Here is a 62068-nt window from a genome sequence, read left to right as displayed (position 1 = left end):
GGTAACTGAGCAAGACCCTGCCTCAAAAAAAAAAAAAAAAAAAAGATAACGTGTGATTGAGTTAGTGATTACGCCTCTGTAATCTATAACCAGATGTACTCTTACACCCAAACCTTGATGTGATTCTGCTTTAATGTAACTTCTGAGCAAGCCTGATGTCATTTTGCACATACTGAAGCTCTACTAACTGTATACAAGCAGTGAGCTGAAATACTGTGCTGGAGCAGTCTGATAGAACCTTTTTTTTTTTGAGACAGAGTCTCACTCTGTTGCCCGGGCTAGGGTGCCATGGCATCAGCCTAGCTCACAGCAACCTCAAACTCCTGGGCTCAAGTGCTCCTTCTGCCTCAGCCTCCCGAGTAGCTGGGACTACAGGCATGCGCCACCATGCCGGCTAATTTTTTCTATATGTTTTAGTTGTCCAGATAATTTCTTTCTATTTTTAGTAGAGACGGGATCTCGCTCTTGCTCAGGCTGGTCTCAAACTCCTGAGCTCAAACGATCCACCGGCCTCGGCCTCCTAGAGTGCTAGGATTACAGGCGTGAGCCACCGCGCCCGGCCCTGATAGAACCTTTCTAAGGAGCTGCTCCCAGGCTACAGGCCTTGGTCTATAGCCCTCAGTAAGACTTCTCAATAAAAATGACTTTAATCCTTTAAAAGCTTGATTTTTTTTTCTTTAGTCAACAATAGGTACATATTAATTTTTTATAATCCTCTGTAGATGCACTTTTACGTTGTTTCTTTTTTCTTTCCTTCTACTAACAAAGCTGTGGTAAACAGCCCTGGATATATTTTTCTATCTTTGTGTGTTTCGGTAATATACATTTCTAGGAAGGAACTGCCAGCTAGAAGAGAATGAATGCATATTTAAAATTTTGATAGATACTACCATCTTCAAAGAGAACATCAGTGATACTCCCATCAACAGTACAGGAGGGTGCCCATTTCCACACTCGCCTAAGTACCAAGTATACAAATCATTTTAACTTTTGCCAGTCGGTAAATTTGAGATAATATCCAGGTCACAATATTATTGAAAGGGCCACAGACAGAAAAGGCTCTGCCATATTGCCTAGCTTACTGTCAGCATTCCACATTTTATTTATTTGACAGCCTGATCTGGTGGCAAAATATGTGTGAGGGCTATAAAATGTCAGAGAATATTAATGAGCAGAATTGACCATCAGAGGTCAATTCATCACCGAGGCCTTAAAAAAATAAACCCAAGAGCAACACTGCCAGGTGGTAACGTCTGAAGGGATGGAATAATAGGGTGTGTCAGATTCTTCTTAAACGAGTTCCCCCATCCCCTCCACCACCACAAAAAAGAACCCAGCCGCGTCCGCGAGCCTGCCTTTGTCTTCGGAGCCACGCAGAGCTCCAGGACAGCTTCGCAGGAGAAGGCAGCTTTCTTCTCTCGTCTTCGCCCGAGGAAGGAGGGCTTCTTCGCTGGCCCCCGTGCCCTGTGCTTTCGGGGACCGAACCGACCGCTCTCCCTGAGGGCTCGGGTTCCTCACCCGAGCGTGCACCCAGGAGCTTGCTCTTTTCTGACTGCGTCTCACAGAAGTCCGCAACCTTCCACGTTTGAGACGTGACTGGGAGAGCTTAAAACTTCTCTTTTTGGAGGGAGTAGGTGATTATAAACTTGGATCTGGAGACTGCAGACTTATTTGACCTGAGGCACAGAGTGCGGAGCCAAGCACCAGACTCGGAGGTCTGGGCCCGCTAGCCGGAGACTCCTCGGGCGCCAGCGTTTCCAGACGCGCCGTCACCCGGACTGGATCTGGGGCGGGGTCCGACCTAATTCCATCACGTGGACTGCGTTTTTTATTCACCATTTTTAGCCTGGATTTTGGCTTGATTCAACCCAAACAGCTTCTTGGAACTTTATCATATTTTTCAACACCTACGAGGTGGGAACTCAACCACCGACCCCACACGTCTACGAGTTCAGCGAAAGGAGCCCACTTCAGACAAGCAGCCCGGGGTCACCGAAGGGCCGGGCGCCACGAGGGTTGGGCATGCCTACAGGACCAGCCAATGGCGGGACCGACTGTCCGGGCGCGCCCAGACCTCAGGCAGTCATGATTGTGATTAGTGGAATTAGGCGGAAAACCCGCTTGCCTCAGCCACAACGGGTTTTGATTGGCTGCACCAAACAGTCGCTTTTCTATAGTCCAAACCTAGAGTAGTTTAGTGATAAATCCCGCCTTAAAAGGCATTTAATAACAGTTTTACGTGTTGTAAGGCAAATGCTGATTGGTCAGAGAGCTCACGGAGTCAGTCGGTAGTAAACATAACCAGGCTCCTGGGACCTTGGATTGGTCAGTTTTTCTGGGGGCCGATTAAATTCCTCCGGGTTCTGCGCGCCGGCTGGCTGCACTCATGCCCTAGCCCCGCCCTCCGCTTTGCTCATTGGTTGAAGCACGATCGGGGGGAGGAGGAATGGAGCGCAGTATGCAAGCTTGCATCGCGTCACTTCCGTTTGTCGGCGGCCGCCGCCGTGTTCTTAGAGTGCCGCGGCGGAGGGGCTGAAGGAGCTAGGGGACCGGAGGAGAGGCGGGCGGGGGGTGGGCGGAAGGGGGAGGAAGTCCCATCACGGAGACGGCAGTCTGGACGTTCCCACCTCCTCCGACACTGTCGGGTCCGATCGGAGAGGGGTCACCGCCTCCTTCAGCAAGGAGGAGGGGGGCGGAGCCCGGCTCAGGTGAGGAGACACCTTAAAGGAGAGTGGTGATGGCGCGCGCGCGGGCGCGCTCACGTGGAGACGGTTGAACACCAGGATCACGCCGGGGAGCGTGCGGTCGTGTACTGGTGGCCCCCGCCTACCCTGCCTGTCTTTCTGAGGGGGTATTGTTACCCTTCGGAGCGGAGGGACCAGGCGGGTGGGAGGTGGTTTGTTCTGCGCAGGCGTCCCCGGTGTCCCGACGCCAGGCCGTCTGCCGGGTGGGGCGGGGGCTGGTACCCCTGCGGATCTCCGGCTGGCAACGTAGGTTACCGGAATGGGGTGGGAAAGGGCTCGGGACCCACAGCCTGGCGGATGAATAGAGGATCTGCTGCCCTGCGGGATGGAGTCCGATGGCTCCCTTACTCCCATCCTGGGTCTTGAGCTACGAGGTTTCATTTCACTTGAGCAAGGCCACAGTTAGTCTGTGATCGGGAGCCGGCGGCAGACCTTGGAGGGGTGGAGTCACAGTTTTGGAATGCCCCAACTTGTTATGAGGGGACTGAAGTGTTTAATAGGCATTTATTGAATGCCCACTACTTTCGGGAGAATGCGGTGCTAAGACATAGCCATTCCACTTTCGTCCCCTGTTTGGAGGACATACAGATTTGTACATAAATACTAGTAAAAGGCAGTAAATTAAGGGGGGTTGAAGGTTAGTTTTTTTCTTTCAAAATGGCCATTTATTATTAAGTCAGTCTGCATTCTGGCATGGTGGAGGATATGTAGAAGCTAGTTTCTGAATAGAAGACAAATCCTAAATATTTAATCTGGAGGAAGAATTTTAGGTAAAGGCACAGTAATGCCTTGATTACTACGTAGTATGCTGCGGTTCTTGTTAATTTAAATTAATAGAAGAAACTCTTAACCTTCAAGAATTGAAGCAAAAATATTTCCAAAATATGTTAATATACTTTTCAGTTGTATTAAGTACAAGATATTACGTACATTTGGATCATTTTTTAGAGATTAAAGAGAATGTTGTGCCTTAGTCATCATTGGTCATTTGTCCCTGTATGGGCTGTTGTACCCTAAATAATTTTGAGAGGTGGGCTAGGTGCCTCATGGTGTTTCTGGAGTACTTGCTTTTAATTTGCCTGAGGTCTTGTGATTTCCATGGTGAGGGTGGTTGGCAGTAAGCTAAAAGAGTGAGAAGGGAAGAGATGGGAAGAAAGAAAGAATTTTAGAGAAAAGCCCCCAAGCCAAAGGAAGGCCTTCCACTATTCCTTTAACCCTTCTGGAAATCTCAGCAAATTGGAAAGACTGACCTGTCCACTGCAGCCAGCTTGGTGACCTTCCAGGTAAGACTCACTGGTTGGGAACCTGTTCTGGGTCCTTGGGTTTTGCTGAATAAGTAGACCAGGACTTTTTGAGGAGTCCTGAAGTCAGCTTGTTTTGGTGGAGATTTGCCGTTTTTCTCCTAAAAGTTGTGTCAAAATACAAGTTTTAGCTAGCTAGGGATGCTGGCAATCTGGATTCTGGTTAATTGATGTGCCTCTAGCAAAATTCTGAAAGTGATAAATAAGATTTGGAGGAAAAGTATCTTATAGTGGGATGTTTTCCTAAATTTAGGGGTCAGCACTCTCAAAAGAGACTTTGTTACAAGACTGTCACAGAAGTGGAAGTAATTAAAAAAATCACTTGGGCTGGGCCCTGTGGCTCACGCCTGTTATCCTAGCACTCTGGGAGACCAAGGCGGGTGGATCATTTGAGGTCAGGAGTTCAAGACCAGCCTGAACAAGAGCGAGACCCTGTCTCTACTAAAAATAGAAAGAAATTATATGGACAGCTAAAAATATGTATAGAAAAATTAGCTGGGCATGGTGGCGCATGCCTGTAGTCCCAACTACTCGGGAGGCTGAAGCAGAAGGATTGCTTGAGCCCAGGAGTTTGAGGTTGCTGTGAGCTAGGCTGATGCCATGGCACTCTAGCCCGGGCAACAGAGTGGGACTCTGTCTCAAAAAAAGAAAAAATCACTTGGATACCAAAATGCATGTAAATGTTTTAGTATTTAAAGTACTTAGCATGAGACTGGGCACCGAGGCTATGCCTATAATCCTAGTGCTTTGGGAGGCCAAGGCTGGAGAATCTTGAGGCCGGGAGACCAGGTGGGCAACTTAGCAAGATCCCCATCTGTACATAAAAATGAAAAAAAAAAAAAAAAAAAAAATTAGCCAGGCGTGGTGGCAAGCCTGTAATCCTAGTTACTCAGGAAGCTGAGATGGGAGGATTGCGTGAGCCCAGGAGTTCAAGGCTGCAGTGAGCTTGATCATGCCACTGCACTACAGCTAGGGCGACAGAATGAGACCCTAGCTCTAAAAATAAAAAAATAGGCTGGGTGTAGTAGCTCACACCTGTAATCCTAGTGCTTTGGGAGGCCAAGATGGGAGGATTGCTTGAGGCAGGAGATCAAGACCAGCCTGGGCAATGACAGAACCCCAGTCTCTACAAAAATTTTTTAAAAAATTAGCCAGGCGTTGTGGGACAGGCCTGTAGTCCCAGCAACTGGGGAGGCTAAGGCAGGTAGATCGCTTCAGTCCAGGAATTTGAGGTTGTAGTGAGCTATACTTATGCCACTGCACTCTAGCCCAGGCAACAGAGTGTGACCTTGTCTCAAAAAAAAAAGTACTTAGCATGAATTATATGGAATTGGAGACTTAAAAATATCTTGTGTTGTGGCCGGGCGCGGTGGCTCACGCCTGTAATCCTAGCACTCTGGGAGGCCGAGGCGGGTGGATTGCTCAAGGTCAGGAGTTCGAGACCAGCCTGAGCGAGACCCCGTCTCTACTAAAAATAGAAAGACATTATATGGACACCTAAAAAAAATCTATATAGAAAAAATTAGCCGGGCATAGTGGTGCATGCCTGTAGTCCCAGCTACTCGGGAGGCTGAGGCAGTAGGATCGCTTGAGCCCGGGAGTTTGAGGTTGCTGTGAGCTAAGCTGACGCCACGGCACTCACTCTAGCCTGGGCAACAAAGTGAGACTCTGTCTCAACAAAAAAAAAAAAAAAAAAAAAATATCTTGTGTTGAGTGAGATTGACAAAACTTACTATAGTGCTGATACAGAATCTTGAATCTCCCTCAAATTCTCCTTGGAAAGGGGAAAAAAAGAACCCAAGGTATTGATTCCATGTTAGCATTCAACTTTTATTTTCTAAAATGTAAATTAATTGTAAATATCTTTCCCCTCTGTTAGGTTGTTGGTTTTTTTGTTTGTTTGTTTGTTTGTTTTGAGATAGAGCCTCGCTTTGTTGCCCAGGCTAGAGTGAGTGCCATGGCGTCTGCCTAGCTCACAGCAACCTCAAACTCCTGGGCTTAAACGATCCTACTGCCTCAGCCTCCTGAGTAGCTGGGACTACAGGCATGCGCCACCATGCCCGGCTAATTTTTTCTATATATATATTTTAGTTAGCCAGATAATTTCTTTCTATTTTTTTAGTAGAAACGGGGTCTCGCTCTTGCTCAGGCTGGTCTTGAACTCCTGAGCTCAAACAATCCACCCGCCTCGGCCTCCCAGAGTGCTAGGATTACAGGTGTGAGCCACCACGCCCGGCCTCCCCTCTTAGTTTTAAGCATATGATTTTTCTTTTACTCTAGTTAATATTTTTCAAATATGGATGTTGTCTAGTAGAGCCAGTTCTGTTAGTATAGAAGGTACAGTACACTGTACCTTTTGTCTGCATATGAAGTGAACTTCTCATATGTTAGAAGACCAGCTGTTTTTGAGTGAACTATTGCTCTTTACAGTTTTCATCATTTTCACCGCTGTATGATTATAGTGGCTTTTAATCTCAAGATCCAGTTTTGGGGAGTGCTTTTCATTTTATTAATTAGTTATACATATATTTGCTAAAAGCTGTGATTTATCTTGACAGCTCAAACAGATTTGGAATTGTGTTGGAGTACTGACTTCATTATAATGTAGCAGATATGGCTAGATTCTTAGTATCCAAGATTGTTTTATCGGTAGACAGTTTTCCTTCTAATCTTCTAACATATTTGAATGACATGTCGAAAATTCCAGTATTTACTTGATTCCAACACACATTTTGTTCACATTTTACTTCCCTAGATGACAGGATGCCATAAGTAAGCATTATGTCATAGTTTAATTGGTAATTTTTTTCCTTTCCTAGTGTTACATGAAATAATTTATTTTATAATCACTGGCATCTTATATTTAATGAAATTTGGAATAATTAAAAAACTTTTGTAACCAGTGAATTTTCCAAATTTGCCTTTTTACTCTGGAGGAAGTTTGTTATTGAAAGGAAGCCTATTAAGAGTGATATTTTTCCTTATATTAAGTGGAAATTAACAAATAAAATGTTTGTTTTACAAATTTTAAAGGATGATTAAGTGGTGGGTCTGCTGTTTGGAAATTATACTTGATAGTGTGTTAACTTTTGTATACTTGATAACAGGTTTACAAATGCTTTATGTCCAACTTCTTAAGTTTAAAATGATTAGGGTGAATTGCTCCCCCCATTTTTTCCTGTATATAATATTGTTAACATGGTGTAATGCCTTTACACTAAAGTCTGTATTTACACTTCTATATTTACACTATCCTATATTTTTGAAGGATGAGATTCCACATGCATGAATTTTTCCATATATGCAAAACTTACCTGCTTTTCAAACTTTTTGGCCTTGGGATTCCTTACACATTTACAAATTATTGGTGACTCTAAAGAGCTTTATTGTGAGTTATAGTTAGCAGCATTTAACATATTAGAATTTAAAAATTTGAGAAAAATCTTAAGTATTGTATTTATTCATTAAAAATAATAAACCCATTATATGTGAACATAAATAACATTTTTATGAGAAAACAAAAAAACTTTACTGAAGAGAGTGTTATTTTTTAAAATAAACTTTATTTTTTAGAACAGTTTTAGATTTATAGAAAAATTGTGAAGATAGTACAGAGAGTTTCTATGTACCCACACCCAGTTTCACTATTATCAACATCCTACATCACTATAGTACATTTGTTATAATTAATAAACCATTATTGATATGTTATTAATTAAAGTACATTCTTTATTCAGATTTCCCTAGTTTTTACCTAATGGCCTTTTCTGTTCTAAGATCCCATCCAAGATAGCACATCACATTTAGTTGCCATGTCTCCTTACGCTCCTCTTGGCTGTGACAGTTTCTTATACTTTCCTTGTTTTTGATGACTTTGATAAAGTGCTGGTCAGGTATTTTGTAGAATTCCCAAAGCTGGATTTGTCTGATGTTTTTCTCATGATTAGACTGGGATTACGGGTTTTGGGGGAAAAGAACATGTAAGTGCCATTATCATCACATCATGTGATACATATTAACATGTGATACATACTGTCAACATGACTTACAACCGCTTTATGTTGATCTTGGTCACCTGGCTGAGATAGTGTTTGTCAGATTTCTCCACTCTAAACTTCTCTTTTCCCTTCCCATTCCTTAGTACACTCTGGAAGAAGGTCACTGTGCATAGCCAACACTTCCAGAGTGGGGAATTATGCACCACCTCCTTGAGGATAGAGTATCTACGTAAATTATTTATAATTTTTCTGCATGGGAGATTTGCCTCCTGTATTTATTTAATCAATCATTTATTTATATCAGTATAGACCCATGGATATTTATTTTATGCTTTAGATTATAATCCAGTACTGATTTATTCATTTATTTTTGCTCAAATTGTTCCAGCTTTGGCCATTGGGAGGTCTTTCTCCTGTTGGTACCTGTATCCCTTTCACATAATCCCATTTTCATGGGTATTTGTTTGTTTTTAAGCACTTCCTTACTTTTGATGTTGCAAGATACACCAGACTTATAGCATATTTCCTACCCCAGTCCTAGAAATCATCATTTTGTCCAAAGAACCCTGGCTCCTTTCAGAATAGTTTTGTGTTTGTTTGTTTGAGATAGGGTCTCATTCTGTTGCCCAGGCTAGAGTGCAGTGATGGCAGTGATGTCATAATAGCTCACTGCAATCTCAAATTGCTGGGCTCAAGCAATCCTCCTGCTTCAGCCTCTGAGTAGCTGGGACTACAGGCATATGCCACCATGCCTGGCTAATTTTTGTATTTGTTGTAGAGATGGGGTTTCCACTATGCTGCTCAGTCTGGTCTTGAACTCCTGGCCTCAAGCAATTCTCCCACCTTGGCCTCCCAAAGTGCTAGGATTACAAACATGACCCACCATGCCCGGCCCAGAATAGTATTTGAAACTGAGGTCTGGACAGTAGGAATGCTCAGAGCGGCATTGTTTTACATTTTTTGTAAATCTCTTTAATATCTAGTTTAATAGAAGACAGCTGGATTCTCATACCTCCTTCTGCATTGAGTTTGTTGCGATATGCTATTATGATTAAAGTATACCAAGAAAATCTAGCATCACACAGATATATAATTGGAAAAGGGGAGTATTTTGTGACTTTTTCAGATAATTTTGGATATTCTTTGATACCATACCAAAGCTCCACAAGTGATATTTTATTAAGTGGTAGTTGCAGTGTGGAATCTGAAACTGGAATCTGAATCTGTATCAATGAAGTTTTCATATTCTGTTGCATTAAAATACATTACTTTATATCTTGAACTTTGAGTGAATTTTTTTTACCCATCTCTTATTTTGCAACAGCATTGTTACAAGGTTACATGGATTGATTTCAGTGAGTTACACACAACTTCCAAATGTTGACACATTTATTATACACTATAAAAAAATCACATTTCATTATCACCAATGATCTCATCAGAAGTATTTGAGCATTTGGAAGCTGTCAAGCTCACCATGACAGATACAAGTTTTCCAAAATTCTAGTTTTCACGTGAAAGCTGAAATTTTATTGTTGTCAACAAGTACAGTATGTTTTATTTAAAATGACAGTCCTACTTCATTCATTTTCAAGAAAATGTCTGCTAAATACAACTATAGTTTGTCATTCATTCTTTCAAGTAAAAATGGTGTCCCGTGAAAAAAGTGGTTGGTTGAGCTCACAAGTCAAAAATGCACAAGTGTTTTTCCTTGAGGCAACATTGTATTTCAGAATGCAGCACTGTTACTTCAGGTGTACATCGCATTTTAGCACACATAATATTTGAAAAGACATGTACTCAAGAGTCAAGACTTAATAAAAACAGTGTAGGGTAGGGCAGACTAGGTCCCCAGTGGAGTTAGCATTCAGGTAGTAATGTCTGTGTCCATCACAGATATCAGAGACAACATTCTGGCCGGATTATTCCTGCTGCCTGGCTTGGTTTCTGCCCAGCTCAACCTCAGGTGTCCACCCCTTTGCATCAATTCTGTGACCACGCCAATAACCTTTCAGTAAATTGCTTTTATGGTTACCTAGGATCAGTTTCTAACTAGGATCAGCAACTAAAAACTCTAGCTGATACTGTGCTTAAACTTAAAAAAAGTTTTTTTAAAAAATTTTTATTAAAGTTATCTGAAAAGTAATGATAGTCTTTAGTCCAAAATTATGTGCCTTATGGTTAACCTTTCTGATGAGTTGAAGTAATCATAACATCAGTTATGAGCATTCATTATCCAATACCTACTTTCTAGCCAAACTGGATACATTGCTTCCCCCACCTCAAACCCCTCTACATCTTTACCTCTGTTTAGAATGTACTTTCCATCTCAGTTTGTCCAAATCCAAACCTAGACCTGGCTCTGTTGTCAGTGCCACCATGAAGCATTGGAAATAACCTTGCCTTCTCCAAGCCACTGAGTATACTTCACCTCTTACGTGGCACTTAATGCTTTCTACTTTGTAATATTGTTATTTGTGTGTGTCTTATTTCCACTAAGCCCCTGTGGCAGTTAATATTATGTCATACAAGTCTGTGCTCCACAGCACTTAACCTTGAACAGAGTAAGCAATTCAAAACATAAGATGAATGAATTTTTATACCAAATACACAAGTACCTTTATGGGCTGTTGAGATCTCCTGGGCTGTGTAGCCCTGTCACTACGTGGCTCCACGCTGTTGGGCCTCTTTCCTCCCTTAGTGGGTCAGCTGTCTCTTTTTGCAGCTGTCTTAAGTTAAGCAGCCACCCCTTGCTCTCATTCTAGAGTTGCTATTGCTCATCTTCAGTTCAGTAACTAGAAAAACTTAAGCATAAATTTCAGCATTTTGTTTGTTTAAAACCAAAGACTGTGTGAGGGCTCAGGGATTTTCCTATGAGGAAATCTTTCACACATAGGCTTTGATCTTATTTTGGGTATTCTGAGACTTTCTGGGTTTTGGCTGGTTTTAGAGATAGTTGAGATTCTCAGAAAAGTGATTATTGGGTAATATAGTGTTTATTTCATCTATATACAGCAAAAGTTCATTGAACAAATAACTTACTGAGCTGTATATCAGGCACTTTGTGGGAAAGAGAGAAAATACAGCCCCTACCCTCAATAAGCTGCTTTAGTGGAAAAGGTATCTGAGTTTGCACTAGGAATGTAAGTAGGGCACTGCTAATACCTTTTCTTACTCAGACTGAGTTATGAAGCTCTAGGTCAGTTCATCCCCAGGAATTTTGGACTGGAAAACAAGGTGGCAAACTGGGGACAGTTGGAGGGTAGGGTGAGAAGGTAAGGGTTTCTGTCATTAGCTCAACTTCCTCAGTCATGCTCATCTTTAGTCACTGATGGATTTCCTTGTTTTATAGACCTAATCTGTTCAGTTTCTGAGCCAGCCCTGACAGAGCAGAACCAGAGATATTACGACATTAGTCATGCTGACAGGTCTAGTATCTGGGGTTAACCCTGAGCATCCCTGTGCCTGCCTAGTCCCAGCCTTCCCCTACTCCCACTTTGCTGGTCATATCAGAGCAATGAATGGATGTTCCAGGACTCCACTTTGCCTAACTTGGAGCACTGTCAAAAATCCTAGCCTTCTTGACTGGGACTTTGCCTGGTTTTGCTCTCTGGGATTTATTTTCATCTGTATCATCTCTACAAGTGGAGGAAATGTTCTGTTCAGTTATTTTTCTGCTAGGGTTTTGTCTAGATTGGGGCTACTGAATGTTAAGAATTCTTTAGAATGTGAAATCGTTTTCTGCAGGTAGCAACTTTGCAAGTCTTGCCTGGCATACAAACAACAAATTACTTGATGTTATGGAAGATGATGCTTGAGTATGGGTGTACTTTTCTTTATGAACAAAGTATATTATTGAAGAGCACGTGTGTATGTCAATAAATAAGTCAAATAGTTTAAAATGTGCTGTTAATGGACTTGTTCTCCTAGGACACAAACTTTTTTTATTAGGCTAAGTAAAGCATTATTAGGAAAGTAAATATATTGAGAAAACAGTCAACTTTTGATTATTCATGTTAATGTAATAAGCAGCAGTGTGAGTGTATTTTCTTAATTAGGTTTAGTTTTGAAATTACTAAATATTTGCCTTTGCAGATAACAAATACTGTGCTATACACTTGCTTTGGATCGGACACAGCTATTGTACAAATTGGTGGGTCGGTTGTCACAATTCCTCCAGCTATGTAGACCTATATTGTCACATTTTGAAGTTTTGTTTCCTTAGCTTGAAGGCTTCAGACAGGCAACTTTGGGTAAACCGCCTATATTCTCAGCATGCACTTCGTAAGGCCTTTAGGATGGACCTCTGACTTTGCTAGAGTTGTTGAGAGTTTTGAACAACAGTGATCTTGATTCATGATTCCCTTTCATCAGAGCAGAGTACCAAATTTTATATCTCCCAGACTAACTGAATTTTAAAATACTCCTTCTAGATCCAAAAAGGGTTTAAAGGTTTTAAGGTAGCTATGTTACTTGGGTTTTCTGGGATATGTAATTTGACCCTTATGTTTGATTGTGTGGCAGAGATCCAACATGAACCAGGTTAAGGTAAAAGGGGGCAATCGTTGGCTCATGAAACTAAGAAGTCCTAGGGTGATGCTAACTGCAGTCAGGGCTGGCTCCCAGGGTCTTGATGTCATCAGGACAGTGTGTTTGGTACTGCTTTTTTCTCAAATAGGCAAAAATGGTCACCCTCAGTGCTAGATTTATATCTCCCTCACAGCTTGTAATTTTGGTGAAAAGAGTATCTCTTTGTTGATAGTACCAGCAAAAGTCCCTAGGACAGACTCTAGTGGTCTTGACTTGGGTCACATACCCATCTCTGAAACAATCACTATAATTAAGGGGAGTGGGTACCAAGTTGGCCGGGCCTTCCTGGACCATCTGTCCCCTCCTGGAGTCACGGGTTTGGGGCAGTCTGATCTGTACTGCATAGACTAAGAATGGGTGGGAAGTGATTTCCTCTGAAAATGTAATATTCAGACCAAAAAAAAGCAAAGGGTTTGTCCCTGGAAGATAGTATTTAAAAGTTGATTTGTGGGGAAATGGTAACAAGTTTCACATTGTTGCAGTTACTTAGTGCTGTATAACAAATCACCTTAAAACTTAATGGCTTAAAACAACAAAAATCTTTTTTTTTTTTTTTTTTTTTTTTTTGAGACAGAGTCTCACTCTGTCCCCCTGGCTAGAGTGCAGTGGCATCATCTTAGCTCACTGCAACCTCAAACTCCTGGGCTCAAGCGATACTCCTGCCTCAGCCGCCCGAGCAGCTGGGACCACAGGTGTGTGCCACGATGCCTGGCTAATTTTTCTATTTTTGGTAGAGATGGAGTCTTGCTCTTGCTCAGGCTTAAACTCCTGACCTTAACCGATTGTCCCAGGGTACCAGGATTACAGATGTGAGCTACTGCACATGGCCTCATCATCTCTAACAGCCCTGGGAGTTGACTGGACCTAGTGAGATGATTTTCTTTTGGGGTCTGTTATGTGGTTGTCAGACAGTGGCTGGGGCCAAAGTCATCTTGAAGGCACACTTACATGTCTGGAGGCAGGTGCTGATTGTCACCTAGACTTCAGCTGGATTTCCTCACAGCATGGTGGCTGGCTACCAAGAGTGAGGCAAAAAGACCAGAAGTCTGTGTCCCCTTTTATGGCCTAGCTCACGAGTTACATAGTGTAACTTTTGCCGTAGTCATAGACCTGCCTGGCATCAAGAGAGTGAACATAGACCCCACCTCTTGAGAGGAACATCATATCACATTGTAAGGTAGCATGCGGGATGGGAAATTTTAATGTGGCTGGCCATCTTGGAAGATACAATCTGCTGCACACATTGCCTTATTTCAAGTGACTAGTTTTTATAAGGAACATGAAATATAAATTAAGCTCTACCAGTTCTTGAGTTATCCTTATGTTGACCAGATCATTTTCTTGCCTAGTGTATCATATAATATCGCTTTTTAGCTTTTTGGTATTCTTTCTCCCTTCCCCATAGCCCTCTGAGTTCATGTTGGTGAATTATCTTGACCCCCTTTATGTATAATCTTGTCAGGTGGATAAATTAGCAGTCAGCCTTCCACTACAGATGTAAAACCAGAGAAATCCTTCCTCCTTGCTTCCCCAGCACAATCAGGGGTGGAGGTGGGCGAATGTGTAAATGCAGCATATAGCTGCAGAGTTGGGTTCTGTTGTAACTACAAAACCTTAATTGACAGACTATCATAACTACAGCTATGCCAGGTGCAGTAACTATAATCCCAGCTACTTGGAGGCTGAGGCCAGAGGATCACTTGAGGCCAAGAATTCGAGGCTGCAGTGAGTTATGATTGGGCCACTGCACTCCAGCCTGGGGGACAGAGCAAGACCCCATCTACAGCTAGCTATATTTTAATACATAAATTAATTAGATTTTTTTTGTCATGGTTGCAAGCTCAATTGAGAAAGTATGTTATGGTAAATTGTTAATGACTTTTATTAAAATGACATTTACCAACTTTTACTACAGTGGACCTCTTGATGCTAAGTGTCATCTTAGAATCAAGAAAGGAATTGAGGGGCTGGGCAAGGTGGCTCACACTTGTAATCCTAGCACTCTGGGAGGCCAAGGTGAGAGGATTGCTTGAGCTCAGGAGTTCATGACCAGCCTAAGCATGATCAAGACCTTTTCTCTACTAAAAAATAGAAAAACTAGCTGGATGTTGTGGCATGGACCTGTAGTACAAGCTACTCAGGAGGCTGAGGTAGGAGGATCACTTGAGCCCAGGAGCTTGAGGTTGCAGTGAGCTATGGTGATGCCACTGTACTCTACCCAGGGGGACAGAGCAGAACTCTGTCTTTAAAAAAAAAAAAAAAAAAAAAATGGAATTGAGATTTCTTGTTTACCTAATGGCTGTGGGACAGGGGTAGGGGATTGAGAGTGCAACATGTATCATGTAAATATACAAAAATATCCTTTACTAACTGACAGCATCTATTTGTACATATGGTTACATATCACTTTAGTATCACCAAGTGTGTGTAGCAGATACTGTGGAGCTCTGACCAGATCCCCTTGATCCCTTTTACCTGTTCTGTGCACCCGTCCTGCATCTTCTGTGTGCTTTTACTTCTAATGGTTTTGCATCTGTGACTCTTCCGAGGACTGCCTTGGGATGACTAGCATCACTTTGTACATGGGCCCGGGGAGCCGGAAGGGCCTGGCAGTTTACATCATCCTGGGGAGGCTCTTAGTTGTTGAGTGACTGATGCAGGGCCGTGAAAGACCAGTACCTTTGCCTTGAGGTGGCTCAAACTCAGAGGTGTTATTTATACTCCAGTGCTTTCCTGCTAAATTGGGCTAAGGCTGGGATTTTGTCCAAAAATCATACCCTTGCTTGGCTGCTGCTGCTGCTTTTTTCTGCTCTGCCATTCCCAGTTTCTCGTGGGAGCACCTCCTTGATAAAAAATCACTTGCACTTGAATCCTCTCACAGTCTGTTTCTGGGGAACCCTACTTAAGGCAGTATGAATCTAAGTCTTCTTCATATTCATAGTCTTTGGAATCACTTTTAGGCATCATAGTAATACACTGCTATTTCCAACTCATTCTTGGAATATTAACTTTTGGTCCATTGGGATGGCTAAAACATATATTGAAAATGATGCTAGTGTGTCCACTGCATGTCTCCTTTGTTTTAACACACGGTTCCACTTTTACCTTAATTGAGTTATGCTTGTGTTACTAGATATTAAATAGTTCATCTTAAAATTCAATCAGTGCAATCACAGCAATAGTTGCTTTACTATGCATGAGTCATTCTTACTGATCCGTTCAGAAGGATTGGTCGTATTTCCTGTATTTAATCACATTGCCTGGCATGTGATGCAGTAGCTATTTATTTCAGTATTGCATCATAGGAAGGTTTCTATCCTAAAATAGTTTTGTGTTTTGTTTTTTTTTTTTTTTTTTTTTTTGGACAGAGTCTCACTTTGTTGCCTGGACTAGAGTGCTGTGGCGTTAGCTTAGCTCACAGCAACCTCAAACTCCTGGGCTCAAGCGATCCTCCTGCCTCAGCCTCCCGAATAGCTGGAACTAACAGGCATGTGCCACCACGCCCAGCTAAAAAGAGACGGGCTCTTGCCATTATGGAGGCTGGTCTCAAACTCCTGACCTCAAGCGATCCTCCCACCTCAGCCTCTCAGAGTGCTAGGATTATAAGCGTTAGCCACAGGGCCCTGCCATAAGCCTTTGTCTTTATTGGGGTTATGTTTAATTACTTTGGTAGCCTCTTCTCAAAGGTGTCTGGGCCCTGGAAAATTTTCCTCAAAATGGTGCTTCTGGGACCACAATTTTCTTGCTGTTTTTATTTTTTCTATAGAAAGTAAGGATTAAACATTAAGAGTTTGACATTTTAGTGTATGACCTTTGATGAAAAAGAGTAGTGGTTTCTTATAATCAAGACAACTGACATTTTAGAAAGTAAGCTATTGTCGTCATAACTTCTGCTGCTTGTTGCCAAAGAAAAGCATTGAACAGACTATCACTATCCTTTTACATTGGTATGCTGGGTTGAAATATAGTTTAATTGGAAAGTAAGTTAGTCTTTCATGTCCCCCCTCATCTGTTAAGTCAGGATAATAATTCCTACCTGGCAAGGTTCTTTTGAAGATTAGAAGTAATGTAAATAAAAAGTGCTTAGCACAGTGACTGGTGGGCACATAGAAGGCTCTCAGTAACAGTAGTTGCTTTTATTTTATTTGTACCACTACCTCTATTACTGTCGCCACTGAGACTGCTACTGCAGTGCTGGCTCCATTATCTGCAGTAGGAGGGAAAGCAGTACACCCAGTGTCTGGTGCTGCTTGTTTTTCCCTAATAGGGCCCACATTTACATGGTCCCTTGGTTGTTAGAGCAACTCTGAGGCTTGCAGCAACTCCCTGTTTGATTAATTTTGCTCTTCAAACCAGAATGTTTCTTCCCTGTTACCACTACAAAATAATCACCTCTTTGGAACTTGGCACTTATTAGTTTTTGAATTTACTTTCTAAGGCAGGGCTACAGACTTGTGAGCAGTAATTGCATTTTGTTTCATCTCCCCAAACCTTGAGCTCTGTGGTCCCTGAGTGAGTTGGGTGGGGCTCAGGGATGTGTGTGCTGCTGCCTGCCACTGTTGGCCCTCTCCTCCCAGCAGGGAATCTTGGTAAATAAAGCAAGAAGGGATGTGGCAGTAGCTGCCTCTTTGGAGATCTGATCTTTCATGCACGATAGAGCAGACATCGTCGGTGCGAAAGTGTGTGTTTTAGAGATCTGTTTTGTTGGAAATTCTTCAAAGGTAAACAAACATAGGAAGCAGAAGAGTATGGCCGACGTGTGACTACTTCATTGAGGCATTTTGCCATTCCGATAGTTACTTTCTAGGTACGACAAAATGGCATCTCACTTGTCACAGTAGACACTTGGTTTTTATGGATCTAGAGTTTGCCATTTCAGTTATTTCCCAGGATCCTGAACTTTATCCTATTTCTTAAGGCTGGGGCATCAGAGCGAGTGGTTGTGCCTGGCAAGCTGCTTGACGTCCCTGTTGCCTTCTGCTTACAGTAATTCTTGTGAAATGCCAGAATGGTATTTGTGAATTTGGAGATTGGCAAAGTTATATACCTTTAGAATGCCAAGGATCTACCATGTTTTTTTAAATTTAATTTTATAAAAATTAATGTGTTTATGTATTTAAAACCACATAGTTCCATAAGGTTTATAGGTTAAAAACAAATAAACAAACAAAAACAGCAGTCCCTGTCCCATTCGTTCCGCCATCAATTTCCCATTCCTCAGAGGCAGCCATTTGCAATTGTTTCAGCTGTTTCTTGCACTATTGACTTCTGTATTTCTAAATAATATGCTACTATTTTTTCAGATAACCTATTTCAGATAGTATTTCTGGACTAATAGGAAAAGAGAGGACTAAACTCTATTAACACTACTTCTCCTCTTTTCCTCCAATGCAAATTTGCCTTTTCTCATGCTCCCAATATCTCAGATTTGGTTCAGTGTTCACATTATTATGCCTATGTAAATATTGTCTACAAATGAACTGCAAACAACCTTTTATTTTTCCTGGAGTTAATAATTTCTCCATGTTTAAGTTTTTTTGTTTTCTTAAACCACCTGTCTTCACACTTTGATGGAACTGTTAAATTCTTAGCACTGTCAGCCACATCAGATGATCTGTCCATCTGCTTTTTCTTACTCCCCTTGGAAACCACCTTCCTATAGTCCTGCATCCTGCTCCCATCTCAACTGTTCCCTCTCCTGGCCTGCTGCCTAGTTGTCGTCTTGGGCTACATCATCATCCTTAGATTCTCTTTGCCTGTCTTCCATGATGGGTCTCCTTTTTCCTGCGTACTTTGTTTTCCTTTTCTTGGTTTATTCCCAGCTTGCTTAAGCACAACCTTTAGTCTCCTCCTGAAAAGGGATAAACCTCTGGGTTCGTGCTTGTGTGAAAATACCTTAGTTTATCATCATAATTGTTAAATAGTTAGTCTGAGTGTGGAATTCTAAGTTGGAAATGATTTTCTTGGAGAATTTTGAAGGAAGTATCACTCCTAGCTTTCAATATTGCTTTGGAAAAATCTAATTTTAATTCCTGATTCTTTGTAAATAGCAAACTCCTCTCCCCCCCCCCCCCGCCTTTTTCAGGATATTTAATCCCAAGTATTGTCAAATGTCACTGTAATGAGCCTAGTGTGGGGACTTGTTTCTTCATTCATATTGTTGAGTACTTGGTGGGCCATTTTAGTCTTTGTAAGCAAATTGTTTAGTTCTGGAAATTTTTATTTTATTTATTTCATTTTATTTTATTTTGTCTTATTTTTTTGAGATAGGGTCTTGCTGTGTCACCCAGGCTAGGATGCTGTGGCATGATGATAGCTTACTGTAACCTTGAACTCCTGGGCTCAGACAGTCTTCCCACTTCACCCTCCTCAGCAGCTAAGACTATAGGTGCACACCATCACACCTGGCTAATTTTCTCTCTCTCTCTCTTTTTTTTTTTTTTTTTGTAGAGACGAGGTCTCACTGTGTTGCCCAGGCTGGTCCCGAACTCTTGGCCTCAAGTGATCTACCTGCCTTGGCCTCCTGACGTGCTAGGGGTTACATAGGTGTGGGCTGCTGTGCCCAGCCAGTTCTGGAAATTTTTAAAATACTATTTCTTAAATCATTTTCTCCCTCTGTTTTCTGTCTTTCTCTTTCTATAGTCAAATATTGGACCTCATTAATCCTCTTTTTCTTTTTTTTTAATTTTTAAAAAGTTTTTATAGATTTAGGGAGTAAAAGTGCAGATTTGTTACATGGGTATATTGCATAGTGGTGAAGCCTGGGCTTTTAGTGCACCCATCCCCTGAATATTGTACGTTGTGCCCAGTAGGCAATTTTTTATCCCTCATCTCCCTGTCACTCTCCCACCTTTTGGCCTCTCCAGTGTCAGTTAGTCCCCTCTGTGTGTCCGTGCTTACCCATTGTTTAGCTCCCACCATAAGTGAGAACAAGTGGTATTTGTCTGTTTCTGAGTTATTTCACTTGGGATAATGGCCTCCAGTTCTATCCATGTTGCTGCAGAAGACATGATTTCATTCTTTTTTATGGCGTACTAGTTAGTATTCCATGGTATATACATATACAACATTTTCTTTATCCAGTTATCCATTGATGGACTCTCTTATTCATTCACTTTTATTTCTCCTTTGTCTTGCCTGTGAAATCTCTTCAACCATTCTCTTCCAACCCTGCTATTAACTTTTAAATTTTTTTGTTATTTTTAATTTACAGTAGTTTTCTTTTTCCCTGAATATTCTTCTTTTTTAGAAAAAGAAATTGTATTTTCTTGTTTCATGGATGTGGTATCTTATCTCTCTGAAGATGTTAATTATAGGTATTTTTCCCCCTTTAGTTTTCTTTTTTTTTTTTCCTCTCTGCATTGTTTCTGTTTCTTCCAAATGCTTTTTTCTCCTGTTTGTATGTTAGAGGGTTTTTTCGTCCAGGTTGTGGTGCTCCTTAGCTGTTCATATTTAAGAGTGAAGTGTGAACTGATTGGAAGCTGAATGAATGGCTAGGCCTTGAGGACCAGTAAGTTTCACCATAGGAAAATTAGATGGGGACCCAAGTGGTCTGTTGCAGGGACTCCCAAACATTAGTTTCTACAGAGAGGAATCTCCAGTCTCTTTGCTAGTCTTACAGTTGCTGAGCAAGTAAAGGGCTTGAAGGTGGCAGGTGAGGAGGGGTGTCTTATCTTCTGTATGCAGACTTAAAGCTTGTTTTCAGCATAGTGCCTGATTCTGGCCTAAGGTGCTCACGTGGCATCCTAAGTAGAAAGTCTCTCTGCTTCAACCTCCAAGACTTCCACACTCCCTACCCCTGCCCAACCCTGTCAGAAGCAGCTGCCCCTTCTTAGTCTCCTGTTGCACCTTGTGCTTCCCCTGTCATAGTGCTTACAAGACTTTATTTGCTTATAGCCTGTTTATTAGTCTGTTTCCCCTGAGGGCAGGGATTGGATCTGTCTTGTTGATCATTTTGTCTCTTGTACCAGGCACATTAGAAATTCAGTCTGTGTATGTTTGAATCCCAGGGCTTAGCCATTAGATTCAGCCTAACCCCCACCCCAGAAGACCAGAGGTTCACTCTGGGGAGAGGGGAACAGGGTTTTTAACTCTGTGGGTCCCTCGGTGTCTGTAGAGCCTGTGAACAGAGGGCACCGAGGAGTGCCCCTTTGGGGTTATTGACTCTGTTCTAACTACATAATGCGGGTCTGTCATGAGCTCTAGCCAAGGATAGAGACTTTTAATCGGCAGTCACACAGTTCCTAGGGAGTGTAGCAGTTTCTTGGACAAGAATAAGCAAGTTCTTGTTTCTAGTGAGTCCAGAACGTGAAAATGTACAGATTGTTTAATGGTTCCATACTCCACATTGGAAAAGTGATCCACTCAGAGGCTTTGTGGGCTCTTCTTTTTCTCCTTTTTAAATTCTAACTTTTCATTATGAAAAATTTCAAATATACAACATAAACTTTTGAAGCAAAGCCCAGACATCGTTGTTTCTTCTGTAACTATTTCCATCTTTTAAAAATACTCTTTAAAAAAAAAATCATAGTACCATTTTCACAACTAAGGAAAAAAATAATAATTCCTTAATATCATCAAAGACACATGTGATATTCTAAGCATTCAGTTTAGTTAGTTTTGTAGAAGCCCTGCCATTCAAAAGGGATTCTAGGAGATCCTGTCTTGCAAAAGGGACCCTAAAAAAATGGTTTCGGACCAAGCTTATTCATCTCTTGTTTTTCTTTCCCCAGAATTTCTTTTTATTGAGGTATCATGTATTGTGCTTTCTTGAGGTATAATGCACATACCATAAAATTCCATGTTTTAAGTGTTCAGATATTGTAATAAATTTTTTAAGGTGTGCAGTTATGACCACAATAGAATCTGAGGCTATTTCTGCCACCGGCCCCCGCCCAAAAAAATCCCTCTTGGCATATGCATTTATTCTCTAATCTCACCCCTAGCCACAGATGACCCCTGTTCTACTCTCTTTCTCTATAGAGTTATCTTTTCTGTGTGTGTGAGTTTTTTTAATCAGATTGACTTTCAGCCAGGCCTCCTGTCTTAGTCACACCTGCGCTCCACTTCCCCTGGCACCAGTTCCTGAGCCTTTGAGAGGGTGGTTTGTATATGTCAAGTTGTTTCATCTAATGCCAGTTTAAGATTTTAGCTTTCTGGGTATGCTCAGTCAGCATTCACTCACCTGCTCCCCAGCTTCCAAAATGCTATTGATGTCTCTTTTTTTTCTTGTGGGCTTATGCCTTTAAAACAACAATAAAACCAAAAAACTGTAGTGTCTTTTTAATGGGGTTTCAGGACTGAGTGGCGGGCAAATGCATGTGTGCGCTCTACTACCATCTATAACTGGAAATCTTCTCAACTAATATTGGTTTGCCCTTTTCACTTATTTAAGGTTGCTAAGACTGTTTGGAATTTCCTGGTGTTCATTCCTCAGGGAATGCAGAACTCTGACACACTTTTGTGGGGTAGATATGCTGTCACCTGTACGTTGATATTTACTAGACCCTCAGTGTTATAAGTGGGTCACATGACGAGTGAAGGGGAGCCTGTACGTGGCCAGTGGCTGAGCCCACACACATGTGTATACTTCCTGGGCTGATCGCTGGGTTGGCGTTTGCTCCTTATTTGATGAGTTCTTAGTGTACATGCCTGTCATCAGAGACATCACAAGGTTTAAAAGGTCCAAGCTTGGCTTTTCATCCCACCCTGTGTTCTGACTTTGACTTAAGCTTATCTAAGTCTTAACACTTTTCTTTCTTTGTTTTCCTGTAGGATCATGGATTTTCCTGGTCACTTTGAACAGATCTTCCAGCAACTGAACTATCAGAGACTTCATGGCCAGCTCTGTGACTGTGTCATTGTAGTGGGGAATAGACACTTTAAAGCCCACCGCTCTGTTCTGGCAGCATGCAGCACGCATTTCCGAGCCCTCTTCTCAGTGGCAGAGGGAGATCAGACCATGAACATGATCCAGCTGGATAGCGAGGTAGTGACAGCAGAGGCCTTTGCCGCGCTGATTGACATGATGTATACCTCCACCCTCATGCTGGGGGAGAGCAATGTTATGGATGTCTTATTGGCAGCCTCTCACCTGCATTTGAACTCTGTTGTTAAGGCATGTAAACATTACCTAACGACAAGGACGCTACCCATGTCTCCTCCCAGCGAGCGCGTTCAGGAGCAGAGCGCCCGCATGCAGCGCTCCTTTATGCTGCAGCAGCTGGGACTAAGCATAGTGAGCTCAGCCCTCAATCCCAGCCAGAGTGGCGAGGAGCAGCCAGCCCCCATGAGCTCGTCCCTGCGCAGTAACCTGGACCAGCGGACACCCTTCCCCATGAGACGCCTTCATAAGCGCAAGCAGTCTGCAGAGGAGCGGGCCAGACAGCGCCTCCGGCCCTCCATGGATGAGTCTGCCATTTCAGATGTTACACCAGAGAACGGGCCTTCGGGGGTTCATTCTCGGGAGGAGTTCTTTTCACCAGATTCTCTAAAAATTGTGGATAACCCTAAAGCTGATGGAATGCCTGACAACCAGGAAGACAGCACTATCATGTTTGACCAGTCTTTTGGTGCTCAAGAAGATGCCCAGGTGCCCAGCCAGTCTGACAACAGTGCCGGCAACATGGCGCAGTTGTCTATGGCCTCTCGTGCAACTCAGGTCGAGACTAGTTTTGATCAGGAAGCTGCAACTGAGAAAAGTGGTTTTCAGTGTGAAAATCCTGAGGTTGGCCTTGGTGAGAAGGAGCACATGAGAGTGGTGGTTAAATCTGAGCCCCTGAGCTCCCCCGAGCCTCAGGATGAAGTGAGTGATGTGACCTCGCAGGCAGAAGGCAGCGAGTCTGTGGAAGTGGAAGGAGTTGTGGTCAGTGCCGAGAAGATAGACCTCAGCCCTGAAAGCAGTGATCGGAGTTTTTCAGATCCTCAGTCTAGCACGGACAGGGTAGGTGACATCCACATTTTGGAAGTCACAAATAACCTAGAGCATAAGTCAACTTTTAGTATTTCAAATTTTCTTAATAAGAGTAGAGGAAGTAACTTCAGTGCAAATCAGAACAATGACGATAATATCCCAAACACCACTAGTGACTGCAGGCTGGAGGGCGAGGCCCCTTATTTGTTGAGTCCAGAGGCTGGGCCTGCAGGCGGGCCGTCTTCTGCCCCTGGCTCCCACGTGGAGAACCCATTTAGTGAACCTGCAGACTCCCACTTTGTTAGGCCTATGCAGGAGGTGATGGGCCTGCCGTGTGTGCAGACATCCGGGTACCAAGGAGAACAGTTCGGGATGGATTTTTCCAGGTCTGGTTTGGGCCTCCACTCCTTCTCCAGGGTGATGATAGGTTCCCCAAGGGGAGGAGCCAGTAACTTTCCATACTACCGCCGCATAGCTCCAAAAATGCCAGTTGTAACTTCTGTCAGGAGCTCACAGATCCCAGAAAATTCTGCCAGTTCCCAGCTAATGATGAATGGGGCCACGTCCTCATTTGAAAATGGCCATCCTTCCCAGCCTGGCCCTCCACAGTTGACCAGGGCATCTGCTGATGTCCTGTCAAAGTGCAAGAAGGCCTTATCAGAGCACAATGTTTTGGTTGTAGAGGGAGCTCGCAAGTATGCCTGCAAAATCTGCTGCAAAACTTTTCTGACTTTGACAGATTGCAAGAAGCACATCCGTGTTCACACAGGTGAGAAGCCCTACGCCTGCCTGAAGTGTGGCAAGAGGTTTAGTCAGTCCAGCCACCTGTATAAACACTCGAAGACCACCTGCCTGCGCTGGCAGAGCAGCAATCTTCCCAGCACTTTGCTCTAGCTACGAGTCCTCCCGAGACCATGGTGAAGCCAGTTAGAGAACTGAAACTAAAATCTCTTGGTAAGCAATGAATGCCACTGGGTTTGAGGCTTCACGCTGCCCAGTGGCTCTTGCAAATTTCAGCAACTAATAAGTGGAGAACTAACACATGTAGCATTTGTGCTGCTGCATTTCTGAGTGAAGTGCACGCCTTGGGAGAGGGATGCCGTCCCTGAAACCAAGTTCTTCCTTAGGGTTGAGTAATACGGTCATAAAGTAGTTTGTAACTGATATTGTTCAGAGTGGCATATTTAAAAATTGAAGTGCAAAAAATTTTTTTAGCAATTTTTGTAAAACTCTGTGAAGCATTAAATTTCCTATACCCTCTGATGGGAGTATTATATCCCTGTGCAGTGATGCAAAATACACTTATGTGTAACCAGTGGTGACTTGGCGCCTGTCTGAAAGGAAGGCCCTTGAGGACACGCCTGTCTGCCACAAATGCTTTAAAGTGTATCATGAGCTAGTCCTAGGCCTCAGAAAGTACTGTATTTTTTATTTTTGTCTGATTTGCAGTCACAGACACTGCACTTTGATGGTGCTGACACTGGGTCCAGAGTGAGCATTCTCTTGGACTGTTAGGTGTATATACTTTCGAATACATCACTGTTAGATAGATGTTTTAACAGTTTTTTTCCGGTTTTAAAAACAAAGTTGTAAATGGAGTATGTACTTGTAGAAAGTGGCAAGTAAGGTATTGTTTCTGTATGTGTTATTTTAGCAGTGTTTTAACTGACTTGTACTACAGATGTTACAGTTCCATGTTAGGAAGTCAGAAAAGAGCTAGTGTTTGTCTTTGTTCTGATGATGTGGAGTCATGTTTTGTGGGGTCTTTCATGGCACATCTGCCCTTTGCTCCATCTAGACGTCGAGGGCCAGTCTGGGCTGACACATCCCACCCAAGGACAAGCCTGTTCTCTGCTTCATTCCTTCACACTCCCATGCCCCATGTGGTATCTCTACCAGACCTAGAGTACTGTTTTCAGTTACAAACTAACCAAAAATTCCACCCCTCCATGGGTTTTATTACTGTTATATGCTGTACTTTTAACAATATAGACCCGAAACTTGTATTGTTGTTGCTCCCCCAGTCCAATACTGAATGTTCAAAATTGTTTGAAATCCAAACACCGTAGTATTCATGGATGTTTTCCAGGCTCCGTAAGAGTCAGCCCATAGCACAGAAGTCACCAGGGAGCATCTGAGACTGTTGGGGAGGCATTCGGATCACTGCCCAGGGCCTCTCTGGGCCCTCCGGCCTCACATCCCCAGCCCCACCTTGCCATTGACCCTGTGCCATTAGGGCTGTTGGTGGCACCTGTGTGTCCAGGGAACAACACAGGTTAATAATGCATTTCTATAGAACTCATGAAGTCGTTTTAATTCATGCATGAAAATGAGTTCATTTTATTTTTTTATACATCTTTCTTAGAGATACCAAATCATTATGTGTAATTCAGAGAAATTATTCAGTTCTTGTGTTTAGAAAGCTTAAGTATTTATGTGGAGCCTAAAACAAAAATGAGAGTGTGTTTTCTCCTCTTAATTTAGTGTGTGCAGTTACACATCTGTGGATTAATTCATAATGTTCCAGAGGGGCTTGACATCTCCCATGAATTGATTCCCAGGGAGCAAAGCCCAAAAGGAAACCTGTGCTTCCTCTCCTTCCGAGTAGACGTGGGAAAGAGGCCACTGGAGGATGTGGGATCACCTGTGGATCAGTTCTGTATGCGGCTCCTGGTTAGCAATCGTGTTCAGACATGATGTGAGGAGGCTCTACGTCCACCCCTCTATGTGATGTAGGGACCAGTGTCTTACAAGGAGATTGATCTTGGGACTCAGGTGGGTCAGCATGGAGAACAAGAGAGGCCCTGCCTGGGCCCGGGGAGAGGATCCAGTGACACCAGCAGGACAGTGCGGCCCTCCTCCCCTTCCGTCTTGAGGTGTGCCAGGAGCCTGCCCCTGCACCTCCCCTCGGCCGTGTGCAGACGTTGCTTTTGGGTTCTATCTCTGATACACGCGGGAGCCCTGCCTCTGCACTGCTAGATGGAACCTAGACTCTCTCATCTACCTCTTAGTCAGTTTCGACGTGTGAGAAGCAAGCTTGGGGGCCAGTGTCCTTGTACATGCTGTCGCGCTTAAATAATTCCAAGGTTCTCTGGGAAACCAGTCACAGGGTTCCTATGATCTGTAGTTTCTACCTGGATTATAACTGGTATTGGGTACCTGAAATTTGATTGGTGAGCCTTAATTATAGCCTGGCGTGATCATGTAGAATCCTTTCTGGTGATTAACTCATAAAGTTCTCTCAAGGCACCCATGTCAGTGGTGCTATGCTGATCACAATTTGAGATTTTGAAATAAAAAATTTGTCATATCCATGCCTCTAAATATGTGTTCTTTTTCTTTGCCTAAGTTATTAAGGTTGAAACAAAAAAAGGGTTGTATCTCTTTCTCTGCTAGCCCCGCTTTGACTAGTACTTTTTTTAAACTAAGCCTCCAGAAGATAATGTTGTCGATTAATAACAATTACTAGTCGTTTCCCTCAAATTATTCCTTCTGCCTTCCCCCTGCCTGCCTTTTCTGCCTCTGAGCTATCACGTGTGAGGTTTTGTTCTTGGTCTACCCGGTTGCTCTTAGAGGATCTGCTTCATCTTGTGCTGCTCCCTGGACCTGCCTCCCAAGTTGAAAACTCCATTGGCCACTTTGGCTTGGCCGAGGGCTTACAGCTAGAAGCTGATTCCTTGAGCACAGAGCAGAGCTTTGGCAATGGCGATGCTGTGGCTCGACTTTGGGGAGTGGGGAGGTGGTTATTAACAACAGAGCAGCCACCTGGGGGCAAAGGAGCGAAGTGTGCAGGTGCTGAAACTAGTTTTAAAATTAAGAAACCCACCTACCTGCAATTACTGTGCCCTTACCTAATTTTTGTTTCTTCTAATTAACTCTCCTTTACTGTATGTGCTCTTTAATTTTCCTGATGGTCTGTGTTTCAGATTCAAGTGCCATGGTCACACTGGGCTCTGCTTGTCCCGTCCTGGGTGAGGGACAAATGAAGGACTTGGGGCAGAGAGGATGAGGAGTGACGTGGTTAGGACAGGTTCTAATAAGGAAAATGCTTGGGGATGAGGGCCGGTGGGAAGCAGAGCCAGGCACACCATTAGAAGGCCCGAGTTAGATGAGGTAAGCGGATGCTCTGTTTACTCTTTTCGGAGATAGGGTCTCACTGTGTCACCCAGGTGGAGCGCAGTGGCTATTCACAGGTGGCATGATAGCTCACTCCTGGCCTCAGGCTCCCAAGGAGCTGGGACTCCACGCGCAAGCCACTGCACTTGGTTTGATGCTTTTTCATTAGCTTCCCCCAGGTACAGAACAAGAAGGTCTCTCAGAATTATTTAATAATGGCATTACAATAGCTAGGCACACCCAGCCACAAAAGTGGCAAGCACATCTGTCAGCACCGGTCTTCCCTCGCAGAATCGGGACAGATCAGACTTTCCTATGGGCACGTCCGACAGAATACCAGGGCGCCGTCTGCCTCCCGGCCCAGCTACAGCTTCAGTTCACTGGGCATCGGCTCCCCTCTCAGGCCAGCCAGCAAGTTGTTAGCTGCCAACAAGGACATAGTGTTGCGGGTTCTGTAGGTGGCACTGCCAATGTGGGGCAGGATCACTGGAAAGAGAAGAGAGGGAGATGAGCGTGGCTCAAGAGCCTTCAACTGGTCTCTTCTTTCATGTCTTGGGTTCGCCAGTAAGAAAAGAGAAGCCGCCTCATCATTCCTTGCTTTGCCTTCCCTCCTGCCGCCACTGAGCATTCCACTCCCCCAGGGCTGAGGCTCAGAGGAACGGACTGAAGAGACTCCAGGCTGCTGAAAGCCAGACACCATGTGATGAGAGGTTCGTATCCTAAATACAAGAATGTTGAGACTAGCATGGGTCTTGGAGCTGATCTAGACCCAGCCCTTCAATTAACAGATGGTGTCGATTTAGCTTAGGAGTTTAGCACTGGCCACCCACACCTTGTGCCCCCGAAAATGATGCCACAGGGCCACAGGTTTCTGATCCACAGAAATGACTCCAAGACGGAATGCTGGACAGCACAGCTCCCTCTGGCCCCACTACAGGGCAAGTGCAGTCATTTGTCCCCAAAGAATTGCCAGCTGGGGGTGTGGTGGCACGTGCCTGTAGTCCCAGATACTTGGGAGGCTGAGGCAAGAGGATCCCTTGAGCCCAGGAATTTGAGTCCAGCCTGGGCAACATGGCAAGACCCAATCTCTTAAAAACAAACAAAAACACTTTAGAAGCAGTACCCAGTACCTGGGTCCCTGAGCTAAACTCCCAGGCCTTGGGGGATGGGGCCAGTTTTCCTGGCTGTGGCCAACAGTGCCAACACCACAGCCAGTGTTCCTTGCAGGCGGGGGTGGGAGGCGGGGACGGTAGGGTTTCCAAGGGCTGCAATAATGGGAGCATTCACGGGGGAAGGCAGTTAAAGACCTCCCGTTTGAGTGTCCATTCCAGAATTCAAGTAAAGCACAGGGACTTGGCCCAGACAGCCTAAGGCCCTGACCACTCACAGTTAGTGTGGGGGCAGAAGCCACACCAGCTACCTGAATAGAGAGAACTTATTATAAGGGATTATTAACTAGGTATAAAGCTGTTAACTAGGTAACAGAAGAGGCAAACAGAGAAACACTGAGGCAGTAGTTCTCTAAGTGTGGTCTCAGGACCGGCAGCATCAGTGTCATTTGGGAACTTGTTAGAAGTAGTCTCAGCCCCAGCCCAGACAGACTGAAGCTGAACCCTTTGGGCTGGGGCCCAGCAACGTGTGTTTGATCAGTCACCCCCTCCTGGTGACTCTGAGGAACACAGAAGTATAAGAACCCCGGCACTAGGGTATCAGAGGTAGCAACTGCTCAAAGTATCTACCACCCCAGGGACAGGGGGACAAAGGGAAGGGGTCGGACTGGTGAAACCTAGAAGAATGAAGGCAGGGTCCCACTGGAGTTGAAATTCAGACCTGTGTAGCCGGGCATTGAGTGACTGTTGCTTATGTCTCTGAGGGGGCCCAATGGGACTGGTTAAGTGTTGGAAAAATTGTAAACTGGATTCTCCAGCAGGAAGCAACTGGTGCTGGCAGGAGGGAGCAAGTCCCCAGTGACAAGGCCTGGCAGGGCCAGCCAGCGCAGCAGGAATGGGGTGCACAGACGCCCAGCCCCGGCCAGGCAAAGCAGAATGGAGAAGGGGGCTTTGTTGCTGAGAGGCAACAGCTTCCTAACGGGCACAAGTTGTAAATATTGGAATTATAATTAATTACATTTAATAATTATAATTTTCCACACTTCAACTGATAGTAGCAACTTACAGTAATAGCTATGGGTGTAAGACACACAGCCCACTCCTCCTTACATCCATTCACCCTACACTCTGTCCCTTTAGAACAGAGAGCCAATTGAACATGCTCAGGAGGCCCCTTCCCATTACGGACCACTGTCACTGACACATAAGCAGTTACGGTCCCTGGGCATGTTCCTTTGTGCTCAGCACTGCTCAGGCCAGCTTCACAGCCTGCACCTCAGGAACCCCCCACCCCAACACTGGCCCTGCAGGGCAGCAGCGGGTTTGCTCTGGGAGAGCGCAGTTCTTACCACAGTTCTTCAGGGTCAGGAGAGGGTGGTTTGTAGGCAGTGGTTCTGGGCTTGTCACATCCAGTCCAGCAGCTGCGATCTGACCACTGGCCAAGGCCTGGTACAGGTCGTCCTGGTTTACGACATCGCCCCTGGGAACGACAGTGGCGAGATGGGTGTGCCGGCACTCCCTCCACCCAGGCCTCCGTCAGGGCAGAACAACCCACAGCATGAATGTTTCCGCTCACTTGGCGCTGGCTTTTAAAGCGGTAGGTTTTAGAAGATGCTCGCTTAGAGTAAGTCTGTATGCTCAGAGAACCCCTAGCCCTGCCACTTTCTAGCTGTGTGACCTTGGGCAAGAGTTTCATATTCTCTGTGCCTCTGTAAGATAAGGAGAACACCACCTAGGTCCCGGGCATGTTGGGAGGATTAAAGCTTTCTCACATGCACTATTGCACAAACGGCCCGGAAGTCTGCATTTGTGTTGGGCCCCATCCAGGTATTTCTAATCTGGCTGCCCCTCCCCCCGACCCTGAGCCACCACAGCATGCCACCAGGACCCTCCTACACAGGGCAGAGAGATGAGCACACGCTTACCAACATCCATCAAAGTGAGCAGCTACTGAAGTCTGGAACTGATTTTCTAGAGACTTCATATCATACACTAAATAATACTTATGCAACAGTGAACAACACAGGGACCCGTACATCCTGGGTATATGCAGGTGCTCAGTAAATAGAAGCTCTGACTATGCTGGCCAGCAACACAAGCCCCGTGTTCCTGCACTCTTCTCTCTGCCACGCTCAGGTCACCCCCTTTATAGCTAAACTTCGGTAATAACAGGCACCTTTGGAGTAGATGAGCCCTCAGGGTGACCTCATCCAATCCCTTCCTCCAAAGGGATTTAAACAGGTTCAGAAGGTACCAGCTGCCCTCCATACATGCCCAGTGGCTTGAAGGTACCCCCAGGGACATTTTGAGGAACGAAGACAATTTGAGTTTTAGGGTCAGTCTTCCCAGAACCACAAGGTTCAAACTATTGCTGAACTCAAGGTCAGACAGATGCAGGCTCAGCAGCGTGGAACGTCGGCCTCTGAAGGGCCGTTCAGACCATGAAGTCCAGCCCTTTGGGGGAGGACGCCAGGCCTGCTGGAGGTTCCCTGGTAAGTTGCTGCCCATCTGCCTTCACTCCCTGCGTGGACACTGCTCAGTGCCAGGCCCTGAGCCGGGCCAGGGCCACTGCTGGGAACCAGACAGGCCTGGGCCCTGCTGTGATTCTCTTCTTCCTTACTGGGGCTCTCTCATGTGTAACATTTCCCATGTATTCTGGGTCAGTTGGTTGGTTTATGGAAACCAGTCGGCTTGGCCTGGGGTCTCACTAACAACCCACAGGGAAGAAGATCCCCAGATCGCAGCAGTGGGGACAGCTCCTCTCTGGGCTTGCTGGGTGACCCAGGGATGTCAGGTGGCCCTAGGATACCTGCTGATGTTGACAAACACGGCTGTTTTCTTCATCTTCTGGAAGAGGTCCTTGTTGCAGAGCCCCCTGGTTGCAGGCGTTAAGGAGCAGGTCACGATGATGAAGTCAGACTGGGCAGCCAGCTGGTGGACAGACACTGGGGGAAGGCAGGGAGCCATCAGACGCAGGTCCCAGGTGAGGGACAGCAAGATGGGGGGCAGACCAGACCCTTCCTCCCTCCTCCCATAACGGAAGCTTCCGAGATACTTCCTGAGGGCCTAGTCTCTACCTGGACAACTTGGATGACTACAAAGTCAACAGCCATTGGTGGGATCCTGGTATATCACATCATTCACCATGCCCCTTGGTGTAACAGATGGGGAAACTGAGGCCAGAGAGGGGCAGGAGCTTGTTCAAGGTCACACAGTGGCATCTGGACCACTCTGGCTTTCACCACCTTCAGGGCCCAAGTGCCACGGGAGTGAGGAATGGCTAAGCCCCAGCCTGCCCTCTGCTCACCACACAGTGCTCCACCAGGGAGCGGATCCGCCTGGACTGGGGCACTCGCAAGGGCTGAGTCCTGTCCACCAGTTTATTAAGGCACAGAGTGAAAGTGCTCAGCCCTCCCTCACATCCCTCACCATCCACTGTTGCTGTGTCACACGGGCAGCGGTGACAGGACTCTGAAAGACAGGAGCCCTGGAGTGCTCTCCTGGCCCTCAGAGGACTCACTGCATGACCTGGGCAAGTCTCTGCACTCCCTGAGTGGGCCTGTGTCTGGGGCAGTAGGCTGGACAACACCTAAGGGACATAGCAGCTTCTGAGCTCCTGTGTTCTGCCTGAAAATGCCACCATGAAAGCAAACAGAGCTCCCCAACTGGGCACAGACGGGGCTCCTGTGGACATCAAGGTTTAACTTACCAAACTCTGCCTGGAATTCCGCTGCTTCCTCAGGCCTGGGTTGGCGCCCTGTGTATAGAAATCTCTGGACGCCAAATGGTTTCAGAAGCCGAGCAATGGCCTGGCCTAGAGGCGAGAAATCAGAGTCCAGGGCTGTTCCCAAGCCCTCAGGGGCAGCGACCCAGGGCCCTCAGGGGCAAATCCTCCTATCAGCACAGCCCGATGTTAACTGGTCCCTACTCATCCAGAGCTGGGGGCTGCCCTAGTGCAACCAGGCCCAGCCAGCCCTCACATCCCTAAGGGACCTAGAGACAGCTCCTCAGCGTCTCTGTGCCTGTGACTGGCTGATGCTGTCTTCTCATGGGCCCAGTCATCTTGAGGGCCACTTGCTAACCTTCTCTGAGCCTGGACCTGGCGTCCCAGGAGATGCCTGGTCAAGCAATCCCCTCCCTCCTTCTGGACCTTCTGCTTCTGTTGACGCAGTCTCAGACCTCAATTGACTTTTTGGTGGCAACTGCCAAACTGCCAACTGGCCCCAAACCTACAAGACATTTTCATACATGCTGCTACCGAGACAGGCTTGAGCATTTTGGTTTTCAGACTCAGCAAATGCCCCTAAGCTGTTGGGTTTCTCCAAACAACTCTGCAGTGACAAAGGCAGGGCTGCTAGCTTGCCACACAGGTGACCCACACTCCCTACCCTGCACCAGGCAGGATGACAGGGAACACTGACAGCCACCTCGCTAAGCCCAAGCTTTCTTCCAGACTTCTCCACATAGGGGCCACTGGAAGAAAAACAGCTCTGCCCTGTCTGCAGAAGTGCAGGCAAACTCTGTCCGCTGAGCTCTCTGGGCCCTGAGTTAAGGCTTCACAAATCAATTGCCTTCTAGAATCCAGGCCTGGGGGAGCCTGGGCTATCCCACAGCAAACCACTCCTAAAGGGCCCAGTCTAGTATTTGTAGCCTTCATCTGTTCTCTATGGAACTGTAATCGTGAAGAACCCTGCCCCTTACAACCTGCTTCTATCACCCAGTGAGTTCTTAAGGAACTCCTGATTTTTAAAAATGTATTCATTTGTGTGTTTTACAAAGCTGTATCTCTCACTAGAGATATCCCCACCGCATGCAAAGTGCCCTGATAGCACGAGGGTAAGGCAACCCTTTCCAAAGGACTTCCAGCATTCAGACATGTGGTGCCAGGGACTCAAACCAAGCCATGAGAGCCAGGGGCAGGCAAGGGGGCAGGTGGGAGCCTCACCTATGCGCCCCAGCCCGATGATGCCAACGGTGCTCTGTGTGAGTCCGTAGCCACACATCCACAGGGGCTTCCATGAGGTCCAGCCACCGCTGCAGGGGGAGAGGGGGACTGGTGAGAGGCCGGGCCTTAAGCAAAGTTGGGGCCCAATGGAACTCCCAGACCCACACCCCTGGCTGTGGTCCAAGGTATAAACCTGCCCTCCAGGTCACAGGACAGGACTGAGAGTGGGATGAGTTGCACCCACAGCTGCTCGGTGCTGCAGAGAAGCAGCAGGAATGACTCTTCATTTAAAGCCACCAGGGACACAGGAATCAAGGGCTGGAAGGGGCCTTCCAGGCTCTCATCCCATTTTGCATAGGGGGAAACTGAGACCAGAAAGGGTGACCTGCCTGAGGTCACACAGCCAGGGAAGAGCTGGGAGCAAGAGGCTGCAAACTCAGGATTTGTGATTCCAAAACAAGTTTTCTCAGCACTCTAGGACGGCAATAAAAAGCAAAGCCACAAGGCCCCCCCATGTTGCCCTGGGTGGGCCTGCCTTGAGCCACCTCCAATGAAGGTGACAACTCGTAGATGGGCTGGAGAGTAGGACATTCAGCACTGTGTCTATCGAGCCCCGAGCCCCAAGCTGTGGGCCACGCTCCTGGGCTGCGTTCTCTGAGGCCTGCGCCTGCACAGCCCAGGCCAGCCCCTGCACCCGGAGTGCCTCCCCAACTCTTGATATACAGACCAAAGGCCCTGATCTGAAACCCTCAGGCCCGATGTTTAGTCTGGTTTTTAGAAAGGCAGTGTGGTGCATCTGGTGTGTTCTACACACCCCCGGGCAGTGTCGGGCAGCACCCTGTTTCAAACACAGTGGCACATCTGCAGCAAATCTTAGGAATATTCACACTGAGTGGCAGAAATAAAAACTACATAAATAGCCTCCTGTTAGCATGGTCAGGTTTTGCTCCCCAAAGATTTATGAAACAACTTTCAGCTCCCAGAGCTTTTTGGATTTCAGCATCAAGGGAGAGGGACAGTGGACCTGTGCCTCTGTGCTCAAGAGGATGCCCACTGGCTACTCCTCCGGGAAGCCTTCCCTGATCCACACTCTTCCCCAACTCCCTCAACAACCTGCAGAAATGACCTGTCCCTCCCTTCCCCTCTGCTCTCGTGACTTCCCCTCGTGCCGTTTACTGCAGCTGGGTCTGTGCCCCTCACTAGATGGAACACTCCCAGGGTCAGAGACCACATCTGGGCCAGGCTGACACTCGTGCTCAGGAACCTGCTGCTGAACAGAGCCGACTTTCCCACCAGCCATTCACTTACTTCTTCACTTCTTCAATGGCCTCTGGCAACCGGCGGCAGGTGGTAAGCAGCAGTGACATTGCGAGTTCAGCGGTGGTGTCTGTCAGGACATCCGGGGTGTAGCCCACTCGGATCCCTCTACAAATGAGACATCTGGTAGGAGCATCCGCCTCAAGCACCTTCACCAATGTCTACTGCTGGCACATTTCCATGATGTCACTTCGCTCCCTCTTTGCTCTGTCTACCAGGAAGCTCAGAACTATAAAGGAGCACTTAGGAATATGTCTATGGCCACGCCACCTTCAACGCGCCTGATCTCGTCTGATTTGGAAGCTAAGCAGGGTGGGGCCTGGTTAGTACCTGGAGGGGAGGAATAGTCAGTCCTCATTGCCATGTTGATGACCTCCCACTTTGGGAAGGATATGAAGATGGAAGATCATGGTTCAAGGTCTGGGGCAAGTAACTACTTAACCTTTCTAAATGTCCTCATCTGAAAGGGAAATCATACTTGCCTCTTCTACTTCAGGGTCTTTTTTGGGGGTCAAAAAAGTTAATGAACATGAAATGGTGAAACCTACACAGAGGTTACCTACTGCTCCTGATCTCCTGGGTTTGCTATAACTGACCTGTGCACATGTGGACAGATGTTCTCACCAGCTACCTCACATTCTCCCTGAATGGTGGAGGGACACGAAGTGAAAACAAATAGTTCCTCTTCCCTACTCTGTCACAGCCACCCTGCACCCCAGGGCCCCTTCCAAGGCCCAAGCTGTAGTTACCGTTTCTTGATTTCATCCAAAGCCAAGTGGTCGACGCCCACGGACATCGTGCTGATGACTTTGAGATTGGCTCCTGTTGCACAGAAAATGCATCATTATATCTTTCCTCATGGACTTCAAAGCCACAACACTGGGGACTATGTGGGGACACCTGCTTATTATTATTTCCTTAGAATGAAAGGAAAGGCAGGCACCGCTGTTCTTCAGTTAAAACTCTGAACAATCCTCCTTGACAGCTGCAGACACTGTGACTGAGCGAGGTTAAGTGGCCTGGCCCAGTCTCCAGCAGAGCTGGGGTTCACCTCAGAGCCTCTGCCACCAGCACCCAGCTGTGACCCTCTGGACTGTCCACCCAGTGAAGCCTCAGGTCTCCTTCAGCCACTCCCGGGGCCTCCCCAGGGACACCTGTGAGAGCACCAAGAAGGCAGCAGGAGTGTGACCCTCTTGCACGCTCTCCTCCAAGCGGGGCAGCAGAAGCTTCCAGGCCAAGGTCTGGGCATGGGTTGCCTCAGCACTGACTCACAAGGGTCCCTCCCCATCCAGCAGTCCCGTCTGAACCTTTTCTCAAAACTGTCACAACCACCTCACAGGGTGATGTTTACCCACCCCAGGCTGAGACCTATGGCTAGGATTGTGGAAACACGTCCTGGCTGCCTGTTGGTGCCTGGCAGTGAGCTAGGTCCTCCCTCATGCTATACCCAGGCCCAGAAGGCTGTGGCAGGGCTGGAGGAGAGCCCAGGACCTTGGGTGCTGTCCCCCACACCCCACCGTCTCCAAACCAGGTCTCTGCCCTTCTAGGGTGCCCAGGGTTCACAGCAGGAGGGAGTGGCAATACGTGTGCAGACGGCACTGCAAGCAACTGCCCCCTCCGGCCTGGTATTGCCAGAAACGCCCTCCGAACCCAGGGAGAGCACTGCAGAGCTGCCCAGGAGCCAGCAGCAGTAGCTGATGTGTCCCACGGGGCCAAGGCACCCGCAGCCTGCCCAGTGCACATACCTGCGGCATCCAGCAGCCTCTTGTCCACACGGTCGGAGAGGAGGCAGAGCAGGCCGTGGGCCCCCGCCAAGCCTCGCTCCAGCTCCTTGTCCGGGATGGGCTCATCCGAATCCCACTGCTCCACCTCACAGCTGAGGGGAAGGAAGGCGAAAGCAGGCAGCTCCACACATGCCCGGGACACCACAGAGCTGGGAACTATCCCTTCTGCTTGCTCTGCCCAGGCTGCGTGGGGCCGGGGGGAGCCAGGGTCAGGCATGGGTGGCCTCAGAACTGTCCTGAGAGAGTGGTTGAGGGTGAAGGGCTGTCACCGAGCTGAGAGGCCCCTAGAGCAGAGCCAGAACTGTTAGGGGAAAGTCAGGGGCGGCTCTTGGCTCAATGCAAACAGCTTTCTCACACTCACAGGGGGCCTTGGGTGGCCAAGCAGCGGCAACTGTAGGGAAGGCCAGTGTGTGGCGGGGGGTGTTCCTGCATCAGTCGGGGCTTGGGTGTCCTATGAGTCCATGAAACAGAAAACTCTCATGCTTGGACTTTGCCAAGTACATGGAGAGCTTCAGGGCGCTGCTCCCGCAGCAGCTCGTGGGAACCGGATACTTTTCCCAGTGCCATTGCCAATGAGTTCAGTGTAGCCAGCGTGCATGTGTGCAAAACACAGGATGGCTGCTGGCACCCCTCAAAACACCCGCTGCAGCACCTCGAGGACTGCGCCCAGGCACTGGCCACCTTTTATCCACCTTTCCAGGAGCAGAGCACACAGTGTGAGCTGCTGCTACTACCAGTTCTGTGGTTTCTGCCTTCCACGTTCTCTCGCTTCATACAAAGCAGGTCCTCAGCAAAGGTTTTGTTGCACTGAGTGAAATTTTAAAATCTCATTTTCCCCTAGAATTGTTTAGCGAGACTGGGTCCCACCTTCTTCCTGATACTGGAAGGACAAACCTGATAAAATGCTGTGGTCAGACTGCAGTTGGACAGGGCTGAGTATAAACCCAGCCCCACCAGCCGGAGCCGTATGACTTTGGGCAACGTACTCAGCCCCTTCCAGCCTGTTTTTTAATCTGTGAAATGGAAATTATACTACTGACTTCACAGTGTTGTAAGGATTAGAGGTTTATGTATACGAAGCACCTGGCAAGGCTGGCCAAGGGAAAGGGTTCAATTTTTAAAAGGTCATCAAAGGCCCCTGCCAACCATCCAAGGAGCCAGGTCAGTGAGGACCGCGGTCCCTGACCCCTCTGACCCCACCTTCCTGTCGGAGGGTCGAGAATTAACAGCGTGGACCTTGCCTTGCCTCATGGACACTGTCTCCTGTCCAAAGGCCGCAGACCTTCTCCAGGTCCCCTCCTACCCGCCCACCACCTGAGGGAATTGCAGGTCGCAGGGTCATTTCAAGGAGAGACAGCTGGGCCCCAGAGAACTTTCTCTAAGCCTTCCCCAAGCTCGTCCCAGCTGGACACAGTTGGAAAGTCCAGGCAAGGTCCTCCAAGTGCCAGGCCTGGCTCTGGCCGGTCCTTGGGACCGCCCCGTCCTCGCCCCTCCCCCACCCCATAACAACTGGGGCCTCTGAAGGCCGCCTCCAGCCCGCCCGGGTGCAGTTCCGGGCGCCCCCAAAGGCGTGCCTGGAGATCGCCAAGCCACCCTGTGCAGGGGTGCCTGAGGCTCCGGAGCGGGAACCCGCAGGGTGTCCCGGGGCATGGGTGCTCTGAGCTGGGGGCTCTCGGGGGCGCGGAGCGGCGCGGGGCGCCGGGCTCTTACTCTGCGGCCCTGGTGAGCGCGGCAATGCCGTCGGGGGGTATCCTGCGGGTGATGAACACCTTCATGAGTCGCACTGGCCTCATCTACCGTGCAGCAGGCGCCCACTGAACCGGACCTGGCCCGGCGGAAGCAGGACGGGAAGCGGGGGCGGGGTCGGGGCTGGGGAGGGCGGGGCCGAGCCAGGGCCTCGGGGGCGGGGCCTGAGAGGGAGAGGGCGGGGCAGGGGCGGGGCCTGAGCTGGGGAGGGCGGGCTGGGGGTGTGCGTGGGAGTGCAGGTCTCCACTGGGAGGGTGTGGGATTGTGGCTGTGACTGTGCATGTTCAGGGAGTGACAGGGACAGTGTGCCTTTGTGTGGAGTGGGAGTGTGGGACTCCGAGTTGTGTGCCTTGTGCATCCGTGTGCCACGCAGCCCCAGTGGAACTGAGAGGTTCGGGGGTGATGCTGCCAAGCATGACACCCACCACACCAGAGGCTGGAGTCGGGGTGGGTGAAGCGGCATCCCGAGGAGAGTTCTGTGTGAGTGTGTGTAGGTGTCTGTGTCCTGCAGAAAAGGCTGTCAGAATGTGGGGGGATGCCTGTCAGGGACCACTTCCATTCCCAGGGCCTGGGTGCCCTCACCATCCATGCTAGGTCTGTTCCATCTTGGTCACACTGTTCCAGGCAGGGGTCTCTGGTCACACAGACTGGGCTCTCAGTCCGACCTGACGTGTGCACTCTCAGGAGGCTGGGCGTGGCAGTCTGAATCCAGAAATGACCTCTCGGGTACCGGGTGCAGTTCCCTATGTGAAAGCCACAATTGTGAGGGGGCTTTAACTGGTCGTGAGCCATCCCCAGGCTTGCTGGACGCCTGCTGACTGGCTGGAGGCCGCTCATGCACAGGGCCAGGGCCAAGGTGCTGCATGGGGCTATGGGGGTCGTAGGCACACCCAGGTGTGCCGTCAGTTGGCCCCGGGTCTGAATCCCAGCTCTGCCACTTACAAGCTGTTTTGCCTTGGTGAGGTCATGTCATCTTCCTGAGCCTCAGTTTCTTCAGCTACAAAATGGGGATAACACTTACCTTTGCGGGTGGTTGTGACTGCTAAACAAGACAATGTGTGCATGGGCTCTGGCCATGGTGCATGTTTAACACGCACTGAGGCTGAGCAGGCTGGGCTCAGGCTCTGGAGCCAGACTGCTGGGGTTTAAACCCTGCTCTACCACTAGTGAGAAGTTATTAAACTTCTGTGTTCCTCAGTTTCCTCAGCTGTAAAATGGGGATGATATTATTGTGATGAAGCGCAGTACTCACTATAGTTTTATGAGCTTAAGGGAAGCCATCTTGTGTGCAGGCTAGTGCAGCCATCTTGTGTACGGACTCACTGTTGTGTGAAGTTGAGAGAAGAATACATGAATAACAGAAAAAAAAATTTATAAAGTGATTAACTTGTAAGTGATTGTTTAAAATCATTAGGTGTGTATACTTACATTGTACTACGCTTGGCAGTTCCTTGGAAAAATGTTCCTTGGATGTTCCTCAAAGAAATGTTCCTTGATTTAACGGGTGCTATTTGCTTCTGTAAGTTTGCTTGCTTATGAGTTATTGTAATCAACATGTTCTGAGCTGTATGTGTATTGTTAGTATCGTTAGTGGTGAAGGTATATACCCCCTGCCCACTTTAAGATAGGGGCCATTCTCTGTCTCTGAACTTTCCCAGAACAGGGGGTGGTCACTGGCCACCTAATAAAGACTCCTAATTTGGCTCAATTCGGTCTTTAGGTGGTCATTTCTCGCATTTTAGGCTATAACAATTATGATATATACTTGCGTCATGGCTTGCTGAGAAGATGCACTATATACAGTGCTTACCTCAGCACAGTACTTAAATATTAATACATCCAAGGAAACCAACGCCCTGTGCCCAGGACAGCAGTTGGTTAGAAATGCAGAAGCTAAAGCCAGCTTAGGACAAGGGGGGAGGGGCAGGCAGCCTCAGCTCTACTGGCTTCATTTCTGTTCCAGGGCTGTTCAGTTATATGCTCCCAGCCCTGGGAGTGCCCAAAGGGCAACAGAGTGGTCTCTTCTCCAACTATTTTTTTTTCTTTTTTTTTTTTTTTTTGAGACAGAATCTTGCTCTGTTTCCTGGGCTAGAGTGCCGTGGCATCAGCCTAGCTCACAGCAACTTCAAACTCCTGGGCTCAAGAGATCCTTCTGCCTCAGCCTCCCAAGTAGCTGGGACTACAGGCATGTGCCACCATGCCCGGCTAATTTTTTTCTATATATATATATTTTAGTTGTCCAGATCATTTCTTTCTATTTTCAGTAGAGACGGGGTCTCGCTCTTGCTCAGACTGGTCTCAAACTCCTGACCTTGAGTGATCCTTCCGCCTCAGCTTCCCAGAGTGCTAGGATTATAGGCGTGAGCCACCGCACCTGGCCATCTTCTCCACTAATTTTATCTGAATCCATCTTGCTTCATGAGGGCCCAGGTGAGGGGACTGAGATATTCACAGAGGTGACATCACCAGCTTCGAATCACACAGCATGTCCCTGGGATTCCTGCCAGAGCTCCAGCCTGCCACCTCCCTTTCTTAAGTAACACATTAATAAATGTCTAACACAGAGACCATTATCTGCACTGCCAGGCCACTTCAGGGAGAATTTCTGAAATTCATCAAAGAGTGACCCACAAGGTGTTTTTCTGTTCCCAGGCCAAGCCCTCTGACCTCTGTTAATCAGTGAGTGTCTTCTGTTAATCACCCGAGCCCAGCTCCTCCCACACACTGGGACAAACAAGGACAGGGGACACTGGACAAACCTATCCAGGTTAATAGGTCTCCTCCTCCAAAGCAATGCACACAGCTGGCACTCAACAAGTGCTCCTGGGTGGAGGGAACGGAGCAGAACATGGAGTCAGCTGAGGGCGTAGGAAGAGGGATCTCCTAAAGCGGAGGAGGCTGACCTGGGCTTCAGGATTCGCTGGGGAACACTCTTTGTTACAACAAGTAGTCGACATTTATACAGCTCTTACTAAGTTCCAGACACTGTTCCAAAAACTGCACATGGGTGGTAACTCACTAATGCTACCTCGCTCCAACGCCTGTAAAGTGCATACTGTTACTGTCCCTGGTCTACAGACAAAGGAAGCTAAAGGCAAGAACGGTGAAGTCACTTGCTTAAAGTCGCACAGCTACCAGGAGGCAGAGCTTGGATTCAAGCCTGGCACCCTGGCTCCGGACCTGAGCTCTTAGCCACCTTGCAAGCCTTGTGGGAGTGGGAAGGAGGAAGGGGCGAGTGAGGGGCGACTTCTAGGTATTGGCCTGGGGGACTCTTGGAGGTGGCTGCACTTTGATGGATATCCAGGAAGGGCACAGGGGCAGGTGGGGTGCTGGGGAGAAGGTGGATAAGTTGGGTTTGGCAGGTGGGTGAGCTGATGCCTGGGGATGCTCAGGTGGAGGCCAGGAGTTTATGGCTCTGGTGCTGGGTGAGGTGGGGGCTGGAGCTGCTCCTTCCAGAGTCATCGGCATAGAAGCTGTAGAAGTGGAGCCTGGGAGACATCTGGGCCATGGAGGGGCAGGGGCACTGCTAAGGCAGGAGGATTGAAATTTAGTGTGCAAGAATCCAAAATGACAGTAAGAATAGAGGTGTTTGTAGAACATTTAAAATTTCACTTGTAGATTTAAAGTTTGAATCTATTTGGAACATTTTGTGTGTATGGTTTGAGGTGAGCTCTCCTTAATGTTTTTCCAAATTGTTAACCAGTTATTCAAGTACTATTTTTAAATGAGTGTTTTCTTTATTTTGGGAATAGATAATAAATGCACAAGACACAAATTCCCAAAGGGTGAAAATTTTGTCTCTCCCACCCTGTCTCTGCCCCCCACCGGGTCTTCCCCGCCCCCCAGGGCAGCCACTATTCCCAGTTTCTTGTACATCTTTCCAGGGATGTTTAACACATATATAAAAATATGCACATACTTTTTCATATAAATGGTAACATATATACTTTGCATCACCCTATCTTTTCACTGAACAGTGTATCTTGGAGATCATTGCACATTAGTACACACAGAGCTGCCTCACTCTTTTTATTGATCAGAGTATTTCACTGTAGGAATGAACCACACATAATGAACACTCCCCTATGAATGGACATTTAGGTTGTTTCTCATCTTTTAGTATTCTAGCAATGCCACATGAAAAGCAGACATCATTTTGCACATGTGTAAATGCCTCTGTAAAGTAAATGCCTAAAGGCAGAATTTCTGGGTAAAAAAATATATGAACTATAAATTTTGATAGGTATTGCCAAATGTTTTTCATTGAAGTTCGATTTAGACTCCTACCAGCAATGTATGAAAGCACCTGTTTCCCCAGTGTATTATTTTTAAAAATTGTTATCTTGTATTTTTAATGTGCAATTCTCCTGTGAGCCAACTTGAGCATTTTTCATCCATTTAGGCGTCATTTCGTTTTCTACAAACTATCCATTGATAGCCTTTGCCTATTCATATGAGCTGGGCAGCTTTGTCTTAGGAATTATTTGTGCATTAAGGAAATTAGCCCTTTCTCGGTAAAATGAGCTGCCAATATATGGCATTTTACCTAGTTGGTTGTTTGTCTTATGATTTTGTTAATTTTTCAAGGCAGAAATGTTTTCTTCTTATGGCTTTTAGGTTTTTGTCACATATGGTGTATCAGTTATCTGTTGCTGCATAATGAATTATGCCCAAATTCAGTGGTTTAGTACAACAGCAATCATTGTAGTATTATCCCTGACGGTTGGGGGTGGGGAGGTTGACTGGGCTCGGCTAGCCGTTCGTTCCAGCTCTTTTGTGCAGTTGCAGTCAGATGGCTGTTGGGCTGGAGTCATCTGAAGGCTTCTCGCTCATACGTCCAGCCGTTGATGCTGGCTGTCAGCTGGGCTGCTGGCCTGAACGTCTACCCATGACCTCTCTGTCCTACCTCACAACCTGGAGCCAATCCAAGAGACATAAAGTGGGGACTTTCAGTCTCTTAAGCCCTGAGCCAATGGAAACAGGACCTTGAGTGGTGTGCAGAAGGCAGGGCTCCACTGAGGCCCTGGACAAGATACTGCCCCTCTCTGGGCCCTGACTGCTCATTCATAATGTGAGAGGAAGATGTGCTAGAGGATGGGGTAGCAAACTTTTTCTTCAAAGGGCCATATAATAAATATTTTAGGCTTTGCAGGCCACGCTGTCTCTGCTGCAACTGCTCAAAGCTGCCATTATAGCATGAAAACAGCCATAGAAAATACATATACAAATTCGTGCGGCTGTGTTCCAACAAAACTTATTTATGGCCATTGAAATTTGAATTCCATTTTTTATGTATCACAAAACATTTTTCTTCTTTACATTTTTTTTTTTTCTGAGCAGGACCCATTCTTAGCATGGGAGTCATAAAAGTAGGTGGCCAGATTTGGTCTGTGGGTATTATTTGTCCCTAAACCTCTGGACTTGAGCAGAGTTTCTCACGTTAACTTGCCCATGAATTATTTGGAGATCTTGTTAAAATGCAGATTCTGATTCAGTGGATTTGCGGGAGGCCCGAGAACCTGCATTTCCTAGAAGCTCCCAGGGGACGCTGCTGTGGTCCATGGACTGTGCTTTGAGTAGCAAAGGGCTAGATAATCGCCCGCTTGGCCGTCTCTCAGGTTCAAAGTGTGGCGGTCCGGATCCTGCTCTGCACTGAAGTTGCGCCGGCAGAGTCTGGACGCACGCAAGCCCTGGCATTTTCTGCATACTCTTCGCCTCTGCCCCATGGTTTTCCTGCTTTATTTCTTTCCTTGTTTGTTTCTTGTGCTTCCCCCCAGCCTAACCTCCCCCAGCTAGAACATAAGCTCCCTGAGAGTAGGGACCTTGCTGCTTTGTTTAGCGCTGCTGTCCTACTGTGGGCATAAGGCAGGTGCTCAGGAATGAATGATGCAGAGTGCCTCGTTGGCCTCCCCTGTCGCTCATCCGGGCTGGGACTTTGTCGTTCTATCACCACCTAGTGGGCACTTTTGTGTACTGCGGCGTGGGGGAGAAAAATGGCGTCTGTGGGAGTCGGATCCCGGCGGAAGGTGGAGGCGGCCCCTGGGGGCAGAACCGCCCTCTGGTGCGGGGTATCTGTGTTCTTGTGCCTGGCACAGCGCTCCTTGGAAGGCCTTCCTGAAGGAGGCGGCACTTGAGCTGAGCAATGAAGGCAGTAAGATTTGGAATGGTAGGAATGAGAGAGGGAGAACAGCCATTCCTGGCAGAACCCCAGCATGAGCAAAGGCCTGGAGGCTGGGCAGCTCGGGCACGTGCCGGAAGGGGAGAGTAGTAGCAGCTGAAGACGAGGCCAGGTAATGACACGGGGAGGAGAGGGGCCCCAAGGAAAGGGAAATTCCTCTTAGTGAGTGATCCATGCCGGGGACTTCATAGGCACGAGCTCATTTAATCCCCACAAAGGCCAGTGAAGTCGATTTTAGGACCCCCATTTTACAGATGAGGAAACTGAGGCACAGATCAGTGAAATGACTTGTCCAAGGTCACAGAGCTTGTAAGGAGGCAGAACTGGATTTGAATCTAGATTGAATCTAGATCATCTGACGGATTCTCTTCTCTCTGATGGGGGTGCCTGCCTTGCTGTGTGCTTGGTGGTGGGGGGGGTGACATGTTGGGGGGCCCATTATACAGATATGGGAACTGAAGCCTAGCGAGGGGAAAGGAGTTCCCTGACGCTGCACACCAAGTGAGGCCAGCTTTCATCCCGGCCGCTGCCTGGGCTCCCATCTGACAGCTGGGAGCTGAAGCTGCCACGCAAGGGCCGGAGCCCTGGCCACAGAAGGTAGCAGAGTCCAGGTGGGACCCCTTGGCCAGCCCAGGCCCCTGGGAGCTGTGCTTAGGTTTCAGTTCCCAGTCAGGTGTGTCGGGGGGTGGGGGCGTGGTGAGTGTGCAGAGCTGCAGGCTGGGGGGCCAGGCCTCCCCGAGGAAGGAAGCGAGGCCCAGCAGGACCTGCCCTCAGGCTGTCCCGAGACTGGCCTCCCCAGGGCAGTGGGCAGGGGCACCCAGTTCTCCCAGCTCAGCAGCAGACCTGGGTTTCCCCAGACTCTCATCCCAGCTGCAGCCTTGCACCCTGCACAGGAAGCCACCTGCCCTTTCTCACTTCCTCAGTCCCTTGACCTGCTCTTCCGGGGAACAGAGGGCCCCAGCCTGGGGGAGTCAGAGGGACTCGGGGTCCACTTCCGCTCAGAAAGCATCAGGCTCCAAACTATGTGATAATCACCCCCACAATGAGCCTGCGAGTGGGCGCTGTCAGGATTCCCACTTTCGAGTGGAGACAACCGAGGCTCAGAGAGCGTCAAGTCCTACCCTGAAGCACTTGCCCAAGGTCACCAAGTTCGAGCTGGACCTCCAATCCAGGTCAAGGTAACTGCTTTGGTTTGAATGTCCCTTCCAAAATTCATGTTGAAACTTAGTTGCTATTGTGACAATCCTGAGAGTTGGGACCCTTGAGGGGTGATTGGTCATAAGGGCTCATGGGAGTAGATTAGTTATGGCTGGAGTGGTCTCCTGATAAAAGGACAAGTTCAGCCCCATTTCTCTGTCTTGTGCGTTTGCTGGCCAGGGGATACCTTCCACCACGGTACGACCCCTGCCAGATGTGAGCACCGTGCTGTCGGACTTCCCAGTCTCTGGAACTGTGAGCCAAATAAACTTCTTTTCTTTACAAATTACCCAGTCTCTGGTATTCTGTCACAGCAGCAGAAAACAGACTAAGACAGTAACCCCAGAGCACGTGACCACAACCCTGATGGCTGCCCCTGTTCCGAGCTGCCAGTGGCTCCTTTGGCTCTATCCAGAGCTGCTGATTCATCCACGGCCTCGGGGCATCACTTGGAGCATCTGCCTCTGCCTAGGGCCCTGAGGCCTGGGCTGCGGGCTGGCAGGCCTCTGGTTTTCTGCTAATGTGATCGCCACCATGCCTGTCCCATTTCCTCCTGTGACCCTCTCCTCTCACCTTCCCGTCCTTTAGCCTGGGAGCAACACAGGGTGAGAACAGGATAGGGTCCAAGCCCTCTCTGAGGCCCCAGTGCCCGGCCTGGGTCCCCACAGGGTGCACACCCCATAAACACGTTCTCTGTGAGTGGGTGAATCCCTGTAAGTGTGGACACCATCCCTAGTTTTAAACATGAAAGCTGAGGGTCAGTAGGCACAGGGACCTGCTTGGGTCACCAGCAGGCTCCAGGCAGAGCAGTGACCTGTCCAGGCTTCTTGCCATCCAGCCTGAGGTTTCCTCCACGAGGCGATTCAGCCTAACAAAGCTCCCCGGCAGCTTGCGCTACCCCAAATCCTGCATGTGAATCAGAAAGCTGGCTCCTTGGGCCACTTTTCTGCCAGGCAGAGGCCAATTGCCCAGATGCCCAGCTGGCCCCAGTGGCGTGCAAACACCCGGACTGTGTTTGTTTGGAGACCTCCAGAAGAAGATTACCGTAGCTGGATTTTTAGGGCTTCCTGAGAGAGAGTGAGTTATTTCTGCTGGGGATTTTTACCAGCACATTTTCCTTAATCCTTCCCAGGGCATAGCTGGGATTTAGTAATGAGCTGTAACAGCCAGAATATTTGATTCCATGATCTGGGACACAACTGTTCATTCTTAAACAAGCTGGGCATCTCTTCTGGATGTCCTAACTCAGCTCCCACAGGGTACCAGAGTAGCACCATTGCTCACGAAGGGCCAGAGCCAGCACCCCCATAGTACAGACAGAGCTAGAGGCCCAGAGAGGCTGTGAGGTGGGGCAGAGTCCAGAGCCAACGGGGGCAGGACAATTTTGTGTGCAGAGTCTCAACTGTGGGCAGAGACAAGGGGAGGGGCCGTCTCCCAGGAATGGGGAACAGGGGACCATCAGAGAGGGCCCGCCGAGGTGTCACGGGACCTCAGGGCAGGACTGTTCTTTGCACTGGGGCGGTTCCCTGCAGGAGAAGAGGTCGGCCTTGGGCCTGGGAGGCATCGATCTCTTGCAGGGGAGCTGTCGAGGCAGATCGGCTTTCCCAGAAGCAGGTCTTGGCTGAGGATTCACAAGCAAGGGATGTATTAAGAAAGAGCTCCCAGAACAAACCAGAAAGCAGGAGGAGGAGGGAAGGCAGACAAACAGCGCATGTCTGGCCTGTTCCTGCAGGGGTCACTTCCATCTGGAGCAGGTTTCACCTCGGGTCATGGAACCCCTGGCGGGAGCTGGGCTTCCAGACCCCCTGTGTCCTGTAGTCAGCACCAGGCAGAAGTGAGCAGAGTGCAGCTTCCCAGAGGAGGCGTGGGCCTTGCCATCCTTCAGAGGAAAAAGCGTGTGAGCAGAGGCTGAGGGAGGAGCTCAGGCACACTGCTTGAAGGCCAAGGCTGCCACTTCCTACCTGGAAGAGGACCAAGCCCCATCCCTGACTTAGGACGGGCTGAGGAGAAGGAACACGGAGGGGCTCGCGGCTCGAGGCAGGTTCACTCAACTACTGCAGCAAAAGTCCCATAAACACCTCTGCAAGTCCCTCTGTCATCTGCCGATGTTTGGGGCCAAAGCTGTGAACTGTGCTGAGGAGGGACAAGCTAAACAGTTCATTCATGAGTCACAGGCTTGCAATGGGCCCCAAGAACCTGTATCAACAGGGGCTCAGGCCCAGGGCAAGGTGGGAGTCAGGGCTGGGCCCCCAGGGCAGAGCCTTAACTGAGGCCAGTCCAGGGAGGTGGCTCTGTATTAGTGGCAACTCCTTGCCCTTTCTGTTGACCCCACTTTCCCTCCTTCCTCCCCTCCCGGAAGGCCCCACCTGGAACCCCTGGCCTCCAGCCTTGCCTCTTCCAACACGCTCTCCTGGAGTTGCCAAAGGGTTCCCTCTGAAAAGCAAAACTGGTCCTGGCCCTCCCCTGCCTGCCACCTTCCATGGCTCCCCATTGCTCTCAGGAGAAAGCCCAAAGCTCCCATGTGCTGCCGAGCTCTCTCCTGATGAGGAAGAGGCTTACCCATAGGGACTGAGAGCAGCAACCTTCAGGCAGAAACCAGGAGTCCCAGCAGCCCCTCAGAGCCCGCAGGGCACCAGGCAGCTGGGCTGCTGTCTGGGAGGAGCTGCCCCAGACCCGCCCGCAGGCCTCCCTCGCCCTGTAATTAATTTATGGAAAGCATCTAAATCGGGAGTCAACACAGCCCTGCAAATCTCACCTAATCCTTCCCTCCGTGGAGGGAGCAGCGCCCTGGAGGTGGAGGTGGAGCTTTTCTTACAGTGATTACATTTGTTTTTGCTGCAAGAAAAAAACCAAAATGAAACATTTAAGGTCTTATTTTCACAATCGCCTGCAGAAAGCAGAGGCTTCCAGGTGGTGCTTGGTGAGACCACGGGGAACCTCGCAGTCCTGCAGCCCGAGGAGGGCATTCGGGGCTCAGGGAGTCTAGCTTGTCAAAAATCCTCTGGGCTCTACCTCTAAGCACACCAGAAGCCAGCTCCTCTCCCGCTCCGCTGCCTCCACCCTGGTCCAAGCAGCAGCACCTCTGCTGCGGGCTCGGGCACCCCCTGTTGCCACCCTGTCCCGCCCCAGTCTCTTCTCATGGGCAGCCAGAGCCAGCTGGAGCTCCTCTGAGGAAGCGCCCCAGGGGTGAGCCTCAGGGTAAGGCCACCCCCTCGGACCTGCCTCCCTCCCTCTCCAGCTTCCCTGGCATCCTGGCCGCCTGCCCAGTGCTTTAGCCTCCTGCCCTCGCTGCTCCCCTGCCTGGAACCTTCCCCTCCCTCCACGTCCATGAGGCCTGCGCCCTCCTGTCGTGCAGCTCTGGCTGGGAAGTCGGCCCTTCACAGACCACCCTGACAGCACCGCTCCTTCTCCCCTCCCCTCACCTGCTTCCCCGACCCCCTTGGCACTTAGTGCCAGCCAGACATTTCCTTATTTCTTTGCATATTGTCTAGTTTCCCGCTATGCCCACCAGCATGTGAGCTCTGACAGCAAGGGCCTTGTTCTATTCGCTGCCATATCTCCAGTACCAAGAACAGTGCCCGGCACCTCACAGCAGGTGCTTAGTAAGCATTTATGGAATGAATGAATCATATCTGCCATTTGATGGAGGGCGTGGGCAGGGCTCCCCAAGATGCTCTGAGGGTGTCCCCTCGGTGCATGGAGTCAGTTCGAAGTTATCTCCTGCAGGAAGTCTTCTGTCCAGATTTTATTTTTTTTAATTTTTATTATTTTAAAAGGGTCTCACTATGTCATCTAGGCTGGACTTGAACTCCCGGGCTCAAGCAAACCCTCCGCCTCAGCGTCCTGAGTAGCTGGGACCACAGGCGTGCACCACCACACCCGACTCTATCCAGATTTTAAATGGAAGTTCTGGCTGCAGGCAGCAACTCTGATCACAACGTGGGACGCATTTTCATTTAGTGCAAACACCAGCTCCTCCAGGGAGCCCTCCCAGAGCTCTTCCCAGCCCCCAGTGAAAGTGCCTCCCTCCTCCTAGCCCGACACTTTCTCCCTTGTGGTCCCTGCTGGGTGTCAGTGCGAGGCCGAGGCCGGCGAGCACCCCCAGCCGGCACCTGAGTCATACCCAGAGAACACCTGCAGAGCCCGTTTCAGCTCAAACTTTACATGGCCTCTTGTGCGGGCCTCACTCATGCCCTTCTCCTCATTTAGGCCTCACAACAACCCTCTGAGGGAGTCATTTGTTATCCCCGTTTTACAGGTGAGGAAACTGCGGTTAGAGGCCGCAGCAGTGGTTTGCCCAAGCCCCACGGCTGGCGTCGGAGAACAGAGCGGAGCCCAGCTCCTGGGCCCTAAGTGCAGCCCCGCTGCAGCTGCCATGCTCACAGCCAGTGCTCAATACGTGCTTGGAGAATGAGTGAAAGGGCTAATCTGAGTTCTCAGGGCTCCTGAGGGAGCAGGAAGACGTTGTAACCACAGCACGGGACGGCAGGCTGGTCTCATGCTCTGCTGAGCCCTGAAGTCATGACTACCCGCTGCTCTGTGTGGAGAGAGCAAAGGCCGGAACCTCTCCCTTCCCTCACTGGAACCTGAGGCCCCAGGGGACTGGCCTGTGGGATACGGGGAAGCCACGTGACTGTGCCCGTCACCTAGAGAAGAGATAAGAGGGTTAAATGATGAGCCGGAAGCCAGGGACAGTGCAGGGACCAGGGCCCCTGACTCTTGACAATCAGTCCTATCTTTGCTCTGACTCCACCTACTACATACCATAAGGGCTCTATTCCTGGGACCTGCGCCTCAGTTTCCTTGTCTGCAATGTGGCGATAATTGTACCTAGCTAAAAGGATCCAAGATTAAATGACATAACACAAGTGCTTGGCCCAGTGCCTGCAAGAAAGCAAATTCTTAATAAGTAGGCATATAATTATTAGCTGGTTCCAAGGAGGCACATTTATTACATTGTCTCCTTCTTCCCCACCCTTATAAATAGATCTCAAGGCCGGAGGTACAAACTTGGTAGTTAGAAGAAGTCCTGTTTGTTTAGGGGAAAAAAAAAAACCAACAAAATAATTAAAATGATAGTGCCCAATGGTGGAGATGATGTGGCAAAAGTAGCACAGTGTGGTAGCATTTCCTGAGCATTTTAAATATTCAAGGCAACTATTTTATCAAATGCTAAATATTAATAAACTCTTACTTTGCTGGCGTTCTTCCAACTTTTAAAATGTATGCCAAAAACCAAGTAATTTCAAAGCTGTCTAGTTAAGTGAGCTATAAATTGGATTTACAATATTGCCAAGTAGGACATTTTCTCTGTTTCTTTTTTTTTTCAGCTTTAAACACGTCTAAAAGTAGGGCATCTTTTCAAACTGGTAAACAAATATAAATGTCTCCTCCCATCTTTTGCCAGGATTAGTCTTGAATTCAGCAAATTTTGAATAATGCCAGGCCAGTGGTAGATCCTCCTGGCATAAGATGAGATGGTCCCACACACTTGTATGACACTAGGACCAGCTTTTTGGGAAACTGTAATTTGACAGAACATATCACGAGCCTGTGAAAATAAGTAATTCAAATTAAAGTTGTTGGAACTTTAAATTATTTGAGCCTTAAAGGAAATATGATTAGGGGACCTGAGTCAAATAATAGGCAGCTACAAACTCTGTTTCTCCCTTACTTACATTGTTTTGCAAAATGTAAAAGACAAAATGGTGCCAGAGGAAAGATCCTTTTCTTGTTAACTGTTGAACCTCTTTATCGATTAACTTTCTTCTTTTTCCTACACCTGACTCAGACCAGATGGCACAAAAGACCCTACGACCACCAGATTGCTCCAGATGGAATGTTAAATATACCTTTCCTTAACAGGAACAAGTTGCAACCAATCATATTGCTGTAATTCATAAACCAGCCTTGTATGAGAAACGTAATCCTGCTAAACTTCTTTGTTTCCACCTGTGTGAGTAAAACCTGAGCCTCTCCATTTTGGAGCACTGACCCCATTTCTTTGGCGTCTGTTTCCTGGATGGCTCTCCTTCAACTTTGCACTTGAATAAACCCTTCAGAACTGGAGTCTGATCCTTTGGATGACATCAGGTTTACAAGCCATAGAGGCCATTCATATGCTCTGGCCGGTTCTTTCCTCTAGAATTTATTCCAGTGAAATAATTTTTTAAAAAGCAAACCGAATCTGTAAGCGCTGGGGTGCGGAAAATGATTCCCCCAAATATGGCACTTGGTGTGCTGGGTGCTTTTGAAAATTGAGAGGCCTCAGAAATAAGCCTCGGAATCAGGTCCCTCTAACGTTGTCTTGTCCCTCCCCACACCCCTAGCCAGAGAAGGACTCTCTCTGGAATTTCCTTATCTGACCAAGAAAGCTTCTCACCAAAAGAAACAGAATCGCCTTCTCTCCCCTCTGTCACCGCACTGTCTGTTGCAGAAAAGAAGGCTGGAGAATGCAACCGCGCCTGATGGACTGTCCCACACAACAAAGCCTGCCTCTCAGGCTCATTCAAACCCCAAAGAGAACCACTCTACGTTAATTTCTGCCTCCCTCGTCCATTCATTCTCCTTCATAACATTTACTGTCCCTCAAAAGAATTGTCTGCATTCCCCATCTCCTTCCTCCCCTATGGAAAAGGGTATATTAGCTTCTGAACCCCATTGTGATTCTCTCCCGTGCATGTTAATAAAGTTATACTCCTTTTCTTCTGTCAATCTGCCTTTCGTGAGTTGATTTTCTGGAAACCTTCAGAAGGTGAAGGGGAAGTTTTCCCTTCGTCTGTACATAAACACGTAAAGATGTCCATTGCAGTGTTGTTTACAGTAGAGGAGAACGGCAAACACAGGCAATAGGGAATGATTTAATAAATTATGCTTGAGTCCTTGATGGTTCTTTGGCTAATAAAAAACAATCGTTTTGAAGACTGTGTAACAACATGGATGATGTTTATGTTAAAAGGTTTCATGTCAAAAGAAAAAATGCAAAATTGCATTGAGACGCTGGTCTCTACTGTTAGGGAGTATTTTTTTGCCCTATTTGATTCTTACAATAACCCTGTGATGTAGACAAAACAGGGTCAATATTTATTCTCCCCATTATCCACAGGACTGGAGAGCAGGATGGAGACTGAGCCATGAGAAGCTTTGGGTGGAGGTTCCCACAGGGACTCAGATTCTGAACTAGGACAGCTCCCAGGTCTCCTAAAGCAGAACCCAGCACGACTCAGAGCAGCATGTGACTGACAGGGGGACCCAGTGGATGAAGACAGTGTAAGACAAAGCACTGTTCTGGAGCACCCCCCTTCATCTCACCCAGAAGAGGTGGCCCTCTGGGGTGCCGCTTCCTCTCTCTGTGGCTGTGATTTCCCCACTAGGGAGGTCTGGAAGAACCGCCAGTCCCAAGCCCCACCTTGTTCTGTGCTGTGCTTACAGGAAGCCCCTTCTGCACGCTTGACCCCTGAGATCACGAGGGAAAACCCTTGGAAACTCTCACACCTGCCGCAGCTGCTTGTTGTTCCTTTTTTTTTTTTTTTTTTAAGTTGTAATGTGAATTTTTTTCTACCATGCAAAAATGGTCGGTAATGATATAATAATAAATGTTTCTATCTCTAGTGCCCAGTTAGGAAATAAAATCTTATAGGGATACTGGAAGGCTCTTGGGTGCCCCTTGCTGATCCTGTTCCCCACTTCTGTCACCAGGGGTAACCCAAACCTGGATTGGGTGTTTATCCATAAATGGTAAGTGGTATTGTTTTGCATGGTTTTAAACTTTCAATAGTGGTTTCTATCTTTTATTCATTCCACAGTCACTCAACAGGTATCTATTGAGCACCTATTGTATGTTAGAAGCTGTGTTAAGCCCTGGAAACATCAGCAAACAAAACAGACAAGATCACTGCTCTTGTGGTGTGTGCATTCCAGTGGGGTGAGCCAACAAGAAACAAAATTTATGAAATTTAGATAAATTATGCAATATATTAGAATGTGAGAAATACAAAGGGGAACAATAAAGGAAGGTGGAGAGGTGGGGTGGAATACCGCAATTTTAAGTGGGATCACATCCTTCTGTATCTTACATATTTACTCAATATTATATTTTTCTTTGTTGAATGTGCCATCTTTATTCATTCCTCTGTCAATAAATATTTCTTTCTATTTTTTGTCACTATAAACAATGTTGCCATAAGCATACTTGTAAATGTCTTTTTGTGCGCTTTTTCTAGGGCATGTACCCTGATATAGAACAGTTGAGTCCAGGGTACCTTCAATCTAACCAAGCTGGGTGGTACTGATGGCTTCTCCAAAGTGGCTGTGCCCACGACTCTCCCACGAGCAATATCTGAGGGTTTGTTATTCTACCTCTTCTCCAATACTTGGTGTTGTCAGATTTTTAAAAAAATTTGCTAATCTGATAGGTATAAAATGCTATACATTTGTTTAAATCTGAATTTCCCAGGGAACTACTAAGGTTGATCATATTTTCATATTTATTTACCACTGATGTTTCTTCTTTAATGACTAGAAATTTAATTTACTTTTTCATGTTGATCTTAAACCCAGAAATCTTGCTAACTAATAGTTGGTCTGTAGATTCCTTTGGGTTTTCTCAATAGACAATCAAATCATCTATAAATAATGACAGTTTATCTCTTTCTTTTCAAATATAAGCCATTAATTTATCTTATTTTACTAATTTATTTTTTAAAAATCTGCCATTAAGTTTAATTTATTTAAGAAAAATAAATTCAAAAGGACAATGTTGGAAATAAAAGTAATAGTGGGCATCTTTATCTTCTCATGACTTTAAAGGAGATGTTTCTAGCATTTACATAGTAAGGGATGTTTTCTTTAGATTTGTTAATAGCTATCCTTTTATTGGGTTAAGGAAATTCCCTTCAATTTCCAATATGATGAGAGGTTTTTCATAAATCAGTATGTACTTTATCAAATACATTTTCTACATCTATTGACGTGATCATATGGGTTTTTTTCCTTAATCTATTACTGTGGGAAATTACCTTTGTAGATTTTCTAATATGAAGCTATGTTTGTATTCCTGAGATAAACCCAACTTGGTTATGGTACACTGTCTTTATTATACACAGTTGGATTATTTTAATAATATGTTACTTAGGGTTTTTACATCTACAGTCACGAGAAAAATGGGCCCGTAATTTTCCTTTTGCACACTGTACTTGTCTGATTTTGGCATTAATATTGTATTGATCTCAAAGAATAAATTTGGGAGTATTTCTTATTTATCTGTTCTCTGGAAGAATTCATATAAGATTAGGATGATCTATTCCGTGAAATGTTGGTAGAATTTACCTATAAAACCATGTTGACCTTGAGTTTTCTTTGTGGGAATATTTTTAATTATTGCTTCAATTTCTTTAATATAATAATTTTGGGACCATTGTAAATTTTTATTTTTAAAAAGATCCAGTTTGGGTAGGAGTTTATTATTTGTATCAAGTCTTCAAATTTGTTGGCATATAAAGTTGTTGATGACATTCTCTTATCTTTTTTTAACACTATTAATTTTTTATTTGTAAATATAGCCACATGAAAAGATTAAAATCTCCATATATATGGCTATCTTTATCTTTAAACCTCTATTTTAACTATAGTTATATTCCCCTTTTCATTTATGATGTTATTTATGTATATCTTTCCTTTTCTTAATCAATCTTCCCAGAGGTTTGTCTATTTTGTCTTTTCAAAAAATCAACTCTTGGTTTTGTTGGTCTCTTCCATTGTATTTTTGTTTTCTATTTCATTGATTTCTATTTTGTATTTTTTTAATCTACTTCTTTATATTGTTTTGGGGTTTATTGTATTTTTTAACTCCTTAGATTGGACACTTGAATCACTCCTTTGCCTTGTGGGTATTTACCTTCTAACTAAATGAGCTGAAAGGCAGCTGTGTTTTTGAGAGGACTGGGGGGTGAGGCCAGTGTGTAGAGGCCCAGGATCCACCAGGATGGGGAGTCCAATCAGAGACCCTCCGCGTGAAGCTAGGACCCCAAAAGCCTCACCCTGGGGCAATTTTTCTTTTTCTCCAAACTACAGAAAACTGATTAAATAAAAATAAACCTACAAGGAGGAGAAGAATAATAGAGAATTCATCAGTGATAGCATTTTGGAAGTTGGAAAGTAGATGGATTTAGCAGTCCCAAGAGAGCTAAATCCCACATTTGAAAAACAGCCTGATTTATACTGCAGAATCATGCAAAGGCCCAGCAACCAGGCACGCCAAGGCCCTTGGAACCAGAATTGGGGTTATGAGGTGGGGGCGGGGAGGAGAAAAGTAAAATGGGCCAGAATGAAAACCATTTGAGAGGAAATTAGATCTCCAGATCCCCCCAGCCCTCCTGGATCCTAGGGTAAGTCTCAAGGCTCCTTCTGGAGTGGGGGGTTGGGGGTGCGGGGAGGCAGGAGGGTCTCTTTGCTGGAGAGTCTAGCAGGGCCAGGGCCACGCTGCAGTTCTGAAACAGGGAGGGCAGAGGTTAAGTGACCATGTGCACACTGAGATGCCCAACCTTCTTCCACCCTGCTTCTTCCAGAAACTTCAACTAGACTTTTTCCTCCAGGCAAGAGATTTCCTAGGAGAATCTGACCTGGTTGAGTGATGTACTCCCCCTCTGGGCTGCAAGAGGAAGTGAAGGGTATCTACCAGAACATAGAGCAAAACCACAAAAAGAGCAAAACACCAATAAGTCAGCTGTGAGCCTGGTTCTAAAAAAAAAAAAAAAAAAAAAAAAAAAACCAAACAAAAAAACACCAAGAGGGAGGAAATAAAAAATAAGATTAGTGGACAAGTCCAAGAGGTCTGACCTCTGAGTAATAGGAATTTCAGAGAATGAAGAAAGAAAGAAGAAATTAATTAAAAAAAAATTTTTTTCATATATTCCAGAGTGGAAGAACGTGAGTACCCAGCACAAAGAAAGTAGATTTCACACAAAGGATCACGGACGGGTCAGAATGGCATTGGGTTTTTTAGTAGCATCAGTAGAAACCAGAACACAATGGAGAAATACGTTCAAAATTCTGAAAGAAAGACTTTGTGGTTAAATTAGTAATAAAAATTAGAAAACATTAAACCAATGATAAAAGCAGGTCAACTACTCTTGTGCTGGAAAAGAAAACGGTAGTGTCCTGTATAGCTCATATGATAATAGATTTACAGTCAGAATAAGGCACATAATGAATATTGATCTGATCAGAATTACAATTAACTATATTGGGGGAGGAGAGGTCTGTGAATGCGTTTTGGGGGGGACGTTATGTGGGTGTTTGGTGAGAGGCTAAATTCTCCTCTTCCACAATGACGAATCACTATGCAACGTACAAAAATCAAGAAGTAGCAATAGGCCGGGCGCGGTGGCTCACGCCTGTAATCCTAGCACTCTGGGAGGCCGAGGTGGGCGGATCGTTTGAGCTCAGGAGTTCGAGACCAGCCTGAGCAAGAGCGAGACCCCACCTCTACCAAAAATAGAAAGAAATTATATGGACAGCTAAAAATATATATAGAAAAAATTAGCCGGGCATGGTGGCGCATGCCTGTAGTCCCAGCTACTCGGGAGGCTGAGACAGGAGGATCGCTTGAGCTCAGGAGTTTGAGGTTGCTGTGAGCTAGGCTGACGCCACGGCACTCACTCTAGCCTGGGCAACAGAGTGAGACTCTGTCTCAAAAAAAAAAAAAAAAAAAAAAAAAAAAGAAGTAGCAATATAAGCATGGTATTTGGAGAAAATACAATAAATACCCAAAGGATGGAAGGCAGTATCTCTGGGGCTGAAAAGGAAGAGTAGGACCAGGATTGGGGCAGGGGCTTCAGGGAATTGCTGATTTTCATAACAAACCTTGCAGAATTTTTTGACCTTTGAAATCATGTGCATAACTTGATAAAAATTAAAATTAAATTAAAAATCTCCCCTGTGATTAGCAGCCTCATACATAAATCTTTTAGATCTCTTCATTTACTTCCTTAGCATAAATTCTAGAAGTGGGCTGCTGGGTCAACAGGCGTGCATATTTTCAAGACCTTAATATCCACAGTGGGAAACAGTGCACCAATCTTGCCCCTTCCAGAAGTACAATATGAGTCTTTATTTTCCAGTCCCTGCAAACACCTTTATCAATTTTCACATCTCTGCCAATTTGATGGCTAAAAAAAGGTATCATACTGTAGTTTTAATTTCCATTTATTTGACTACTAAATAGTTTTACATAGTTAACATATTTAACCATTTTTAGTTCTTCTTTTATTAATTTCCTGTTGCTGTTCTTTGTCCATTTTTATCTTGGAGTGTTCATTCCTTTTCACTCTTGATTTGTAAGTGCTCTTTAAATAGCAACCTAGTCATTCTTTGTCTACCACACATTGCAAATGTTTTTCCCTGCCCAGGGGGTCCTTCTCCTTTCAATGTTCTTTTTCGATATAAGCGTTTGTTTGCTTTTATGTAGTTAAGTCTATCTTTTATGCTTTTTGCCTTTGGGATCATGCCTGGAAAGCCTTGGCTCATCCATGGCTTTTTACAAGGACAGCATTTCTCACAATTTCATCTAGTATTCATATACGGTATTTCATTGATTCTGGGTTTTTCACATTTTATTTATTTATTTATTTATTTATTGAGATAGGGTCTCGCTCTATTACCCAGGCTACAGTGCAGTGGCATCATCACAGCTTGCTGCAACCTTAAATGCCTGGGCTCAAGTGATCCTCCTGCTTTAGCCTCCAGAGTAGCTGGGACTACAGGTGTATGACACCGCATCTAGCTGATTTTTCTATTTTTTTTGTAGAGACGGGTGTCACTATGTTGCTCAGGCTGGTCTCGGATTCCTGGCCTCAAGCAATCCTCCTACCTCGGCCTCCCAGAGTGCTAGGATTACAGGCGTGAGCCACTGTGACCAGCCCGATGTTGGCTCTTGATTTTAGATAGATGCACTTTATCTTGTGTTCTTTTTAAAATCACATCTTGGTATTGGAGTTATGCTAACTGTGTAAAATTAATTGGAAAAATTTTAACTTTTCTAAGCTCTGGGAAAGGTTACATAGCATAGAAATTAACTGTGAAACTTTGACAAAATTCATACCAAGAACTGCCTGTGTCTTTCAGCAAGAGCAGTGCTTTAACAAGCTTTACTTTTCTTTTTCAAATTAACTTTTGCTGTAGACTGAATTGTGTTTCCCCAAAATTTATAGGTTGAAGCCCTAGCCTCCAATGTGACTATATTTAGATATAGGGCCTTTAAAGAGATAATTAAGGTAAAATGAGGTCACAAGGCTGGGCTCTTCATGCAATATGACTGGTGTCCTTACAAGAAGAGAGACACGCGGGAGGCATGCATACGAGGAAGAGGCCTTGTGAGGACACAGCAAGAAGGCGGCCGTCTGCAAGCCAAGGAGAGAGGCCTCAGGAGAAACCAAGCCTGCCAGCATCTTAACATTGGACTTCCAGCCTCCAGAGCTGTGAGAAATAAATTTCTGTCATTTAAGCCCCCCAGTCTGTGGTATTTTGTTATGGTATCCCTAGCAGATAAATAAAAATTTTATAGTTTTTTTTCTTTAGTGGTAAAATATAAATAATAGAAAAAGAAAGCCACCCATAATTCTACCTCCCAGGAATAACCGTTGGTAAAACTCTGGTATATATCCTCTCACATACTCACTCAACTCACATTCACATATTTACTTACATAAGTGGAGCTCATTCTCTACATATACCAGTTTACAATCTGCTTTTTATACTTAATAATGTGTCATAAATATTTTCCATGATAATATATCTATTTCATTTCCATATACTTATTTTCAGATTCCAAAAGTAACAAATGTTCATTATTAAAAGTTCAAATGTTATAGTAATACAGAAAGTAAAAATTTTCCAGTTGCTTCCATGACCTTTTTATGTTTTCTACTCCTTTTGGAGTCAATCTTATAGATATTTTTATAAAAAATTATCCATTTTGTGCATTTTCCAAATTTACTAGAGTTATAGTCTTTAAAAAAATCTCCACCATATTTAAGAGATATCACCTTTCTTTGTCTGCATGTGGAGAGAACCCCCTCAAGGAGCCCATGGCTCGGTTCCCTCCGCCTTCTCCCCCTTCCCGAGTCTGCCCGTCCTTCAAGGTCCTGCTAAGATGCAGCCTCTTCCAAGGTACCTTCCAGGTGCTGGGACAGAATCAGCTTTGCCCGTCACACTCCTTCCCACAGCGGAGGCCGCACCTCAGCGCTGACAGGGGCGGCGCGAGGTGGTGGAAAGAGCCCGAGGGTGGGCTGCAGTCTGGGCCTGGCCGCTTTTCTTTTCTGGGGCCCATTATTTAACATCTGAGCACTAATGCTGTCGCTGTAAAATGGGTTAACGACTGTCCCTACCTCTCAGGGTTGAGGTGAGAATGAAATGAGACCCTGCATGAAAGGTCCCCGGCCCTTATAATTACAGTTGACGTGACTGTGCAGTTCCCGGCCCCCTCAGCTTCCAAAAGCAGGGTCCAGAGCCAGGGTGTCGGTGACCCCAGGAAGGCCACGGACAGAGCCCGGCACACGGGCAGGTCCCTCCCCAGGGCTGCTTTGCCTTCCCTCTGAGAAGACCCAAGGAACTCGGTGGGCCCAGGAGCCTCCGGGTGAGGGCGGTTCCCACACCCTCATCCCGCCAGCTTGGCCCCAGCCTGAGGTGTGGAAGGCCAGAGGGGCAGTTAATTCAAAAAATGCTTCTGCTCTGATCCAACATTGCCACCTCTGGGTATATACCCCAAAGGACTGAAAGCAAGGTCTCGAAGAGAGATTTCTGTCCATAGCATTACTCACAGTAGCCAAAAGATGGAGACAGCCCGTGTCCATGGATGGACGGATGGATAAACGGACGTGGCACATACCCAAGTGGAATAACACTGAGCCTTAGAAGGGGAGGAAATTCTGACGCATGCTCCGGTGGGGAGGAACCTTGAAGGCAGCAGGCTGAGTGAAATAAACCAGTCACAAAAGGACAAATACTGTAGGATTCCACGTACATGAGGCACCTAGAGTAGTCAAATTCATAGAGACAGAAAGTAGAGTGGGGGTTGCCAGGGGCTGGGGGAGAACAGAGACGGGGAGTTATTACTTATGAGAACAGCGTTTCCGTTCTAAGAGGAAAAGGGTTCTGGAGGTGGATGGTGATGATGGTACCACAGCAATGTGATGTACTTACCGCCACTGAATTGTACACCTAAAAGGGCTCAAAATGGTAGATGTTTTATGTGCATTTTACCATAATTAAGAAAAAAATGCTTCTGGGGACTTGCCCAGGCTGGGGGTTTATGAGCCACCAGCTAGAGAACTGTGCCCAGCGGGCACCGGGGGCAGAGCCCTGGCTTCTGAGCCCACAGCCTGCCCCTCTGCCCCGCTGGTGACCTTGACCCTGCTTGTACGTCTCTGGGCCTCACCTGTCAAAGGCCAAACAAGGACATGGAGTGGAGGCTGTCCAAGCTCCCCCGGGCTCTGATGAGCTGACATGAGAATTAGAACGAAAGCCTGTGCTTTGAAAAAAGTAGATAGAGAATTAAAAATACAATCGAAAATCACGCTCACTATTCCAAGATTAAAAACATTCTTTAGAAACTGGGCTTATTAGACGACATGCTTCCTGCATCGTGCGGGCACGGGGGGAGCCAGGTCACCAGCGCTCTCCGTAGGGGGCAAGCAGGTGAAATGATTATGAAATATGTCAAGTAAATGGTCCTTTTTTCTCCCCAGGAGATAAGGAAAGGTAATTTGGTCTGTCAGTCGCGCACACAGAAGACGTCATGGTCAACTGCATTAATACTGAATACTTTGTCCAGAGTCACAGAGCTAAAAGAAATTACAGAATCTTTCTCCTGTGAATTCTGGCATGACTCTCAGCAGACCTTTCCCCACCTGAATTCACAAGAGAGATTAATAATAAAAGGCAGGGCCGCTAGTGGGACCCAGCGCTGCTTTTCCCTCACACCTGGGACGCCCTCCCCCAGCCCACTGGTCCGGCCTCATCTCTCCACACACCCTTGCCAGTCCTGTTTCAGCCAGACAAGACCCTGCTGTGCTGTCCCAAGAGGCCAGCGCCTCCCTGCCTCCTCGCCTATTGGCACCTGTCAAAGCCACCTCT

At 46.8% G+C, this 62068-nt stretch overlaps 2 protein-coding genes across 3 annotated transcripts; one reads left to right on the top strand and one right to left on the bottom strand.

Moving 5' to 3' along the window:
• The first annotated feature begins 2475 nt into the window (after positions 1-2475).
• ZBTB5 (zinc finger and BTB domain containing 5) lies at positions 2476-26869 on the top strand. 2 transcript variants are annotated; one of them, XM_069474447.1, is made up of 3 exons: positions 2567-2708; positions 22408-24499; positions 26030-26830. In XM_069474447.1, the coding sequence occupies exon 2, from the start codon at positions 22412-22414 to the stop codon at positions 24437-24439; it is 2028 nt and encodes a 675-aa protein (XP_069330548.1). In that variant the 5' UTR covers positions 2567-2708; positions 22408-22411; the 3' UTR covers positions 24440-24499; positions 26030-26830. The 2 variants fall into 2 exon arrangements, with proteins under 2 accessions (XP_069330547.1, XP_069330548.1); XM_069474446.1 differs by having other exon boundaries at positions 2476-2708; positions 22408-26869.
• Positions 26870-27856: 987 nt separating this feature from the next.
• On the bottom strand, positions 27857-38667 carry GRHPR (glyoxylate and hydroxypyruvate reductase). Its single transcript, XM_069476601.1, has 9 exons — positions 38527-38667; positions 36778-36908; positions 35782-35854; positions 35024-35140; positions 33716-33804; positions 32480-32584; positions 31580-31715; positions 30120-30250; positions 27857-28147 (listed from the first exon to the last, which is right to left on the bottom strand). Exons 1-9 carry the CDS (start codon positions 38607-38609, stop codon positions 28026-28028), a joined length of 987 nt encoding a protein of 328 aa, XP_069332702.1. The 5' UTR covers positions 38610-38667; the 3' UTR covers positions 27857-28025.
• Between the last annotated feature and the right edge of the window lie 23401 nt (positions 38668-62068).

This window comes from Eulemur rufifrons, chromosome 7 (genome assembly GCF_041146395.1).
Source record: "Eulemur rufifrons isolate Redbay chromosome 7, OSU_ERuf_1, whole genome shotgun sequence".
Lineage (NCBI taxonomy): Eukaryota > Metazoa > Chordata > Mammalia > Primates > Lemuridae > Eulemur > Eulemur rufifrons.
The sequence above is the reverse complement of the archived record's forward strand: the minus strand, read 5'-3'. Positions and strand labels throughout refer to the sequence as shown.

What these genes read in the sequence shown, in the direction of transcription:
- ZBTB5 (XM_069474446.1), top strand. Translation starts at nt 22,412, where the DNA reads ATGGATTTTCCTGGTCACTTTGAACAGATCTTCCAGCAACTGAACTAT.
- GRHPR (XM_069476601.1), bottom strand. Translation starts at nt 38,609, where the DNA reads ATGAGGCCAGTGCGACTCATGAAGGTGTTCATCACCCGCAGGATACCC. An exon ending in GCGCTCACCAGGGCCGCAGA is followed by an intron (nt 36,909 to 38,526) that starts GTAAGAGCCCGG and finishes CCTTCCCCTCAG; the next exon opens with CTGTGAGGTGGAGCAGTGGG. An exon ending in CATCGGGCTGGGGCGCATAG is followed by an intron (nt 32,585 to 33,715) that starts GTGAGGCTCCCA and finishes TCTCGCCTCTAG; the next exon opens with GCCAGGCCATTGCTCGGCTT.